The sequence below is a fragment of the Megalops cyprinoides genome, chromosome 6 (assembly GCF_013368585.1).
Source record: "Megalops cyprinoides isolate fMegCyp1 chromosome 6, fMegCyp1.pri, whole genome shotgun sequence".
NCBI lineage: Eukaryota > Metazoa > Chordata > Actinopteri > Elopiformes > Megalopidae > Megalops > Megalops cyprinoides.
The window spans coordinates 34,262,274-34,334,362 of record NC_050588.1 but is presented as its reverse complement, the minus strand read 5'-3'; the positions used below and the strand labels follow the sequence as shown (position 1 = coordinate 34,334,362).

At 39.7% G+C, this 72,089-nt stretch overlaps 3 protein-coding genes across 5 annotated transcripts; 1 reads left to right on the top strand and 2 right to left on the bottom strand.

Moving 5' to 3' along the window:
* Positions 1-19,556: 19,556 nt before the first annotated feature.
* On the bottom strand, positions 19,557-34,992 carry tfap2c (transcription factor AP-2 gamma (activating enhancer binding protein 2 gamma)). 2 transcript variants are annotated; one of them, XM_036531301.1, is made up of 8 exons: positions 34,642-34,992; positions 31,216-31,677; positions 30,704-30,755; positions 26,566-26,649; positions 24,724-24,946; positions 23,133-23,251; positions 21,565-21,706; positions 19,557-20,477 (listed from the first exon to the last, which is right to left on the bottom strand). In XM_036531301.1, exons 1-8 carry the CDS (start codon positions 34,687-34,689, stop codon positions 20,183-20,185), a joined length of 1,425 nt encoding a protein of 474 aa, XP_036387194.1. In that variant the 5' UTR covers positions 34,690-34,992; the 3' UTR covers positions 19,557-20,182. The 2 variants fall into 2 exon arrangements, with proteins under 2 accessions (XP_036387194.1, XP_036387195.1); XM_036531302.1 differs by lacking the exon at positions 26,566-26,649.
* A 5,851-nt stretch (positions 34,993-40,843) lies between these two features.
* rtf2 (replication termination factor 2) lies at positions 40,844-68,346 on the bottom strand. The gene is made up of 9 exons (XM_036531496.1): positions 68,173-68,346; positions 66,886-66,980; positions 66,363-66,456; positions 66,010-66,149; positions 64,474-64,552; positions 48,131-48,244; positions 47,822-47,876; positions 42,358-42,432; positions 40,844-42,259 (listed from the first exon to the last, which is right to left on the bottom strand). The coding sequence occupies exons 1-9, from the start codon at positions 68,239-68,241 to the stop codon at positions 42,066-42,068; spliced, it is 915 nt and encodes a 304-aa protein (XP_036387389.1). The 5' UTR covers positions 68,242-68,346; the 3' UTR covers positions 40,844-42,065.
* On the top strand, positions 54,237-58,330 carry gcnt7 (glucosaminyl (N-acetyl) transferase family member 7). 2 transcript variants are annotated; one of them, XM_036531494.1, is made up of 4 exons: positions 54,237-54,311; positions 55,837-56,817; positions 57,070-57,165; positions 58,081-58,330. In XM_036531494.1, the coding sequence occupies exons 2-4, from the start codon at positions 55,869-55,871 to the stop codon at positions 58,314-58,316; spliced, it is 1,281 nt and encodes a 426-aa protein (XP_036387387.1). In that variant the 5' UTR covers positions 54,237-54,311; positions 55,837-55,868; the 3' UTR covers positions 58,317-58,330. The 2 variants fall into 2 exon arrangements, with proteins under 2 accessions (XP_036387387.1, XP_036387388.1); XM_036531495.1 differs by lacking the exon at positions 54,237-54,311 and having other exon boundaries at positions 55,783-56,817.
* Positions 68,347-72,089: the final 3,743 nt, after the last annotated feature.

Sequence of the window (72,089 nt, the reverse complement as noted above, 5' to 3'; positions counted from 1 at the left end):
CACTAATCTTTGTAATTACGCAGGATTATATAAAACGGATTGCAAGGCAAAACCTGGTCCTCTTAGTCAAGGTTATTAAAGGATGGCAGTATTTTACATGCCTTGAGACACTTCATGCCAGTGGATCTAAGACAAATATGAAAGGCATAGAACATAGCTGACAGATGCATATCTCTCTCAGTTTTACTTGAATGTGTCTTTGTCCAACAAGATGATCTGACAATGTATTTCAAGATTGTTTTACTCAGAAAATTTAAAAAAAAAAAAAAATTAAAAAATAGCAGCAGTGTGTTAGTGTAGGGGTAAGGAGCAGAGCTCATAAGTGAAAGGTTGATGGTTCAGTTCTTCACTGGGGCACTGTTTTCGTATCCTTTGGCAAGGCACCTGATGCACAATTGCCTGTATAAATTGATACAATTGTGTAATGTAATGGCAATAATGTAATGTAAAAATGCTAAAGAGAATATTGCCAGAATGTGGTCATTTTGATAGTATACGATCCTTCTGTAAGATCCTTTTGTAGGTCTCACAAGGATATCTACTGCAAACTTTTGGGAGATCGGCTGTGCCCTCAGTATGGTCAAGAGCAGCCCTCTGAGACAGAAACAACAGGGTCTGGGCCCAGCAGTCAACCATTTGCTGCTGGAATTGCCACTCACTGGAACCAGGAGCTTGAGGCAGTAGTACACAGCCCTTGAGGGGGTCCTTCTCATAGGGGACCCCCAGGAACCCGTAGCAGCGCGATCATTTTTAAAAGTTTCAAGTCGCCCCTCTTATTTAAGACCCCTGTCTCAGTGACATTATCCAGTTTGACTAGTGTTCGGCTGCTTGATGTGGAGTAGCAGGACCCTGTCACTATGACAACATCTCTGCCGTCATATGATTCTGTAACGATAACTGGGCTCCCTGAACTGAACCAGAGCACGAGCATGTGAAAAAAGCAGACTTAAGGAAGAGGAGAAGCATGGTCCAGCGAAAACAGAGGTGAAAGCCTAGATAGCTAGATAGCTAAGCTAGATAAATCGTTGACATACAGGTGTGTATGTTTTAGGCAGACCACATCAGACAAGTCTCCCATTTTCAGACACTGTGAGGTCAAGAGCCAATCAGGCACTGTGCTGCTGACTGGGACTACAGTGGTCGCCCTTCAGTGCAAAAATGTCACTATGGGGGCCATTCACTCAGTCAGTGAGTCAGTCAGTCAATTATTAAGATAGAGAGAGAGGGGGGGGGGGGCGCCAATTTCTAGAGCTTCTGTCTCTTCTCAACGAAAAGTGACTATGCTGAGAATTAAGCAGCGTTCCTAACGGTTTCACATACAGCAACCTCAGCTGAGTTCCACAGGAAACCCCAGGAAACCTTTTCTGCACAGCAGAAAAACATCATGCAGTAATTTACTCTTCCGAAAGTAGCATCTGAACACTCAATGGCAATCGCCTGTTAAATACAAAATGTTAATGGTCGCTCTGCATACCCCACACAGCTGCTGTGCCTTAGTTATTTTTCTCAGTGTATTTCCATGAAGCATCTAACATCCCTCTACAACAGAAAACACACATAAATGAAAAAAAAAAAAAATTCTCTCAAATAGTTGATCAGTTTGATCCATTGTTTAGGATCTAGGTATAGTAATAAACTGTAAGAAAAAACATAGAGAAGTAACAGCCTTTTTTTGCAACACTAGCATTCTTGATACTGCAGTTATCAGACCAGCTGCAAAGCCTAGCGGAAATGAAAAGATCCAACAGCAAATCAAGCACAGTAGCTGGCGGAATTAGTTAGTGGGGACGCACTTGACTATATACCGATTTCCATGGCATTATTGGATTTCAAAGCCCTGTAAGGCAGTTTTTTCAAAACCCCAACCATTGATTCATTTTATTATTTTTTTTAACTCTTCTGCCCACGTACGCTAAGTAGAGGAATTAGGAAATTATATTTGTAGGGGTAAAGAGTTCAGCTGTGCTTAAAGAAACCCACAGGGTCCCAGCAGACTGTGATCTTTAAATCTCAGCTAAGCCCGATGTGTTCCAAAAGCAATATGTGCTATGTAAGCTGGGGAAATGAGACAAGCCACAGAAATTAAATAATGAGAGCCATAGTGATGCAATTTTAGGAGAGGCTTTTTCCTGATTCTTCCCACATATTCTGAATCATAGTATTGAAAGTGTGGGTTACTTGTATGCTAGAAAATAAATGAACTGATCTTAAAAATTCATGTGGTGTTACCTACAGAGACCTTTGTAGTCCTGTATGGAGTGCCATGCACATCATTTGAATCTGGTCCAACTCAGTAATTCCCAAACCTAGCAAGAATTAGTCAAGCTTTCAGCCTAGTGCTGCCCACTGTCAGTTCAGGAAATAACATTATGTGGAGTGGAAACCTCTTCCTCAACATTTTGATGCGGCGGGTTGCTAGTGTCCAGTCGTAGACTGCATTTTCCTCAACATCCTGGCTAAGACTGACAGCGACTTAAACAAAAGCCTCAGAACAGACACGTGGCCCAAATAGTGCCGTTTAGCTGTGGGGGCAGCAGGACCTAACGCTCATTAACATCGCTTTCTATCAGCGTAACCGCTTCGCCTTTGCAGATTGCAACTTTAGGTTACGTGGCACTCAGGGTTTTAAAGTGCTTCGGAGCTATCTGAGGCGACAGGGACGGTCATCTGTCAGAAAGACAAAAGCGGTACTGACACTGTGTGCCCGGCATCCTAGCATCATGTGCCACACACACAGAATCGGAGCTGCTTTGTCTCTGTGAGAAAGCTTTCCCAACAGATTGCATTTATTAACAAAGACTGGATACAACTTCTAGACTGCATTAAATATTAAAAAGTAAATTAATTCCAAAATTAAGGAAATAGTAGTTGAATGAGTGCATCTCCACAGACGGTATATAAATCCTTCTGGAGAAGTTTAATAGACCTCACAAAATACATAAAGTAGACACAAACAATACAGAGAGTAATGTGGTAGCATATTTTAACACGTGCCAATGTATGTTTTTTTATGATGCAGCATGCTTTGTTTTATTCCATTATTTTATGTTTTATTTTTATTATTTTAAATGTTGTGACTGAAAAAAAAAGTTAGGAGGTTAGGTAAATGAACCATAGAGAGGGAATTTTGCTTTACAACAAAAAAGATATTACATGTACACTCAACAGCTTTGTTTGAGGCCCTTACCTGGGGAGAATTAACATGTATGTCTATACCCTGATATAATAAGAACGGCATAGAAGCTCTTGAAAAAGTAAATGGTATAGCAGCACTGGTACCACGTATCAAGCATGTAAGTTATGAAGAGAGACATACAGTACATACCTCATCTATTTATTATCAGCAAAAGAACACTGCACTGCAGGCATTTTTTACTATGATTTCTTCCAGCAGAACAAGAGGACAAAGTTAATTAGTTGAAGGTAAATTTCACACTAGGTATGTTTTTCTGTCTCAGAGAATTATTAATGCTTGGCTTTGTTTACCGGGATTTAAAATGGAAAGAGAGACCCCATGATCATTCAAGACCAGGCTTGACACAGTGTTGGATGTACTCTAGACGACAGGCAAAATGATGACCCTGTCTGGGCTGATTTACCTGTTCATTTCATTACATATGTTCCTACCCATATGCCTCATGCGTTGCAGGGTCTCTTTGGGTGTTTTAAAACTGGGTGAGTGCAAGGATCCACAAGGTGTGTGCTGTTGCCTTCATTTGTTCACCTGAATGCTTTCTCCTGACATTTCTGCGGTTTCCTTTCACCATCACGGCTTATACTTCATGCCTTATTTGACTTTCCCTGTGTATTCAGTAGTTCTCAACATGTCAGAACACGAAGACATATTGAGGCAGTGCAACTTTTTACCTACAAGGATCTCAGGCCGGTGCTCTACTGTGTACAGCTGACAAACTCATGCAGAGTTGTGATAAGGTGAGATTTGTGACCACGTATGTGCAGTTTTGAATCATGCGTGTGATACAATTATTCTGAGTTAGGAAGTGTCCTTACCCATCACCGATTTAGAGAGTATTCTGCTCTGTAACAAAGTGTAAGGTTGCGCTGATTAAGGGAAATAGCAAAGCGGACACAGTGTACATAATTTAATATAATATACAGCACTCATTCAAGGGTTCTGTAAGGTGGTCATATGATAGGGTGACCTGCTGGTTATTTAATTCCACAAGATTGAACGGTGGGTTGGCATGCACAAGTTATGTGCAAGGTTAAGCCTTAACAACATGCACGGCAAACCCAACTGTTCACATTATAACAGCACTGCAGTCAGGGGCACGGCAGGTCTTGTTTCGTTCCTGATTTTGTTTTAGTATGTTCTGTGTGCTAGATAGCTAGACGGCCAGTGTGGTAACAAGTTGCCTAGTGAGTGTTACACATATCAAGCAAAACAAGCAAGGTATGTTATCTGTTTTGCAAGGAAAATCAATTACTTTAGAATTTGGCTCTTGTTATTGTAATAGACAGTACTTGCAAGAGGGTGCATGTCTTAATTTTCTTGACAAAACAGTAATTGCTTAACATGAGGTATGCCCTGCCAACCCATAACTGGGTGGATTGCATATTTAACATGCTGATACACCAGGTTAACTAAGTGTGCTATATCTGTTTTATTAATGTAATGTTTGTGTCATGTTACTGCTGATTTCAAGGATTCACTCGGGGCTAGTGTAACTGAGAGTGTCTGAGAAGTGAGATGGTGGATTGTTTACTCTGGATAAGAGTGTCTGCCAAATGACAATAATGTAAAGGTACCTAATATACACAGTGCCTTCTCACAATTTTCCTAGATAGCTAGATACCCAAGGAGCACAACCACCGTGTGTGCCTTCTTAATCATAATTTAGGTAGTGAACCTCTTCTCCTGTTTATGTGGCATAACAGATGATAAAAGACTACTGCTGAGACTTGAGGCTTTAGACTTGAAACTCCGGACTTGACTTCCCTTGACGTGGAGTTTTACTTGAGACTTGATGATTGTAACTCGGAACTTGATTCAGGACTCAAAAGTTAGGATTTAAGACTCACTTGAGATTCCAATAAGCATGACTTGGTCTGGTATCTGGTATCAACAGAGCTTTCTCTACTCAATCTCCTATAATTTACCCTCATTTCAGTTTGGGCTTTGTCTAAGAATACTATGTAACATGGCATTGGAGAAGTCAGAGAGATTTAAACAGGTGCTACCGTCAACAAGCCAAGGGCCTAACTCCTCCTTCTCGCCTAAGCAGTTGGGTCTGTCTTATGAATGTCACTTTAGCCAGTAGGCTTAGCTGCGGAAACATGAGGAATTGTTTTCGTTACAGAGAGAAAGAGCAGGCGCTGGGAGATTGTGGAGGGTGAGGCAGCACTGGCCGAAAAACAAAGAAAAACAGGGATCTAAATAAACAACTCAAAGGCCAAGATGAAAATGAATGCAAGGGGAAACAATGACAAGGCACTGTCTGTCTCACAGTGTTTCGCCATATCTCCCTGAATATAGCTGTTTTTGAACAGGGGTGCATTGTGATTATTTAAGCATATTCTTGACTCAATTTGTGTTGCTGGAGTGATGCATTTTCAGCCAAGAAAGTAGCCGACAGCACTGTTACACAGAAAATAATACACACACGTACATGCAGAAATGTACACACATGCATGCACAGTAACATACAGTTTGAATGAGATATGTAAAACTTCCAAAAATTTATATTGTGAGGACCATGACATACTAACTTTAACATTAAGACTACTTTGCCAAGAGTAAAGATGCTGAAAGTATTTAGCACCTTAAATGATATGAACACACTCTTCTTATCATGTTTTGTCTAGTGACAAAGACAAATAGCCTTGCAGGCAGTGTTGTTGTCTTTTGTAACTTTTAGGTTATTTTTATTTAATTGGCAACCTGGAAAGATCTGGATTTTCTGCGAGTCCATAATAACCACAGCATATGACAAAATGCACCTCAACCAATGGTGATGTTTTGTTAATCTATGAAATAAAATTTTTTTCTTTTTTTCTTAATGCAAGATATTGCATTATATATATAATAACTATAATAACATTGCATATATTATTCTTTAGAGACATCCCCTATCTCATGGAAAAGTGGCAGGCCTTTGGTAGCCATTGACTGAGCGTTAAAAACACTGTGGACAAATGGGCATGTACTGTGCCCAAACTTCTTTGCACATTGGTGCCATGGAAAGCCAGATGTCTGAAATTGTTTGAATTATGAAATGCAACTGTTTTCATCTCTGATGGGTTATCTTGAGTTTTGTAGCTCTGCACTACCAGGGGAAATGAGAGGGTTAAATGGAGTATCTTTCTCACCTCGTTTGAGCGACCACACTGTAATTCCTCAAATGCAGGTGCATGTTCATGCACGCCCCCATCAACGTGTGCTCTCGAAATTAACCCAGAGTGATATACAGCTATCGTTCCCATCTCTCCCCCTGCCTGTTTTGTCACAATTGCCCTGCAATGAGATTTCACAATTCTTCACCTGCTCTCTATTTTGACATTCCTTCTGAAAAAGTACACTGGTGTGTGCTGGCCAACTCCAAACACCTGCTGACACCCACTCAAGATACATCCCACACGACTGTGTGACACGCACACACAGACACACACACACACACTCGTAGACACACATACACACACGCACACACACACGTGTAAACCCACTTGGACACATACACATACATACACAAATGCTTTGTCTAAAATAGAGTTTAGTTTCATTAGATGTACTATTAGCTGGTATTTCTGTAGATGATCTATTTTGAAAGTGATACTAGATCTTCAGACCAGGGTTAGTCCTAGTGGTGGGATGTTTGATATCTGTACATTGCTAGTATAGGATAACAAGAAGCAATAAATGTATACTTTTGTATACACCCAGAAATGTGGTTCTGGGAATAGGAAATGGTAACACAGCACAAGAGGACTTGTGAGCAGACTGGAACAGATTTTCTACTTAGATTAGATCACCTTCACTGATGCATTTTCACAAAAACAATTAATAACATTAAGTTTCGTTTGTGAATTTGCATGTATAGATTTCTGAATAGTTGTACAATCATGGATTTAGTGTTTGAGGTGAATCAATGAGAATAATAAACATCAGATTGACATGAGAAATGCACATCCCTTTTTTGAATAAGAAGCATGTAGTTTCAGTAACTGTAATTAATGAAATGACTGAGGAAGTAAATTGCAGAATCATATAATAGTATGTACGGAGCATTGTGCTTGGGGTGAACAGACAGGACAGACTGGATTGCAACTGAAGGTAATTTAAAATGCCGCACTTTTTGGTCTTATTCTGAAAACATGCTGAGATAAGACGTTTTCGTCCTCCTCCCTCCCTCCCTCTGACATCTGCCCGCCTGTCTGATGCGTTCGCCCACTTCCACGCTCGTCCCCTCCGCCGTTCTCTGAGGTCTGCAAGCTCTGTTGTTCCGTCACGCCGGTTTTCTCCTCCTTTCCCGGAGTTGTTGCTTCAGCAAATCTGCGTCTGCTCGAGTCACGCTCATTTCAGCCGCTTTTTTGCCAGGAGTGGCAGGTGCATGTCTGGCTTGCCCATACGCATCAGCGCAGGAGCACAAATCAAGTGGCCAGCATTTTCATTCCTGCTCTTCAGTGGGAGGCTAAGCTAGCTCCCTAGTCGCACTGTGCTCTCCAGGCTGGCATTTAAGGTTAACGCACCAAAGCTACAGGCCTTCAAATACAGCAAAAATGCTAAATTTGCAAAAGCATTTGCTGGAAAGCCGCATTTTACCTCATGTTTACATCAAGTTGAAACACAGGTGCAACTTCTGGTGGGCATTTAAGCTGTGTTTTTTGAGAGTGTATGCTCCTCCCCATGATGAGAGCTCTGTGTGTGTGTGTGTGTGTGTGTGTGTGTGTGTGTGTGTGTGTGTGTGTGTGTGTGTGTGTGCACGCGCGTGTGTGTGTGTGTGTGTGCATGCGTGCGTGCGTGCATGTGTGTGTGTGCGTGTGTGTGTGTTTGTGGGCATGCTCACATTTTGTGTCGCTGCCTGATATAAATGTTCCGTGAAATGGTGGGAACTCCAGGAGTTCCTTCGGCTCCCGCTGATTGAGACTATTGCTGTTCCAGTGGTATTCCCACTTAACCATCTCCCTTTCACATGCTATGAACTGAAAAACCTGACTGTTAGTTTACAAAAGTGGGCCGAGGGCAATGTGGCATGAGCGGAGCAAACTCTGTGGTTTGAAACTGTAAGAATTTTCCCTGTCTTCTTCCGCCTGAAGCAAAAGACCTGTGTCTCAAACGTTTTGATGATAGCACAATTCACAAAGTATTGAACACACACATAAATGGCTGTAAAAGTGAATTCAGGCTCATTTCAAGCCAGACTGTATGACCAGCCCCCATTTCCCACAGCTCAGCAAAGTCCCTGAGCTTCTTCATGCCCCCAGCATAGTACTGCAGCTTGTTTTGACTTTGCTTGTTGATGGGGCACTGAACATCTGTCTCTTTCTCCCCAGCTGTCTGCAGCTTCTGCAGTTCTGTCCCCCTCGTTGTTTATCTGTAAACATATTTTTGAAATTGCACCTGTTCAAGGCAACCGATGTGGATAGAGCATTGTTTTTTCCCTGTGCTGAGGCAGCTGCTGGCTGTGAGTTCCCTCTGAACCAGCTGTGCATACACCACGCTTCCATTTGGCAACCTTGACTCGGGATGCGCAATCAAAGGAAACATGGCATTGAAGGAGACATCATTACATAGTATTGGGCTGGATTAATTCCTCCCCCTGATTTTTGCCAGTAGAAGTTTTAATTGAATCAAGGTGCCTTGCGCTAACCCCCCGCTCCCCCGCCTCCTTGACAATGTGTTATGGAGTGTGTGTTTGTTTGTTTGTGTATAAAGCACGTACTTCTGGTTTGTGATTCAACCAGACAGGGAGAGGGAGGTTCCATTTCAGTCAAAGACTACGAGAAGATGACTCTCTGAGACAACTACAGGGAAAGGAAGCAATGCAGCCCCCAGATAGAGCGGGAGGGTGATGATATCTTGATTTTGAGACCCAGCCTCACCTTCTGGAATCCAGAGGAGCATTTAGTCAAAGAACAATGGAGACCTGAGGAGTTCTTTGTCACCATTAGTGTTCCAGGTATTTGCATTTGAAGTACAGCTATTTGTTTTTGAAGAGGTTGAGCTAACTGGTGCGACAGCATTTGAATATGGGGCAGAAATGTTGCTTTCGTGAGAGAACGGAGACCATTTTTCGTCTCCACACTCACTTGTCCCCCCGCTTCCAACAGTGATATGAACAGCAGAATGCATCACAATGGCGGAAAGCATCGACAGATTTTTCTCTTTGTGCTCTGTTGTTTGAAGAAGAGGCCATTTTGACAACATGACACTGACACATTTCTTCACCACCTTCTTTGTATGTGCTGAAATCTGTGCCTTGGACTCCTGCCAGAGTACTTAAAACAATGATCTACCCCAGCCAGCGCAGCGTTACCATGGTAGCCGTGGCAAATAGGTGTTGTAAGGTAGGCGTTAGATATAGGTGGAGAATGTGAATCCTACAGTACACATCATACTGCCTGAGTATGTCTTTGCATGCTTTCCCCTTGGACAGCTGTAATATTTTGGATATGGTGCAGCATTCTTTTTATTTTATTTTTTCTTTTCATTTCTTTGGTGAGCCAAAAAAAAGGATCCAAAGATTTCTGAGAATAGCCTCATCCATGACAGGACTCCAAAAACATGCTGGCATGACTCATAACATTTTATTTTATGGTAGCTTGCAAAGTAAATACTAAAGTCAACGAATGGTTAGATAGCTAAGGTCACAAGCATAACCCAATGAACACTGCCGTTTTTTCAAAAATAAAAAACAATCAAGTTATTCTTGAAAAAAAATTAATGACTTTAAAATGAGCACAAAAATAACCACTCCAAACACTCTTTTTTTCGTTCAGACCATTAATTGGGCTGTTGGAAATTAAAATAAATTGTTAACATCTCTTTTACAAACACGTTTGCATGTGCAACACACGTGTCCTTCTGCATTAATGTGTTCACATCTGCAGCCCATTGGCTGTCACTTTCAATAAACGTGTGGACCGTTTCTCTGAACGTCTTCCTTACTAAGAAACAGACATCTCTTGTCAGCACACGACGTTGCTAATGTTCCAGGAAAATAATGACACATTCATTAATGCAGGAATATCAAGGTAATTCCTCAGAGCAGCAGATTTCAGCAGTCCTTCAGAATATATATTCAGCTACAAAGCCTGCCTTGGTCTGTGTCTGTGTATAATTTGAGTGAATGCTAATTTACAGAAATTGATGTCCTGCAAATAGTTTGGCCTTAGTATTAGATAACAGATTAAAGGCAGATGGCTGGCTTAATTTAAATATCATTAGTGTGTTGTTTCAAGCCTACTAGCATAATGTAGGAATCACAAATTAATTTCTTGTTGTGGTGAAGTTTAGACTCTCTCAGATTCTTGCCAAGTCAATGCCCATTTCTGAATTTCTGTTTCACAGATTGGCCTTGACAGTTTGGCAATGAGCTTTTCCACCGTTCCAACAATTTGGCATATATGTAATAAGCAGGTACATATTTGTATGAACATGCATCTCTCAATTGCAGCAGCTGTTTGGAAATGACACATCAGTGCAATACCCATAGCCGAAACAGTACACAGCCGACGTTTCTCGTTCGAAAACATTAGTGCACTCCCGCCCCAGTACCACCTCTGTTTCTCTGTAATTACACTTGAATCCTGATTACCATTAAGATCACAGCTGTATGTTTACCAGCCCTTTTCGAATTCCATTTTGAGCACTGACAGTGTTCAGCTGGATTGTGGCTTTCCTGTTGTGGAGTGTCACACAGATAAGCAGTCATGGCCCAGCCCTGGTACACTCAGAGCTCAGAGTGGCTTTCTTCCCCTGCCTTGCACATTGGGAACAAGTCTGGACAGCTTGTATCTTATCCCTCTGAATAAACACATGCAGGAAATGAATGCGGTTTTCAGTGATTCACTCCATACTGGAAGCATTTATTGTCAAAGAAATCTATTCAAGACTTCTGCCTTTGCTGAAGATGTTTACTAAATAAAGCCTGTGTCTCTTCTTCTGGGTTTCTTTTCTGAGGAGGGGAAAGTCATGACACGGTTTGGAAAGACTCCAGCACGTCTTCACCAGCACCAACATTGCTTTTTAGCTCTGAGGAAAAAGAAAATCCTTTTTCCCCTCCCAACAATGGTCTACCTATAGTATCACATAGATTCACCATGGTCCAACAGGGTCCAGCTTAGTTTCATTAAATAATGTTTCACATCAGAAATACTGCTGTGCTTGGGAAAAAAATGAGACAAGAAGTACATGTTATCAAGAGACACGTGTCTGTTTTTCCATTTTTTCTAAAGCTGTCATAGAGAGTCCTTGTTCTGCCTTAAGTAGTGGAAAATCAACAGCCTATCTGAGTGTGGAGGACAGCTGATTATCAACTGTAGCTCCAGTGACTGACATAGCAGATATGCCATCCAACAGCTTGTGGGTTAGTGGGGCCCCATACCTGCACAACAATGAGAGTGCTTTGGGTGTCTCACAAAAATGACCACAATGACCATGAAGTCTGACTTTTAATACACGTTAATACACACATTCAGATGTAACTTTATACGGCCACACAATAAATGGCCTACCTTTCAAAATTTGACATTTTTTTCCCTTATCTGCTTCTGTGTCTTATGACTGTCTGTGACTTATTCCATATCAGCTTATTCTCTTGCCACATCACATCATCGCAAGTCCTCCTGTACCCTTTGTAATACTTCTATCTATTACTCTGTCTGGGTAGCTTAATCCAAGCCTATTGCCACAGATGTTCATTCTCTGTTCTTTGCCAAGAGCTTCAGTGTCCTTCTTTTAGGACAGTGCCTAGAAGTGGACACACTATTAACTGTGGTTTCATGTGGTCTGTGCCATTGAGTAACATTATTGCCTCCTTTGATTTGTCATTTTTCCTATATATTGCTATATACTTAAACAACATTTTATTTTTTACTGCTTTGGCACAAGGTCTGGATCCAGATAAGCTTGTGTCCACTTTCACACCCAGGTCTTTTTCATATTACATATGCTCTTCATCGGTAACTTCGATTAAATAGTATTGCCCTTAATTCTATTCATTGTTAGTATCCACATGTAAATCTGATCAATTCATTTGCCAGGTGTGTGTCCAGTTCTGGATTGTTTTTATTTTAGTAACTATTTGCTCCTCACACTGAGTCTTAGTGTTATCTTCAGATCTAACTACATTGCTGCTAATGTCCCTATGAAGGTAAATTTGGTAAATAAGAAATAGCAGAGGTTCCAAAACTGACCCCTAGAGAACTCAGACTCTTCCCAACTGATTTGATATTTGTATAAGGATTTTTTTTTATTTTGTTCTTTCACAAAGAGCTTGAAAAACAAAGTATATCACACCAGTCAACTGCATTTTTTTTTTTTGTAAATGGTAATTGAGTAGCAGCTAATGAAAAATGACTTGGGTCATCTGTTTAATAATGTACTTCATGATGCATGATGTAAATATTAAAATATTTTATGGAAATATTCAAAGTGGGGCATATGCATATGAAAAATCAGTGATAGACCAACCAGGGACAAAACTTGAAGGTAGAAAGGTATCTGTGGTGGGACTTCATAAAAGTGGTGTGATTATGAAGACAGCTATGGCACAAATATAGCTGACTTCCATATACAGTCAATGAAGGCTGTCTGATTTACGAAGGATTCCATTTTCTCACAGTCATTGGTTCCTGCTTTCGGTCACACTGATTATAATGACTGGAAATATTGAATAAATGAAGTCCTTCATATCAAAAGACTGATACTTGAGTTTCTCGGGGTCTCTTCAGGTTGGAAATAAGGTCATAGTTAGGAAGAGTGTGCTTCTCATAATATTATGGGAGAAAATATTCCAATAAGTGCACTCACTTGAGAAAATCCATTACCCCCATTAAACTGTGGAAAGATATCAGTTTTCCCATGCAATGGTAAACAAGTTGGAGGCTTTTAGAGCATCCTTTTTAGAGCTAAATCGTGTTTGTGAGATGAGTGCTATTTCTTTTCCAATGCTGTCTTGCCACAGTGGGTTTCTTTGGGTGATTTGCTAACAAGATATGTTTGCTTATGTCCATTTTCTCTTTAATCATTGCTTATCAGGCATAGCAAACAAAAATAACCCTTCAGTTTAAAATTTTCTAGTTTGCAGAGACCTAGAGAAATTTATTTGGTAAACAGAGAGTGCCAAACCTTCTGCTTCAGTGACCAGCACTGGACTAATAAAATAAAACAGGAGCAGTGTGGGAGATGGGCAGTTGTGTGTGTAACCAAACAAGTACAGTTTCAGATCCTGAGAAGGGTATTGTCATACCTTGTATAGGGTGTCACATAAGCAATAATTTTCATTCTGTTTATTTGAGGACTGTTAGCATAGTGGGTCTAAATTGTATCTTCAAAATTTTTTCACTGCTTTGAACCATACTGTATTTTAGTGAACACCTTTAGCTGCCATATGAAAATAAAATATATTGTGATATACTGAGAAATATGTTTTTCAGCATAAGAATATATTGCAAATACATTTTAAAATATGTTAATGCAAAACAGAAATATATCGCAATATATCCACTTACCAATAATTTACAATTATATTTTCAATATATTGGTTGAGCTTAAAATATGTTATCTACAATATATATTCAATATATTATTTTTTGAATGGGTATAAAATATCAAATATAAATTATACAAATATAAAATATATAATGTCTTGACTTGTTAGAATGGTATCACTTATATGCTTATTTTTTCATCATCACACTTTGAGGCTCTTTTACCCAGTCAAAGACTGATACTCACAAACAATACTTTTATTCTGTCACTTGTTCTAATGTCTGTTCATAATTCAGCTTTACAGGATAAACTCTTTTTTCTCTTCAGTGAGAAACGTAAAAACAAATAAAAAAAAAAAAACAAACAGGAAGCATGAATCAAATTCACCTGAAAAAGAAGAACAGGAATTTGGAAGGTGGCCAGATTTCAAATGGTAAATAAAGGCATGGAATACCAGTAATACATGAGTCAGAGTTCAGAGTTACTGTGTCATGGTTGTCATTATGGGAAACATTAATGGAAACTTACTTACGTAATCATCTGTGTCTTATTATGTGTTTCAGTTTTAGTATTACTTTCATGTTATCGTCCTCAGTCTTAGTTTGTGAAGTAAGTTCAATGTCCTTGCATGTATCTGAGAGCCAGAAAACTACTGACTGGAAGTCACGGCTAGCCTCACCAAGCCTTCCCACAATCCACTTGGAGGAGGATCTGTGAAAAGCACAGTGCCTAGCAGGTGGCTCACTGAGGTCTTAGGCCCACTCTCTCCCACGGAGCCTTGCCTGTATGTAAGTCTCTCATCAGAGCATTGTTATTAGCGCACAGTCAGCCTCATTAATAATACAGGCCTGGGAGACAAACATATGGTCTGCGTTGAGCGTGAGTGTGGATGAATTCACGTGTGTGTGACACAGCGGAAAGAGATGGACTGTAAGGAGCTTACCCTTACATGATCTACACACGGTGCATTTCTAAATTAACTTGCGTTTCATTTTATCATGAACCTTTGTGTGGAAAGGATGGAAAATGTACTCACACAAGGTAAATGCATTGTGTATTTCAGTTTTATCAAGCAAATGTTGACTCAAAGCAGTTGAGCAGACGACTTAGGCTGCATTTATCTGTGGACCAAATGTGGCCAGCTTGTTCAGATTATTGCTGTTCGGTAGGAGATAGGTGGACAGTTCATCAGGAAGGACAGATGCTTTTCATTTCCCTGAATATGTAGTCCTGGCCATCCCATAATTTATCCGTGTTTGTGCGCTGTAAAATAGGAAGGGGTTGGGGAGGATATGGGTTGGGGACAGCCATGTCTTCAAAATTTGACTTCTTCCACTTCAGGAAAAACCTCACCAATACACTTTGGGGAGGGAATGGCTGAGAGAATGTCCATATTTTTTTAATAGGCTAACAGTGAGCAGTGGGGTGAGAGCTGGTTTCCCTTAGAAACTCAGACATCTGTTGTCTGCAACGGGAAAGAGAAGCAAGAGGCTAATCACGGTGACCTCAGAGAGACTGGCTGCTTGCAGTTTGGGGAGTGTGTGTGTGTGTGTGTGTGTGTGTGTGTGTGTGTGTGTGTGTGTGTGTGTGTGTGTGTTTGTGTGTGTGTTGTGTGTGTGTGTGTGTTGGGGGGTGGCTGTTTGGGTGGATGATGAGGGAGGAAGGGGACAGGCCACCACATTCCCACAGAATGACTCAAAAAGAACAAAAAGAAGAGTCGCTTTGTTACCCCCCCTCCTCCCCCGCAACACACGCACTCCACTCCTCCCCACCCCACCTAAACATCCGCTGTCTGTAATTTACATTAATTTCTACCACATTTTCTCCCAGGATTAGTTGTTCACCCCCTGCTGACGTTTTGTGTTCTCATTATTTCGCTTTCTTACCCCCCCGAATCCGATCCTTGGTTGACTCCCTCTCTTTCTTTCGCCTCTCTTTTTTGACTTTCTGTTACGCTCCTGAGTTTGTTTTCTGTCTGACGTTTTGCAAAAATAAATATTTCTGTAATTCCACCATGGTTTAGGTGAAAACTTGACTCTGATTGGCTGAACAGCCATGGTATATATTCTTATACACATATGGTAAATATGTAAATGAGCCCCATCACAGGTCAAAATCATTATGCAAAAACAAGTCAAAATGTTCATTTATTCACTGACATAGCTGACTTTGTCTCTCCCCAAGCAAAAAATGTAGATGTGTCCTGTCAGATCCCCAAGTTTGCAAAAATGAAACATTTCTGTTTCTGTGCCCACAACCACTTAGCTTTATCCTACCAGCACTGGCTTAACCTTTGGCTTCTAAACTGTCTGTTGCTTTTTAAAATCATGTGCATATTTTCATTTTCTTTTTTTCACTCAGTTTAGGTTTCATGTTTCCATGTGTAGCCATTTTGTTTGTTGTATCACTGTTACACCTCCTATATCCATTTTCCAAGTCCAATTAATCTTATATAAAATCAAAATGTTTACTTATTGGGCCTGATTTTCAAAAGAGGTAGGCACATAAGGTAGGCAGTTAGGCAGTTAAGTCAGAGACATGGGTGGGTGAATAAGGAATTTGTATATTCTAACAAGCAGACTAGGTGATTAAGTGAAGTTTAGCACTCTAATATTTAGTAGAATCCTACTGCATGCAGTAAGTTTTTGTTGTTTTCTTGTCTTGAAGTAAATACAAATGAAATAAATTCAACTGATTTTCCTTACATTTGTACATTAATTGCTACATCTTAACTCATATTTTCAAATGTATGATCACTTAAATTCAAATTCAACTTTGTGCTTTTCATGTGATTCTAAAATAAAGGATTCAACAGTTTTCAGTGGTAACCTATGGCCCTTTGTTATTTTGTGTCATTGGTGTATACAGTACACTACACCATATCTTTTATCCTTTCATGTCAGTTACAACACTTCATTAAATACTCCTGCATGCTAGGCTTTCATCAACACAATGCCTTTAAAAATAAATGCATATGGGATTTTGATCGGAGAAAAGAAGGGTTTGCCTCCTTTTCTCTGATCTTTTTTTCTCTTTTGCATCTGTCTAAATGACATTTTCATTCTGACACTTGGGTGTTGTCCCATGGAAAAGAATGCATACATGCATAACTTCTAGCAGGAAAGTTTCTGCCAAATTTTCAGAATGTTGTGAAACAATGGCTTGAGTATTACCTCGTCCATTTTGGGCAAAGATTAAAATCAGAAGAAGTGTTTTATTTTGCAAAAAAAAAAAAAAAAACCCACAAAAGGCAGACTTGGACATAACTCCAAACCTCACAAAGCAAGAAGAGTGAAAAGAGGCAAAATCTAGACTATATTGCAATATAGTAGCAAATATTCATCATTAATATCATCATTCAGATATCATCTATAACAAAAACTATCATGAAAGGTTGTATAACTGGATGCACTGTTCTGTAGCTAATTTTTGCCAACTGACATAAGTTATTGGAAACAAGCTGAATGACGGAATTGCTAAGAATTCAGGAATTTGGAGAATTTTTAGTAATTGGGCCAAGAATTGGTTCCATAGTCAAGACACTGGACAAGTCTTCAAAGGTAATGACATGGTGGAGATATTCTGTCTCATCTTTCACCGCCTCCCACCCAGGGAGATAATATATGTAACTGAAGGCAGTTACAGTCAAGTGCCACAGGTCTGGTCAAACTGGTTCTGAGGGAGAAGCTCCTGCTTGTTCTGCTGTTAGGAGTTACACCAGTGCCCTTCCCCCATTCTGAACAGACAAGCAAGACAGGGTATGATGAATTAATCCGCAACGTGAATTTACTGATGCCCTGTGTACACACTCTCCACACGCAGGCATATCACATGCACATTCGTATTATCAAATGCTCACTATTCACCATGAATAGTAATGGCAGATGTCTAATCTACAATACCCTACTAAGCATATTGGTTTAAACTATGAAGGGGCATGCACTGTAGTCATGTTATGGAAGTCTTGGTAAAGGGGCACAATATTCTTAGCTGCAATTTCAAAGAATTTCCATAAAACATTTTACTGTTGCGCTGATGTTACAAGTGTCTCTACCTCTATCAAGGAAGAAGGGGAAGAAAAGTACTCAAATAAATGATAGATACTCAGATTCTCACAGGGATAATTCTCTCACTGAGATCACTGATAACAAGGCGGGGATGCTTTTCCCAGTCAACACACGGAAGGGGAGGGTTTTAACCATGGAATGCTTCCATTTTAACTACCCCTCTCACTGTAACACCTGCATCTTTCAAAACACACAAAGCAGCAACCGAACTACTGGTGTGTCTCTCTCGCTGACACCTCTTCAGCTTGTGTCCCCAATGTCACACCGCTTTGCAAGATGGGGAGATAAACCTGAAAAAAGGGGAACAGAGACTACCATGCATACAGTGTTCAGGGAGAACTGCAGGTACGAGTACAGCAAAGGTTTTAAGAAAGCAGAACAAGCTGCTGATTTTGTGCCATGCTCTACGCAAGAACAAATGCTGTGTCCACAAATACGTTGTTTAAATGGTTAAGTTACAAGAGATAATGATGTCCATTGTTCCATTTTTGTGTTTTTGCCATTTATTTAGAAAAAAAAGACATTACACACATGAATAGCCCATAATCTGTAAACACGCTTCACTGAAAGAAACCGTGGGACAATGAAGCAGTTCTGGAGTGCTGGAAATAAACTCTGCTTCACATTACAGTACATATGGGAAGGGGGACAACAAAATCCAAACGGTAAGACTTCACAAACAATTTTAAATAGCATGTCAAATTTTTATTCTTTTTTTTAATCATTTTAAAATAGTTTTGCACAATCCTAAATACATAATTCCCGTAGCCTACCTGCTACATTATAAAAAAGCTAACCCGTTTATAAAACGTTAAAACATGTTTTTAAAAAGTTAAGCAGAACACCAGTATTTTTACCAGTATTTACAAATCCCATTAAATTACAACATAAATTAAAAACATATATTTACATCCAGGGAAAAACAAGCGGGGGGAAAAAAAATAGAAACGTTCATACTGGTTTGATGAAAATGATACTGAATTCTAAAAGCATCATGGGAAAAAAAAAAAGTTTCCACTCCTATTCACTCCCCAGGTCCTTTTTCAAAGCATGAAATATTAATCCTACAACATATGCATACCTGTCGGCTGACATGAATACAGTTTAGGTTGAAAGATTGTGATTTTACACAGTGTGGAGAGGTTCTATGAATACAATGTCATTATAATGCTTGGCCCTACTATTGAAAACAGATGCATTTTGCAATGACTAATCAGTCATTTCCCTGGAAATTCACAAATACCAGAGAACTGCGTGGTGAAACCTGTTGATGCCTTTTCATTCAGAGCTGATCAGAGGGATATCATCCACTGATGTAGCTTCTTTAGACATGACATCTGCAAGGCTGAGGAAAAGCTGGGAAATTCTTCAGTCCCTTTCGACAGAACGTGTACGTTGCAAGCTCTTTGTCCATTTCTGATACAATTATTTTTTTTTCAATGAATGCATCTCTGGGCTTGTTCGTGTTGCTTGAGTGGCAAGGAAAGCATAGAGACCCCTTAACACCCCCCCCCTTTCCCTGCCTCTATAATCCACAACCCCCACACCCCTCCCCCACATGACTGCACTTTCAGTTGACGTTGAGGGCCTCAGTTCTGTTCAGCTCAGAGTGCTACACAGCCATCTGTACCCAGTTTACCTCTGCAAACTTACAGACACACACACGTGTGCGCACACATACACACGCATGCACACACATACACACGCACGCGCACGCACGCACACACGCATGCACACACATACACATGCACATGCATGCACACGCATGCACACACGCACACACGCGCGTGTACACACAAATGTATACTCATGCACACCTGCCCAAAGCATTCCCAGAGTCCAACTATAATAATACTGTAACTGAGTGGAGTAACCTTTACAAAACCCAAAAAGAACAAAAATTAACCATAGTTTGTCTCTGGTTAGATATTTATATATATAATCGCGCTCCGTTGTCCAATGGGAATTTAGCACCAATGCAGAGGGAACAGACTGCAAGTTATGATTTGCCACCAGAAGATTTCTGAACGCAATCCACAAGAATGGAGGCCCCTCTTGAAAAAGTAGAATTTCTCCAAAAAGAAAAGTCTGCTCTTGGCCTTATTCCCAAACCAGGAGTCCCAGTATTCCTCTCCTGCCCATTCTCCAGCTTCAATGGCTTGTAGACCTGGGCCATCTCTTCCATCTCCGCAAAACAAATGTGCGTCAGCTTTTTAAGCCAAACATCACGGGGAATTAAAACAATGAAATGAATAATCTTTTTTTCTGGAAGACTGTGGAATATTAATGGCAAAGCAGCTTGCCAAGGAAATGGAATGGGAAAAAAATAAGGCTAATAGTAAAAAAAATAATAATAATAATAATAATAATGGAATAACGCGGACGTGGTCCAAAGTTGAGCAGATAAGGGGCGACGGGGGGTGTCACGGCCAGCCTTCGCCCCTCATTTCCGGTGCTTCTCCATTTTATCGGATGCCTTGCTGCCGCTGTCAGAGGAACCCTGCGTCTCGCCGCCGGAGCTCAGGTACATTTTGTCCACCTGCTTGAGGGCCTCGTTCAGGTAGTTCTGCAGGGAGGTCATGGCAGCACAGATGGCGGGGCTGCCGAAGCCGTGGGTGATGAGGCTGAAGTGGGTGAGGCAGCCCTGTATGCCCGGCTCCAGGATGGGCGCCGGCCGTGAGTTCCCCAGCGGAGAGCGGTCCTGAGTCAGCAGGTCTGTGAACTCCTTACAGATTTGCCTGGGGTGGGGAAAAAAAGAAGCATAGCAGAGACGTTCCAAAAAAATTTGCCTTCATGCTTGAACAGCTGTAACGACAACCACTTTTTTCCCCATGAGCCGTATTATGACTCAAGACATTCATGTACATGAAAAAAATATGCACATGATGAAAAATCAGCAGCATTAATTTTGATGAAGTGAAATGTCACATGGATCAATGCGCTCTTGAAAAGTATACCAAGATTCATGTCAACAAGTCTTTAAAACTTAAATGAAATTTAAGTATTTTCTTTTCTCCTCTACTCTCCCCTTTTCACCCAATTTAGAATTACCAGCTGTACTACAGTAAGCCTTTCCACAACATCCTTTATGTTAAAGCAGAAGTGCTGGAGCAAGATGAATGCAATCCTCCGATACACCAGCGGCTATTTTTCTCCAACTACAACTCCCACAGTGCACCACAGCGGAGAGAATGCTGACTGGAGGATAGGGGAATCTCCTCTGATGTCATCCGAGTGACTAGCAGGTGCCTTGTGACACATTAATGAGTGCGACAGCAGTGGGATGGGTGGAACCCAGAAAATAAAACCCAACGCATCCCAGTAGAATGAAGCTACACCACTAGGTCTCCCAGTTACTGTCAGCAAATGACACAGCTCAGACTCAGGTCTGATCTGTAGGACTTGGGCAAAACAATGCCTTAATCAGCAAAGTCAGTCAGGAGCCATGTCAACAGTTCTGTAGCTGAAACCAACTGTCATCATTCTCAACAAAGAGGTTACAAGAACACTTGCAAATACGTCTCATCCACAGACTTAATAGCACATACCAATGAGTGTGTGGCAGATGAAGTAAAAAGGAATGCGTTTTTGAAAATAAAACAAAAAAATTTACAAAAGAAGTTGAAGTTGTGATGCAGTTCCAGTAATGACACACACTCCTGACATGTCAAAAGTGTTTATAATAATGCAAATGCCCAAAAGTAACACTGTACAAGTAAAACAATGATTAATAATTTCAGAAAAGTGATTATGAGTTGTTTTGAATTGAGACAGTAGAAATGAAAAGATGGAAAATATTATATTCGTAATATGGATGACACTCACTTGGCAGCAAGAAGCATGTTCTTGCGGGAGTTGATCTCATTGCGTTCTACGTGCGGTCGACCCAGATATTCAGCAACAGCCTTTGCTGGAAACTCAGTCTCACACACATAGCCAAAATCTCTGGCCAGGTGGACTGCCTCACCTGCAGAGAGCGAGACAGAGAGAAAGAGAGAGAGAGCACAAGGTTAGGTGGCTTCCAGATGTCAAATTCCACATTAGCAAAGACCATTAGGCAAAGAACAGGATTCTGGAAGAATCATTTAAGAAATCACTTCTGCTCAGTTTCTTGGCTGGGGGAAGGGGATGCAGAGATGAATATTCCTAGCTTTAGGCAGGATGCTTGCTTACATGGTTTTAATGGGTTTATGTGGCTGACAGCAAACCAGCTAGCCCACAGCATGAAGAGAGCTGCTTGCTGATAGACACACGCATCGCTTGCAGATGCAACTATTCAGAGAATCCCAGTCTTTAAGGTCACTTACTCCTCTTGGCTACCAATCACATGTGTTAATGAGCTTTGATTCAGATTTGAATTTCTCTAAATAATACAGCCTCCAAGCCACACTGTGCATAGAACCATCAACCTATTTTGGTCCACAAATACAAAAAACCAGCCAGAATTCCAAAAGAGCAGGACCTGAATATAAATCATATAAGAATTTCATATTCATATGTACAAGTCAAGAGTCAGATTCTTACTTGCCCAGAGATTTGAGAAAAGTGGACATGAGTATAGAAAGTGACAATAAATAAATATAGATTTTCCTCTCTCCGTCAATAATTACCTGAGATATGCATATTATCAAAAAGAGATCACACTAAGGATGTCCTTTCACGGAAGTACTAGATATTAAGGTATCCCTTGGAAATAATGGCTAATGATGTACCACACTTTCTAATTAATTCATGTATGCAAATAGACCACCACAAAAACAACCCACGTTATATGATGCGTCCATGCCTTCTTGCCTTCTTAATATCCACCATTTTACTACCGATAAACATCGTAAGTGCAGCATTACGTATGGCAATTTATAAACCTCTTTCAAAAGCATTCGGTGTCTCTTTAGGGCCCATGCCGGTTGCTTAGTAACCACAAAATGTCACCAGAAGAGTCATCTCAGATAATGTCAATGCTCAAAGGCTGAGGAGGGTAAAGCAGAATTTGAACAGTGAAGCCATGTTTGTTTAGAGGTGGTGGTATTTAACCTTATAATTACAATGTAATACACTAGGAAAGGGAGATACGAAGAGAACAGAGGGTGAAGACCAAACTGACAGGTTTGGCTGCAACTTAATTAAAAAAAATGTATGACTTGGTATCTAATTAGAATAATTAGAAAATAATTAGGGTGGCAGTATAGTACACAGTAGTAGTAAGGTGCAGAGCTTGTAACCAAAAGGTTGTTGGTTTGATTTCCTGCTGGGGCACTGCTGCTGTACCCCTGGGCAAGGTATTTAACCCACAATTGCCTCAGTAAATATCCAGCTGCATAAATGGATAACTGCGTCTGCTAAAATGACAATAATGTAATTTAATGTAGAATGGAAGCCAAAAAGCAACACACCTTCCACCAACGCGGTCAGCAAGGTGACGTTAGCAGCCTTCCTCCGTCCCGCGGGAAGGTTAAGCCCAATCTTGTCCAGCTTCTCTCTCAAAGACCGGCCACCATTTTTGGACTTCGCTCTGTGTAAGGAAGCAACAACCTGAGTGTCAATATTCTTCAACATGTGTTAGCCAGGCTGTGTGTGGGCAAAAGAAGGCAAGCTAAAAACAGTATGAACAGTATGAATACAAGCGTTCATAATAATTTGATTTTAATATGTTCATATGATCATATATTTAATCTTAACTGTTAGAAAAATGGGTTTCCTCAATTTTGTTATTTAGTTGTAGATAGTGGCTCTCAGATCTCAAATTTCTCCACAACTGATAGCCAAGAAGCCATGCAACATACTTTATGTACAAATAATGTGTTGAAATGGACCTTTATTTTGTATGTGGGGAAAAAAAAAAAAACAATTTATCATTACTTCCTCAGGAAATACAACAAACTGAACTGATAGATATGTGAACTGTACCAAATAAAATATTTTCTGGAAAAAAAATTCAGACCCATTAATCTGATGGAGTCAGTTTGCCCATTTTTTTACATTAAGAACACAATGGAACTTTCACTTCAACCAGTTTCCCAAAAATGTCCGTTATTTCTACACACAAACACACAATACATATAAAATTGAAAATCACTAACTCACATACAAAAGCACTGCTGATGAAAAAACTAGCACATAACCCTGTCTGTTTTTATGCTTTAAAAAAAATACACACGAGTGTAATGGAAAAAGCCAAAAGTGCATTCTTTGATCTCACAAAACATTAGCACAAACAGGGCTGCGGCTTCAGAACTTTGCGGGGGGAAATTGCGCACGCTAATTCTCCGCTTGCTGTAGCTGATGCAGTTTTCCGCATGACTGATGAGCAAGCTTCTCTCTGTGGGAGGGTGAGAGACACAGCATCTTTGGGTAGGCCTGTGAGGGCCCTCTCTTCCCCTGTCCCCTCACCCTCCCCTGCTATCGTTGCATGACCTACTTAACAGCGTCTCATGCACAGTGCATGTGTCTGTGTGCATGCGCCTGGGGGTAAGGGGGGGGGGGGGGTTGAGAGGGGCACATGGGAGGGGGAAAACATGCATTTCCAGCAAAATACAAAATTTAGGATTTGGGTATGGCCTGTGCTCCCAGAGCAAATTCTGCCTGCTGACACTTACACACGGAGGTCAACTGCTTAGCAGCAGCAAAGTACAATCCTCCCCTCTACCACCGCATGATGATACACAGACGAACACCGAGATGGACAGAAAACCGGACAGACACAAAAATGCACACTGAAACACAGGCACAACGCATACACACCATGCTGTGTCACACTATTGCCAAAAGCACTGCTATATCCACGCCCTGGAGTACACTGCCATAGCGAAACAAACATCAGCCGGGCAATCGCAACGTTTCAACACAAATACCAGCTCAACAGGGTCCGCTGAATGTGATAACCACGTGTCGAGAGATATCCAGACCGAATATGAAAGGTGTGGCTTTTTGCAAAGATGTTAAACAGCGGATCAGCATGCAGGTGTTTGCAGCTTGGATGCTAACCTGCGCAGGACTCCGCCCAGAAGAGAGGCGTTGAGACACTCCGGAGGGGACAGACGACGCTGAACCTCGGCCACCGTCACCTTGTACTTCGACGTGGAGCTGAGCAGCGAGAGCCGCCCGGGCACTGAGCAGAAGACCTCTGTTGGGTTGGACACCATGCCCAGGAGGGACTCCTTCTGGTAGGGCAGACCCAGTGCGTTCCCCTTGGGAAGAGACACGGGACCTGGGAACACAGAGTCAAACACTTAAGAACAATGAAAACAATGGAAAAAAAAACAAAAAAAAACAACAAAGACAGAGTTTAGGGGTCTCCAAATATTGGCCCACACACTCCATGCAATGCTTTTAGGGGGAATTAAAATGTATATATATTTTTTTTGTTGATAAAGACAAAAAAGAGCTATTTTTGTCTCCAAAGGTTTCTATCTCAACAGTAAGATACACTGCTGATGGAGATACTGAATTGAAAGACTAAGCTGAGGAGGGCTCAGTGTTTCAGATTCTGAAGTCATGTTTTCAGACTGAATTCAGTAGTGTCAGTATGCTGTGTGATTGCAGACAAAATCCCAAAATACTGATTTGCATCTGCACAGTAACAAAATTGTGTGTCCAACTCACTACCCCCCCCCCCCCAAAAAAAAAATAAGAATAAAAACACATTATCATGTCAAGTCAAGTACCTCAACCTTTTCATATTTTCCATTTATGTTATATCCATTAATCATGATCCTTCATCACTTAAGACTCTTTGGCTCTTGGAAATGTTTTGATGTCTTCTGTCAGTGTTCCAGGTGTATCATAGTAATTTTACTTCTATCTTTGCAAAACTCAGCAACATCATTTCTTGCATAAAACAAGCCTTCCTCCCATAAAATGGCCCCTGTATTCTAAACATTGTCCAGGTCTGGATGGCACATACCATCACATCTTACCCCCTCTCCCTTACCCTCCATATTATGATATTCAATTATGACCTCAATAGGATGCCAGTCCATTGCAAAAAAAATGCCAAAATCAATCTCTCAGACAGTGAAGCTGAGGGATACATTAATAAACAGGAATTTGAAGGTTTTGGACTGTTTTGGGTAAGGAACAAACTCATAACCTTCTGGTATCAGGGCAGAAATCAGGGCAGCCAAAGTTACTGCTCTAGCCCTTTTACTGTACAGTTCCTATAACTACCACAGAACAATGACTTTCACTTTGGTCTTCATGACATTAGGAGATATGTGAAATAACATCCTGGTTGATTGAACATTCCAGCCAAGTCAGAGCAAGTCTAACTGCCTACTGCAGTTGCCTATTAGTCCATTGCCGCTTGGTATGCTACTCTGCCTAAAACTATGTATACGTATGTGTACATGTGGTTATGAGCTCTGAGCTCACACCACATGAAATTGTGATTGAGTTGTGTGTTGAAAGATCACTTATACGGTTGTGCACACCAAAATATATATGTGGCTTTATATGAAGGAATACAGATTTACAAATGTTTATATATAAATAAATCTTTCACATTCATCTAGTCGAAGAGGCAGTAGTGTAGAATAGTCATAAAGGAGCAGGACTTGTAACCAAAAGGTTGCTGGTTCAATTCCCCGCTCGGGCACTACTGCTCTACCCTTGGACAAGATGCTTAATCTACAACTGCCTCAGTAAATATCTAGTTGAATAAATGTGTAATGAGTGAAGCTGTAACCTATGTAAGTCGCTCTGGATAAGAGCGTCTGCTAAATGGAAATAATGTAAAGTAATGTGATAATGTAAAGACATTGAGATTTATGCCACCGCAAGCCTCCAATGCCACACAAAACTGGCAATCACACATAATTCTACATATACCTTCATCCTCACCCGCAAGAAAGCCACCCTCAAAATAAGTCCTCTGTAAGCGATCATGGCTCCTACCACTTCGGAGTCCTAATACTGAGACAAGAACGAAAAAGCAGGACATGACATTGGCTGTGGGCTGGGCTACAGAATATGTCCATCGGTGTCTGCATATCTAAAACACGGGGCAATACTCGAAAAGTAAGAAGAGTCCATGGGCAGAATGATCAATAAATCAACATTACAAAAAAAAGGGAATCAAACTCACAGCCACGTTATCTTACTGTGTCATTTAACACGTCTAGATGTGCCTGACTCCTAATTGCACTGATGCCTCATGTGTCTCTTGATTGTCAGTTGTAGCCCTGTGTTTTAATCTCTTTTTAGGTGTTTGTTCTCTTTGTTTAATTTATCTGAGTTTGTTGTGTTGGGTCTCTTGGCCAGCCTGTTACTGTTGATGAAAATTTGTTCTTAATTAATTTGCCTAGTAAAAGACTGGTTAAATAAACTAATAAAAAAAAAACGGCAACTTGATGTGGCATTAAATGTAAAATTTAATACCGGTCTATCCCAGATTTGCCATAAGTGTATCTTTTTTGCTTTTCAAACCTTAAAGCAGATCATTTGAGCTGGTAAGTATTTAACTGAAGGTTCAAGGCAGCATACAATCACAATTTCTTTAACTCACAGAGAATTCAATATTCACCATTTCACTGCCAAGCTTCCTCTGGCTACATTATTTGCTACCAGAAAAGGTCAGGGGACATTTCTTTGATTCATTTAGCTGCTTGTAAAAATGTTTCAGTTATTAAAAAATTAAACTTTTGTTAATTCTGTACGAGATATCTTTGAAACTCAAAAGTAATAAAAATTCAATTTTACCTGAAACGTTTTAGCTCGTTTTTTTTCCCCTTTCAGCTGGCAAATGTGGATTTTATTAAACATAAGGGCATTCTACAAAATTAACAAAACCTTAGACCATGGACTAATCAACATCTGGCTCACAAAGAGTTGCCCAGAATATCATTAGACCTCACTAATGGACATGAACTCATGCTGATATATATGAATGTGGCACCTGCATGGTATGGCTTGCCAAGTTTTTTTTTTGTTAAAATAGACTAAAATAGAAGAGTGATTTGAGCAGGTAAGCTTAGTTTATATTTTTGTGTGTTAATATTCTTAGGATGCACCAAAGAGGTGTAGCTAGCGAACTGGGCATCGTACTGTCAAAGGTTATGAAAGGCAGCATCATGAAGCTCAGGAGACGTAAACTGAAAGAAAACCAGAATGACAGCTACCGAGGAAGTATCTGAGCAGACAAGCTTGTCATCAGACACTGACTACAATCCAACAACAGAGAACATTACTGAAATTATTTTGTGTGTGTCAAGGACATACACAGCAAGAGTTTTGCTTATGATGTAGTCCCAACAATTTACATTATGGCACTGAATATCATAAAGCATTCACAAGAAATTTTCAAAGGAACATTTTAAAAGATTGCACAATAAAATAAGTTTGAGGAATTTTAGGACATTCTTCACTTAAAGTGGAAATGCTTGCCACATAAACTATTATCTATTCATTTGTAACTTTGCTCTTATGAAATGGTATATACATCCCAAAGTACACTGGACATATGCGATACTTAAGCATAGTGCACTTTACACTAAATTAAAAGTGAACTTTTTAGCTTTTCACGGGATTCCCTGTGAGGAGTAGTGAAGACCATGTCAAATTTGCCTTGTGGTGCTAAAAACATTTTCTTAAAAAATATTTCAGTCTAGTTCACTGCATACTTACTTTTATATATATACACTTTTCCAAAACATTTGTGGGACACAAATGAATTGTCTATTAGTAGTTATGAAATATGAAATATAAGACTCAGCATTAGGGGACAAACCCACATTACCTCAACATACATTAACATGTAATGAATAAATAAACTGTTATCCTGGTGTAGTTACAATGCCTCATCCATAAAATGTGATTGTGACTAAAGCTATCGGGGTTGAGAGCTGAATTATCCCCATTGTCAAAAGTTAAGTGGTATGTATTCGCATGAGCAAGGAGTGCAAGCAAAAAGGACAAAGGTCACAGAGGTTTCTCCTTTCTGAAAGTCAAAAGAACTTCCACAGTTGCTCAACATCTCTAAGAAGCAGCGTGCCCAAGAGTTTTGTCAACGAGCCAGTTATTTTGGAAGAAGGTATTTTTATGCTCTCCTATTCAAAAGTCAGATCGGTATAAAAACATCTCAGGAGGATCAAACCTGGATTAGTTAAGTGCTCCTCGTTATTAACAAAGGATTATGGATGTCAGTGAGAACTAGAGTCACACCACTCCCCTTTTGCCATTGCTTCTCATCACAGTCAGCATCCTAGGTGGAACGCCTGCATTTAAATGCAGAACTCAGTCCTCACTTGAACAAAAGCTGATGACATTAAACAGCTTTCTGTAATTCAAAGGTCACCAAGGACTGTTCTCTGGAAAAATAATGATCCGCACTTAACCTTGCGATTGTCAGGCGCCTAATCGGCGATTTAAACCGGAATTATGTTTCCATTTAAAATTCAGTGGGTTGAAAATGATTTAGAAATGTACGGAATGTATATACATTGTCTGGGTTTCATTTTTCCCCACAACACTAAGTGCTGTCTCAAGTTCTAAATTGCTTGTATGTATGTACATATTAAGGATGTATATCTGTATACATGAGAAAGAGAGAGTGAGAACAATACATTCAGAGAATTCACTCTGGAACAACAGCTAAAACCATTAAAACCATTACATCTGGCTCTAGTAACATGCTGTAAAAAGCACAAGAAAATGCCCCAAAGCTTAGAGTATCATAGAGCTAATATCTGCAAGACAGTGAGCTTGACATCACTGTAATGTACTTCACAGGCCAAGAAAAATGAACAAAATGGTAAAAAAAAATATGTTTCCTTTTAAAACGCCCTCTTGAAAAAAAAAAAAAAGTAAATACTAAAATATCATGCCATCATGTAGAAAAAAACACTTCGATTTCAACACACAAATTTTAAAAAAAGACAAACATCCACTTAAAAAACCAAAACTTCACATTTACAGCATTACTTGTTCTAGACCATGGCTTTCTTTATAGTTTGATCTAGCTGTGGAGCCTGGTATGTAGATGTAGAGGATTTCAAAGCAATACAGTAGTAAAGTGCTTCTACAAGTAAATATAATAGCACTGTCAAGTTAATGAATGAAATTCAGCAAATGACTGACATGCTATTTTTTAAAGCATGAAAATTATAGATGTGCAACCTCAAAAAATGAGAACAGATTTAATGCTTTCTGTTCATGTTCAGATCTTACTTTTCAGCAGAAGTTAAAGAAAGGGCAGAAACTGGCCGCTGTTATACAATGGAAACCACACAGCTTTCATCCTTATGTTACAACAGCACACAGTTAATGATGTAAAGGAAAATGCATTCAAAATTACACAAATTAATGCAAGACCCTGAGGTGTTTCTAAAACATGTTCTGTGTTATTCAAATATTTTGAAACCAGAATGGGTACAAACTTGTTATGGGAACACCTACATTTATTACTTGGGGTGTATTAAAACCTTGTCTCAAAATGACTTTTGAAATTAAAATCAACAACAGGTTTTCTTATAAACCAAGATAACACCAAGTGTGGTGAAATTACTTAAGAGGACTCGTTTTAGATATGTTTACTCTCTAAATTAAATCCATTTAGTAGATGTGAAGAAATGAGAATTACTTCACAAAAAGGTACAAATGTTACTTTATAACTGTGATCAAAATATCTTGCATACAATACAGCAACTTTTAAACAATGTCTTAGTGTTTAAATGTTTTCTCCCAAAACACAGAGGACAATGTGTATATACTTAATGTCCTCTGTGAATCGTTAGTTTTGGCTGCAGTACTAAATGAACACAACAATAACACAAACCTTTTTTATCTCTAACTCGCTTCAGTCAACAATCACTGTAGCTACATATCAGAAAGCTATAATTATGTAAAAACAAACAAAAAAAAAATAGCATTGCCAGCCAGTTACAATAGTATGTTGTAATGTAGCTAAACAGCTCCTGATGATTTGGTGTATTAGTGAAAAATGATATTTAAAAAAAAAAATTATACCAACCTTTTTTAATGACTGTCTGGTCTGCCATGATAATACTGTGATCATCAACGTGCTGAGAAAAGACAAGAGATGCGGAGAAAGAGAAAGTAGCTTTGGTTGATGGAGTGGCTGCAAAACAGCACATTTAACAGTACAAGAAATTAAACCCATCGTTTTAACAGGTCAGGATCTTGTCATTCGGTGACACAGCAAGGTTTATAATGATAGGCATAATTTTAAAGCCAGGAGTTATGACACTGTCCCCATAATAAGGGCCAGTATTGCACACATAGGGGCAAAACAATTCTCCACAGCTGGGATTTCCATCTTTACCTTTGGTTTCCGATTCAGACAAAACCAAATATATTGCGAGTTGTAAGAAACATGTATTCCTGTAAGATTTTTTTTTTTAAATATGATAAACACACAAACAACAGACTCTTCTTTATGGGAATTACATATTACCACTTTGTTTATAATGTCGTATATGGACTGTGATTTTTTCTCCACTTTGAGAAATTAGCCCAACTCACCTGCACATCGTCCAAGCCGTGACCCATCTCGTGCAATCCTAAATTATCCCCAATAACGGACGAGTCAATGCTGTGAACGTGTGGGGGCATTAGCTCTGGTCGGCGAAAACCCTCTCTTCGCACCCCAGGCGAACCGCCTTCGAGTCCAAGTATTTGACTGGCTAAGCCGCTGCGACCGTGGGCTCCGATTCCCTCTTGACTTTGACGGCCGGGCCAGGATTGCTGTTGGTTGGTCGAGGGGGACTGGTGTATCGAGTTGATGTTGAAAGGGTCGCTCAGGTGGGAGTAAGGGTCGCTGGACTGGGGGTATGATATCGGTTGGTAAGGAGGCGGAAAGTAAGGTGGCTGGAAATCGGAGCTGCCTGAGTGCGAGAGAGAGGGAGCCGGGCTATAGAGGTGCTGGCTCACCGCAGGCAGGTGCGGCAGTCGAGGGTTACCATTGCTGCTGCCGTCGTGTCTTTCCTGTGGAAAAAACACAGCGATTATAAGAATTAACAAAACAAAATCCCAAGACTAAATGAACCTTTAAAAAAAAATACATATGTTTAATACATTAAAAAAATATGCAACCATTGCAGTCGGCCACCAGTGTTGTCTTGAGTATAGTAACTGTTTATGGATTATAGTTCAGTATATATAAATTGAAGCTGTTGCTTTAATGACAGTGACAATGATAATATTTTTTGATTTTGTTTTTTGTTCATTTAAGATAAAATAATCTGTCTCTCGGGGCACATAGGCTACTGCTCAGTCTTCTGACTTCGCAGTTCCATAGACCAATCACCGTCATACACTCAACTTCGATAGAATTGTCGAAATAAAATGCTCAAGTACCGAATTTGATGGTGTGATGTCTAGGTAAAACAGGTATATTTCCCAGCTCCCCTTTTAATAGTATAATATGTATGTATTCAAATTTACAGGGAGTTTTAATTCAACCGCCCATTACCGTTGAAGTAAATATGCAGTATGTATAGCGAAACACTCCACAACATGAGAGTAGACAGTTACTTCTGCTTCAGATCTCTGCTGGTACACAAAACATGTGACAAATAAAGCTACTTCTACTTCTACTTCTACCAAACGAGTTTTTGACATATTCCCTTCGAACCACACCCCTCTCGCGTGCGTTCGACGCTTAATCCTCAACGTCCCCTTTGAATACGAAACTTGAAAGGAAATTCTACCGGAGTGGAGCTTAGACCATTGAAACACCACCCGGCCCATTTCCCCTTTAGCCACCGACGGCAGCTGACTCAGCTTTTTGAGAATTCCCTCTGAGCCCCAACGTTATGTCAAGAAGACACACTGAATATGTGTGATGTATTTAAGAATACATGTGTCCAAGTGCAGATTCTGCTGTATTGTTCTACCTGTTGTCTGCCAAGCACAAAGAAATTCATCGTTTGACCTACTGTTGCCTAGTTTCATCTCCGTGTTAGTAATATACAAACAAGCGTTTTAATTTGATATCCTGCATACCTGATTCGTGATGGCGTGCCATTGAACGAAAACAGTAACACGATAATACTTTTTATGTCAAAAACATTACTACCTTAAATACTTAGAAAACGATCGCGTTGAGGTAGATTCAACTACTCCTAACGTCGTTAGTGTTCTCCACGTTTGAAACTACACCTTCGCCTTCGTTTTCACCCGTGAATGAGGTGGATTCATTTTGCTTTTAGTCCTACTATGAAATGAGAACAAACCAAAATATCCGCCCAATATTTCATCTTGAAACCCCAATAATCCACTCTGCTCTGACAACTTCTACAAAATAATGCAAAACATTACACACTAAAATTTTGGTAATAGCTTATTTGTTGACATTAGCCAAGCGGGTTGCCTTGTCATTTACTTAAATTTAGATGACATTTTTACATTTTAGTAGCCAATATTAAAAATAAAATAAATTAAATGGGCTACTCGAGGGGTTTTCATTCGATTTTGCAGTTCAGACAGGTAGGCAATTAAATAATGGCTTTGCAGCGGGTCAAGGGTTAACCAGTGCTTTACGCAGGGGGCTCAAAATGGTTCCAGTTGCTTATTCCAAAAAGTGCCCTGAATACGGGATAGATCGACATGTGTTTACATTGGAGTTATAACCGTCTCACTGCTGATCTCCGTTCTCTCTGTGTAAAAACGGTGCGTCGAAATAAGATACAGAAACATAGCCACGAGAAATACACACAGGGATGATTACACGTGGACAGAGCAGTTGTTTCAAGTTCTTTGTTCAGGACGGCAACCGGGTTACTATATTCTTTTTCAAAAGCACATATATATGACTCATTGTATTAAAAGTACGTTTGGGTCAAATAAACAGATCATCATCTAACAACGGCGTTTTCCCTACATCTGTTAAAGTATGAAATACATTTTAGTCAGGCTTATGTTAATGGAAACAAATTTTCATTCCAGAAATTCATTCACGGACCTGTAATCTTTGCATATTTATGGAATGAGCGACATTAAGAAAATGTTTTTGTGGTCGCTTCAGATGTCGATATTGCGAAAAGTGTAACGCGGCCAGGTTTGCAATTTCTGACAGAGCTCTGGGTAACAGGCTTAAAGGAGGGGCCGCACCAGTTAAACTGGTTGGTGAATTCCTACCGCTCTGTGCGGTAACTAAGCAGGCGACCAGAAACCGCCTTTTACCGTTTACAGGTTTTGTCTGTTCAGTCATCACCAAATAGCCTACCCAAACGTGAGAGATAATCTTATTCCTGTAAGATCTTTATCATCATTTCTAAGAAGAAAGCAAAAGCACAAATATAGAGTTGTAGCCTAGCAATGACACAAGTTCACACACTGTAAAGGAAAGAGAGTCTGCAGTACGTACTTTGAATTTACTATATTTCCCGAAAAGTCAAGCCCAACTGGAAAAGTCGTTGTTTGTTGTTGGAGGCTATACATATAATGATGGAGATTAATTGGATTAATTTACAAATCATATCGTTTCAGTTATATATCCATTTGTGAAAATAATGACGTGTCTTCAAGCACCTGACATCTACTAAATACATCAAATTACAACCAATCAATGCTGCATCAGGTGGAGTCGTCTATCATCTATATCATTATCTTTGTTACAATTCGAAAATTTACGATAAATCTAATTTGCCATTGAAACGTCAGATTAACGAATGCAAACCTAATTTTCAATCGTAATTAACATATGTTACTTTTATTGCCAAGAAGATAATTAGTCTATATTATCAACCTATGGCTGTGAAAGCACAACGACCTGCAGAAGTAACTACCTGAATTTCTGACCAAATGAATTTATAAAAACTCTGAAAGTTAGTTTCCCACCCATTATTCACATCACATCGCTTTACATCGCCCAGTCTACATGGATTTATTCTAGAAACCTGTATAGCCTACTGCTAACACTGATAGAGAAACTCGAATAAAACGTACCTCGCAATCATCCTCGTACTTCACGTTATCTGCTAGCTTCCACAACATGGTTTCACGCTGAATCGACCAAAACTCAGATCAGCGATTTTGACGGCGGTTAAGTTCCTCTTTTAAATCCAGGGAGATAAACTATCGTTTCGGACAATGGGACTTGATGTTTATGCCGCAGAGATTTCTTGAATGTTATCGTTACCGTATGCCAAAATGTACACGATTTTGATTTAACAGGGGAGTGCTACATACGAAATAAACTCAGGTTGTCAAGCGGCGTCCTATCGCACACTGACGCAGTAAACGCCACTGTCAGTAGCGCTCCCCAAAACCTCGGATTTAAGAATCTCTACTCCCTCTGACGGCCGCAGCGGTGTAGATAAGTTGTTCGTTCGGGCTCAGTGTACTCTCTTTGCAAGGCGTGTTATATTTGCATAACCACTCCTGGGAGGGTGGTACTTTGGATGATGTCATCATTCCATGGTAAAAGGAGTTCCAGCCAATTGGTTATCGTGTGCGAAGGACCAATCCTTTTACTGTCCGAGCAGTGTGTGTGTGTGTGTGTGTGTGTGTGTGTGTTTGTTTGTGTGTGTTTTCTGGACATTTTTACGACTGCAATGAATAGTAATAATAATAAGAAAAGGAATGACATCTTTTTAATACTTTACACATATGCATTTTTCTGCAAATATTTAATGAGTGCAATTAGTATCCATGATGACGTCAAGTAATATTCTTATTTGCATGCATTTGTGCCCATTATGCAATTTAGAAGAAGATCAGCCCCAGAACGATAATAACGATCAATAACAGCCAGATAATGTTAGAGGTAACTCTAAAAAAAAAAAAGAAAAAGAACGTCTTTGAGACCGTCAGGTTTCTTGTGAAAAAAATCTTAAAGCAACCACTTTTTAGATTTTGAGGAAAACAGAAGCAAGCAACTAGAAGCAAGTTATCCTGTCAGTTCTGTAAGTCTCCTGGGAATTCATATAATAACAGAAAATGAGCGACTGATATTTGATTGTTTAATGCAAAAAATGCATGACCAGTATACAGCAAATGCTGGCAATATACACATACACACACGAGACTATTAAACCAGAGTAATCAATGGGTGTTTATAGTAATGAAATATTTTTGTAATGAAATAATGTAACGAACGCTTACGTGCAGAGCACGCCATTAACGTGACAGTGAGTGTGCTTTATTGCCAGCTTGCCAGAACAGGTTGGTTATCTGTGCACCTTTTATCTCAATCACAACATCAAACGTAATCAGCCGTGGAGCTCCGAGCGACCTTTAGATCCTCTCCGCATAATTTTGTTGTCTGAGAACTTGCCAAGAGCCTACAGTGTAAATTACTTGTCATTAAAAATAAAGCAATTAATTAACTCGCCAAGGAACTCCACAAGGCTGACGCCCAATGAAATTTCTGCTGCACAAACAGGTCCCTTTCTTTCGGCTGAGTGCAGGATTTTGCACATGTTGACTCGTTCATTTGACAGCAGAGAATTGAATTTACACCATGCCAAACTGGTGGTCATGCAACACGAGATATACTACCACGATCTTCCAGTTGTTGACTGTTTATCCCCAAACACCCTGAGCTGAAATAGTTCATTTATCGAGCACTATACCAAACACTAGTGACTATTTGGCCACTTGTTTCTAATTTGTACGACCGATTTTGGTGTACTCAACGGTTCTTGTAACTTTTAGGTTCCTTTGGTATGCGTACCCTCAGAACAGATGATCTTATAGTTTGAGGGAAATGCGTATTCTGTTTTTAATAAATAATGACACTCTTTTATTTAATTAGGTTCTTCTGCAAAAAATTCACTGACTGAGTCTACTAAAATACGTTTCAAATTGGTTAAACATTTTCATGAAATTAATAATCACCATTATTATTTTTTTATTTTTAAACAAACCATACATGGAACGTTAAATCATTTTCCGTTTGAAATGTTAAACGTTTTTGACGTGACAGTTTAAGAAATTTCCTTGAATCTTCTATATACGTCTTAATTGTATTACTTTAACCATTTCCATGTATTCAGTTGATGTATTCTTAGCCAGGGCGACCTACATGTGTTTCATGTAACATGTTTAATAGTAAATAAATAATACTATGTTTATACAACCGTTGTCAGTATTTGCTGGAGGGACAATCGAAAACATTGCAGAGAAGAATCATTCACTTAGGCATATTTTAGATTACTTTTGCGTGTGCTTGTTATTTGTGATATGACCCAGAAATGCAAGCCCACCAAGTGATTTCAGACCACCGATTACACGTGCTATCGAAGCCCTGCTGTGAAACAAAACAGCTTACAATTGAACAGCGGTACTGTTATTGCTAGTTACTTGGATTGCGCATATGTATTGTACAGAATTATTTCCTACACGAAATGCTCATCACACACCAATGACCGGAATGGTAAAACCTCAGGGGTCCTCAGGGACCGAATGTAATAGGCCTTAAACCAAAATGTACCTCCTGACTATTTACACAAGCACACGTATGGAAATCGTTTATGGGGTTGAAGCGATCTGTGTACCCTTAATAAATTAATCATCCGCGCGACACATTTCTGAAACGAGCGACACCTGGAATGAAACTGCATTCCAAATATCAAATGCTAAGAAGCCTATATAGTCTGCCACCTTTAACTTTCTGCGCGTTTCACGCTGAAGCCTTCCTGATTGTATCCTTAACTCTTTCCTCGCAAACGTCAACATTCACCGCAAAGAAATGCACATCATGGGACATTTAATTAAAATACACTCCAGACCAAATTTCGAAATAGCCGATTCAGCACACGCAGCCCTACTAATGTTGTCCACAATGTTGAACATGTGCCACAGTTCGTAATTAATAGCTCTAAATATAATATTGTATTGATGTTACAAAATGGGATACCTATTTTAACAACTGTATTATAATTCGTAAATTGAGTTTAGGTTTTCATAAAGTTGTAGCCTATATACATTTATCAGACTTTTGGACCTCGTGCAATTGTTTGTGTAACGAAACTTCCAGTGTATTCCTAATAAAACTGAAACGTTTTTAGAATATACAAAGTTGTAAGGTGATCTAATATATAGGCTGAGTTAAATTTCTATGTTGAGTCGTCAGATGTTACACAGCAAACAGTAGCATGTAGGAATGAATAATGTTATCATCCTTCAGGTCTGTTTTGGATAACATTTTGAAATATCATGGGATTTTCGGTTATTAATTCGACAATCGCTCTGAAATTACAATGGTCATACAAACAAAATATAGTGGCGGTAAACTATGGGTTTTCGATATAAATTTACAAACGGCAGTCTATCCATAGGCATTTTTTTATAATTATATATAATGATAATATTATTGTAGAATTTAACTTTTGAGTCCCCTGCTAAATTACCTTCTAGGTATTATCTGAGTGGTTCGGTGTGGCACCTTTTTAATTAGACATAGCTGTTTTTCTCCGTGAATTCTGTCTATAATATATATTTCTGTCGACTGACTGTCCCGAAGCTTTAATAGTCTTAAAGGGAATCAGTTAACCACACCTTCATTATTATTATTATTATTATTAATAATGTTGTTTTTATTGTTGTTACTATTGCTGTTGTTGATGTTGTCGTTGATATCATCTCCAACGTCCTAACTTTTCCTAGAGTACCACCTCTAATATGTGCATTTAATCTCGTTTTATCTTGGGGATATACTTTCAAAGCGGGTAGTTGATTTGTTTTCGACCAACTACAGCCTTCAACAGGCATAATGAGGGCAATTATCTAGGTACACCTATCATTAAATTCCGGGATGAGTTCGCCCTTAGAGGCCTCCTTTGATTTGTGATGAATCCAATAGCAGCATTGGCATCTATCCAGAGATAGTTACAGTAAACTCCATGTATTTATTTTACGCACTAAATGCTGATTCGGATGTCTGGTGAAAATTCCACCCATGGATCGTTTGCAGGTGCAATAAATAATAATAAAATAACCACTGTCGTTCTGATATATGGCAAGTAATCTAATCTTCGGAGATTGCACCGAATCCCTCGGAATGTCGCACGATCTTGTCATATAATACGATGCTAATCATATTAAATTCGCGCGACGTCCATTTGGGGAAAACAACCTATGCAAGTGTCGCGTCGTTTCGAAAGTCTCTTCGTTTGCATCTTGCCTCTAACTTAACAGTTCGTCTTCATGCAAGACTCAAAGATTCGTCGTCAAATTTAACTTACCTGCCACTCTAATCTCTCCAATAAAGACATCTGCGCGGATCGCTCCACAATCCCAGCCGAGAGGGGTACGACTGATGAATTAACCAGCGGTCTGCACTGCTGACTACACCTGGATCGCGGCACCCTACCCCTGCGCATGCGCCCTGTACAGATCCACCTGAGTACGGAGGACTAAAAACATTCCAGTGGTATCCGGCATTCCAATCGCTATATCTGAAAAAAATCGATTGAATTCCTTAGAAAACACCACCGCTTTGAAGTCTGAAGAGAACAGGCATGACGTTTCTTTCCTTCGAATCAAAGCAAATGGTCACGAATTCACGGGATAAAACGACACGTCCTCTTTAATTTTATTTTAAGCCTCAATGTGTGAATGTGTGCGTGAGCGGACGCAGTTTATTCACTCTCTTGTGAGAGCTTGAACTCGTTTACTTCTCTGGGGGTGAAACTGTTGTCGAATAATAGCCAGAAACAGGTGCCTGAACGAGTTCTCTGCACACATGGGAAAAATGTGGTCCTGTAATTTTAACTCAAGTTGTTCTTTGAAAACCACTTGAATTTTATTTGTTGAATTATGGGCTACATGTCATTCTATAAAATGGTTTCATAGACAAATTACGAAATTAATTTCAAATGTGCGAACTGGCTTCGTTATCGCAACCTCAGAACTAAAGTTGCAGTGAAGTCCACATGAGCAGTTATAAGCTTAACCTGCTGCGCTGTGCGTGTAGCCAGAAAAAAACCGCAGTTACCAAGATAACATCAAACTGTAGGCTACTTAAAAATACTAGTTTTGGAATTTACAACGGCAGTCGAATAATTTTGGTCCCTTCCACAACACTGGCACTACACGGTATAAAACAAACAGTAAAACAAATAATGGGCTAATAAAATCAACAACTGCCAGATTGTATCCATCGAAACGAGAAGCCTTCACAATTTTTTTTAATACTCATATGACAGGGAAATTTTTTCTTTTAAAAAGACCTTAAATAATTTATAGTTACTGAATCATCACGGATGATTCATATTTTCAATACTAATGCAATACTAACACATAAAAATAACGCTGCATGTGCAAATTTGGGACAGTTTTTCAAACCTTAACCGTTTGTCTGTCCAAAATCTACTTTCTGCCCGTTTCAAACATTATCGACAGCCACCATTGTGCACATTTACACAGTGTCCACAGAAAAATCAGCTCCTGGTGTGATAGTGAATTGTATGATTCTGGTACAAGTGTTGTCAATAAATAACTAGTTTCAACGATTCGAAGGCATAAATTAGAAATAACGTAGACTAACTTTTGTCGGACTGATAGTCAGGATCTTAGAAAATTTTTAGACATTTTAGTGTTCTATGTAAACTTAAAGAAGGTGACTCTAATGTGAGGGTGATCATCTTAGTTGACTGAAGACATTTACAATAGAACGGCAGCGAAAGTAGACTTAACCTTATAATACAATACAATTTTCTTAATGGTGAACTCACTTCAAATTTTCTAAGGGTGGCTTTAATCCGCCTGAAGCCTTCATAAATATCTCTGGATGTCTTTAGATAAAGTACTTGCATATCTTCATCAGTACATAGTTTAGGTATATGGCTTAAATTACTACGTTTATAGTATATATGTATAGTATGTAGTTAAAACGACTTATCAATTCATGACACATTATATAATTTCACACATTGTAAAGTGTGAAGGATATAACGAAAATAATAAAACTTTAAACACACCGTCAGATTCTCATTAAAACCTCGGACGTTAACTGTTGCTAAAGTTAGAGGGTGTCCTTTTTTTCCTCCCCTTTCCTCAACACACAAACTTGTCAATCATTATTAGCTCTTTTCTAAATGTCAGTATAGCCCACGGGCCGTGACCTTTTTTTCTACACATTACTTTTCGAACAGATGAAAAAGTAAAAGGACTGTCTGTTCTTTCATGCACATCACCTGCGGCGGAGTACCGATTTTTCATTTCTGGTTATGTGGTGATGTGTCGATGTATCTCTTCACTGATAACACTGACGTGCATCTTCTGTATTTATTATTAGTACTGATGGCACAAATAATAAAAACTGGTTTCTCTTCAGTTAGCCACCTAAACCTTCCTAAGTCCCTCGAAGCAATCAGATAATTCCTTGACTCCACGACTCGATTTCACAACTCCACGGCGTCTTTTCAGACATCCTTACTGTATGCTCGCATGAAATTATAAAATGGTTGAATTTAAGGCCTGCATTTTACAAATTTCTTCTTCGGTCATATCCTGATTTGCCTAATTACCAGAAAATCTCTAAACATATCTAAGGGTAGTTAAATTCTTGTTGCGCCTCCTTATCAATTTCTTCTGACAGAGCCCAATCTTCACACCTCTGCTGCCACCTTGTGGTCACCGACATAAATTACAATAAGACAACATAGAGGATCAATTTTCTATAATGTAACGCCACTCATAGACAAATTGTTAAACTGACTGAAACAAATAGGCTAGATCTAAACAGAGCACTAAGAAGTTACAGAATCGTATTAAAAAATAAACACAGGAACAACACATACATGTACTGTGTTGACAACATGAAGCCTGGGGGTAAAACAGATTCAGCATCTATGCAAAATAGTGATTAAAAGTAACGATTAACATTGTTTAACAATAAAAAAATACTGGAAACACCTTTATTTTTTACTTACTCAAGCACCAGCATACAAGGATAGCAAACCTGCACACTGAAAAAAAGGAAGAAGAAAAAAAGACCAATCCCAGACCAAAGATCCCACTGTTTCGATAGTTTCTTGCAATAACATAAACCCCAAGAAAAGGAAACCAAAAGACCCAGAACAGTGGAAACCTTTTCCAGACTTCTTTCTTTATGGTGCACCACAGAAAAAAAACAAACCTTTTTAGAACTTGGGAAAATATTTGACTCATTGAAGCTTTTTGTCACATGCTTAGATAAAACCAGAACATATATAAGCCAGTTGATGAAAAATTAAATAATAAAATACAGGCAATATTGGACTATCCCTTTCAGGTAGTAACTGTTAGACTAAAGGCTACTTTTAATGGAAGTCAAAGAATAAGACCCATGGCGTTCAGGATCTAAACGCCCTCTTTGTTCTCTACACCGTGAAATGAAAGCCCTACGCGGAACGGCACAGGTTGGCCAGGCGGTGCTCAGCCCTTTAGAAATGGTAGGGTGTGTGAGTGACCCAGTTGGAAGTCTGGTCCTTCGTGCGCTTGGCGGAGCTGTGGGTGGTGAACAGAGACTTGTAGGCCTCTGACTTCCCCTCCATGTCCTGGATGGACCGCTTGCTTCCAGCAGCGCCGGCGGGTTTGACGCACTTGGAGGAGCTTGAAGAGCCAGAGGGTCCTTGTCCTGTGGGGAAAAAAAACAAAATAAAATACCATTAAGGAGGACAGTTACTGATATGCTTTTATAAGTAGGTATTTTATGACTGTGTGATGTTGTCTCACCTGAACAGCCGGCAGTTTCGCCATTCTGTGCCACTGGTTTGGGTTCTGAGGAGCTGGTTGCGGGAGAAGCAGAGCCTTTTGATTGAAAAGAAGAAACCATGCACGCATGGTTATGTAAGTGAAAGCAAGAGCAGTTCAGACAGCATACCAAACCTTATTTTTACATTTACATTATTGGCATTTAGCAGATGGTCTTATCCATTTTCAGCTGGATATTTACTGAGACAATTGTGGGTTAAGCCCACCCTTGCCCAAGGGTACAGCAGCAATGCCTCAGCGGGGAACTGAACCCGCAACCTTTCGGTTATAAGATCTGCTCCTTAACCACTAATTTTAACCACTAGTCTGACAAAAATACCTGTGGTCATATACATGACATGCACATCACAGTGAAGGGTAGACAGTAGCAACAGCTAACTAATGTTGCTAACTAATGTATCTTCACCTCATTACATATACAAAAACAGCACTGATGAACATTTGGGAAAGAATATGCTCTACTGTTTATTTTTTGTCTATATTTAAGATCATAATTTTGATTGTAGCATACTGTAATTTGCTACTTTCCTCTTCAAGTCAATTTGAATTGTTAGTCTAGTCTCGTCCTACCTATACCCACCTGTGATTACATTATTGTCATTTAGCAGACGCTCTTATCCAGAGAGACTTACTTTGGTTACAATTTCACGTGACCCGTTTATACAGCTGGATGTTTACTGAGGCAACTGCGGGTGAAATACCTTGCCCAAGGGTACAACAGCAGTGCCCCAGCGGGGAATCAAACCAGCTGCCTTTTGGTTATGAGCTGTGCTCCTTACCACCACACCACACTGCTCCTAATATTCCAGATTTTTTTATAGGAACTGGAATCGCAGAGGCGGACATTTCAGCAGCACAAACAGGAGTGTCTCAAGGCCAATATTTTAAAAATACTCATGTAAGATTAGGCACATATACTGCATTATACTGTCTCTGCACCACCAGCACAGGCATTACGCTAAGACACAGCGGTTAAATTTGGCCGGGGCTCAGCCACGGCACACAGGCCTACATTCTTCTATGTCACCAGGGGATGCACAGCCTCGCACATCTTCAACAATGTACATATATTTTTACACTTTTTTCATTCTTAATAATTCAAACAAATGACTAAAACACGTTTCCTTCGTAGCTGTAGAGAACATAAATGAGGTGATGTAAGAACTTGCAAATACAGTGCTGTGCAAAAGTATTTGCCCCCTGACCAATTTCTGACATTTCTTGCACGTTTGTCACGCTCATCCATTTCAGATCAAGCAAACCTGAATATTATACAAAGATAAAACACAAGTAAACACAAAATGCAGTTTTCAGTGCCAATGTCATTTATTAAGGGAAAAAAAAACATCTGAACCTACATAGGCCCATGTGAATAAGTAATTGCCCCCCTAAACCTAATAGCTGGTTGAACCACCTTTTGCAGCAATAACTGCAGTCAAGCGTTTGCGATAAGAGGTGATGAGTCTTTCACATCGCTGTGATGGGATTTTGGCCCACTCTTCTGTGCAAAATTGTTTAAGATCAACCAGATTGGATGGTTTTCGGGCATGAACAGCCTTTTTAAGGTCATGCCACAGCATCTCAATAGGGTTCAGGTCGGGACTTTGACTAGGCCACTCCAAAACCCTCATTTTGTTCTTTTTTAGCCATTCAGAAGTGGACTTGCTGGTGTGCTTCGGATCGTTGTCTTGCTGCAGAACCCAGGTGCGCTTTAGCTTGAGGTCTCGAACTGATGGCCGAACATTCTTTGCCAGGATTTCTTGGTAGTGAGCAGAATTCATGGTTCCATCGATAATGGCAAGTCGCCCAGGTCCTGAAGCAGCAAAGCAAGCCCAGATCATCACACTTCCACCACCATATTTCACTGTTGGCACAATGTTCTTTTTATCAAATGCAGTGTTCTTTTTGCGCCAGATGTAACGGGATGCATTTCTCCCAAAAAGTTCAACTTTAGTTTCGTCAGTCCAGAGGACATTTTCCCAAAAGCTTTGGGGATGATCAAGATGCTTCTTGGCAAAAGTGAGTCGGGCCTTGATATTCTTTTTGGTCAACAGTGGCTTTCGCCTCGGAACTCTTCCATGGATGCCATTTTTGCCTAGTGTCTTTCTGATGGTGGAGTCATGAACATTGACATTAACTGTGGCAAGTGAGTCTTGCAGTTGTTTAGACGTGGTTCTTGGATCCTTTTGGACTTCTGCAGCTAGTCTGCGCCGTGCTCTTGGAGTAATTTTGCTAGGTCGGCCACTCCTGGGAAGGGTCACCACTGTGCCATGCCTTCTCCATTTATGGATAATGGCTCTGACAGTGCTCCGCTGGAGTCCCAAACATTTACCAATGGCTTTGTATCCTTTCCCAGACCGAGACATCTCTATAATCTTCTTTCTTGTTTGCTCTTGAAGCTCACTGGAACGCGGCATGATGATGTGTGTTCAGTATGGCCTACCTCACCTTGTCAGACAGGTTTTATGTTAGTGGTCTCCTGATTGGAAATGTCTGGCAGCAATCAGGCCTGGGTGTGGCCATGAAATTGAACTCAGCATTCCCCAATAATAGGATTTATCACAATTACCTCACCTTTTAACAAGGGGGCAATTACTTTTTCACAGAGGATCATGTAGGTTTGGATAGGATTTTTCACTTAACAAATAAAATCACAACAGGACAAATGCATTTTTTTAATACTTGGGTTATCTTTGTGTAATGTTTGAATTTGTTTGATGATCTGAGAAGGTTAAGTGGGACAAAGGTACAAAAAGGTAAAAAATCAGTAAGGGGGTAAAAACTTTTGCACAGCACTGTATCAGAACTTTCACGGGGTTTCCCTTTTTTCTGTCAATGGGTTTCCTTTCACAGGTAACTTATTTTTTATGCTATGTAGCGCGCGTTATGTTACATGGTTCGTTATGTTTTTATTATCGTTATTAAGCTTCTCATAGCTTTCAAGCTGAAATTAGCTAGAATTTTTCCAATCGCACCGGTTTTAGCATACGTGCTAAACGGCTAATCACACCAGCATGACCGTACACACGGTTAAATGCTACCTAGCAGATCAGCAACCTCAGTCACTTGTCAGTCAGTCAGACAGCACAGATGATAGGAGGATGGCAAGGTAGGGAGAAAAATAGGTCAGAAACTGACACGTTTAATAACACACAGCAGCCTGTGTATATTGCAATATTGTAAGATGTAAATTAATTCCAGTTTAATGTAACTATTAAAAAGACTGTTCTATTCATATTACTTTGTATTATTATTCTCTCCTTTAGTGGTAACAGCACCATTCCTATATTTGATACAGATACACAGGAGAGTGCACTTACAGAAAAATTTTATTGTCATCAGCTGTAGTTTTGCGCACTGCCAACAGTATCTAGAATGACTTTGATTAGCGTTTTAGTGTTCAGAAGAGATGGCTGTCTTATCTAGTTATATTTTATTTACAGTTTGCCAAACGATATCAATCAGATTTTGTAGTCTACGCACACACACATGTGCACCCATGGCAACCCTGAAACCACAGAGGTCCCCCCCCCCCAACACACACACACACACACACACACACACACACACACACACCACACACAACAAATCCCAATTTAACCCCTGCTAAGACAGATTTACTGTTGAAACACCACTGATATTTGAGACATACAGAGAGATCTGTTATTTGTGAATTTAGAAATGGAGAGTTTCACAAGGGAGCAACCATTCCTTCATTCGCAATGCGATCACACTTTCCCTGAAAGGGTATGCAAAAGGTTTACACGTCACCTACATAAACATTTTGCGATATCCACCAAGAACAATCACTGGAATTCATTCAACATTTCTTTGAGCTCCACACAAGACGTGATGAAGAAGTGTCAAAATAATAGGAGCAGAAAGAGCAAAGCTGCACATCAGGAGAATTTATTTTTGGGGCTTTGCGGAGCTTTTTTGGTGTGGTGGTTAGAGGAGAGTAATACTTCTGTAACGACAGACCACAATGTATGCAAGGCTACAGCCATTCATGTGTCAGAGGCAGATGGGCACTGTAGGCGCAATTTTAATTTTAAAAGTTTGACTAACAAATGAGCATTGCAGCGCAGGGAGAAAGGGAGAACCACCAGACTTAAATCTGACCATTCTTATGACACAGTTCTCTAATTGTTCACCGCACCTGACCAAGTTGATGGCTAGATGTTTATTCATCGTGATTTTTCACATCTGCTGACGAAGCACATTTAGCAGCAGTGGGTAAGTTTACTCATTTCCCCCAATTATCTTCAGCAATCTCCAGCAGGCTGCAGTCACCAGATATCCACTTTGCAATAGTTAAATCAGAATTGCTATACATTATTAAAATGACCAACTCGCAGGAATCTCAATTTTCTCAAATGGTCATCAGTGGAAACTATATGGGGAAGAGGAATTGGTGGCAATTTGCTTTTCACAGGCAAAAGCGTATTTTGTACAAAGGTGGTATTGCAAGCTTTATGTACTTTGATAGAACTGAAACTTGAGCTGCCAGTTGGCAGTTGTTAAGTGTGTACATAAGAGTCATGCACTGCACCTGAAAGCAAGTTCAGCAACACTCCTGGTATATTCAGCGGAACTCCTCGTTGCCCAATTCACTTCCCCCGGAGCAAGTAAAAACATGAGTAAGTGATTTGGCCAGTAGCAAGCCCGACTGGTTAATAATTCAGCATTTAGCATTTTGCTTTGCAAGAACCACAGTTTCGGCGTGCCCAGCTTCATGAAAGCACACCAGCAGGTGTGTGTTCTTGTGTGGAAAAAAAAGAACAAGGTGGGTCACGTTGGGTCCTGTGACCAATTACACCATAGCTCTTGACCAGTAACTAGCTACCTGTGACAGTGGAAACAGACTAAAGAAACTGCCTGTTGTCAGTGTTGTAAAGCACTGTTCTTTATTCTGCAAACTATGCCATACCCGGGGAAGTAGAAATTTAGTTTAGTCAAGTAGATGGAGGTCAAAACAATAAAAGGTAAGAGATTCATTTAGAGAGTAAGTTTTTGTTCGGAATAAGTACAAGTTTTGATTCACACTACGATCCAGAAGTTGTAATTAAACATTTCATTTTCTTCATCAGTTTTCCTTTTCATTTCTTAATCCTACAGCTGGATTCTGACAAATACACTGACAAAACCATGCCATGCCAGAAGAAAAAGAGAATAAGTATTTATCATACAAAGCGTATATTTTAAAAAATATACTTTTTTTAATGAAGTGCATGAAATGACTCACCAACAGACAGCCCTACATAGCATAAATGAATGAAACAATACTTGTTTGGTGTTGATGAGTGACACATTAAGTCACTGTACATTAGCTTCTCTTTCATACAAAAATGTTATAGCCTCTCTTTAAACACCATCATTTTTTGTTTGTGATCTCTGTGTCGAGACATAACAAACCATAACTTACCTTTTCCATCCTCTGACTTGGAGATGGTCTCAGCAGCCTTGCTCTTCTTAGATTTCTGAAGTGTAGAAAAAAAAAAAAACAAAACCATCTATGTACCCACTTATTTCATTCCAGGTTTTATGAAATGGGTTGTTAATAACACTTATATGCAACAAAATACTATAAAGAAAATTGATTCATGAATGCGTCTTTCTATCTATCTATTCGCATTGAAAGGTATACCTGCCAAGAAATTCTTGGTGAAGAATAAACGCATAGTTTATGACAGTATTTAAAAAAAAAAAAACATTGTTTAAACGGTTTTGACACCTTGCCAGCCTTGGCTTTGGCCCTCTTCTCTTCCATGTTCTGTCGCAACCGCTCAACCTCTTCCTTGCTTCCATTAAGAATGATAATGTCGCTCTCCTGGAAGGGGTCGCCACACTGTAGACAGAAGAGGGCACTATTGGTTTTGAAAGGCCAAACCAACATCTGGGCATCTAATTGAGTGGCTGTCAAATAGTCTCTTGTTGATATGCTGTCAGACACAACACTGTGGGCAGAAACTTTGATAAGCATTCAGATCGAAAAAAAAAAAAAATTGGTTGAATTTGTGCTAATTATTATTGTTAACAAACATCTGTTCTCACTGTAAATATCACCTTCAGCAATCAGGTGTCAGCTTTTAATGTAAAGGATAGAGAGAATATTTATTTATAATTAAAATGTGTACAGAATAGGTGTAAGAGCCAACCATTCAGAACCATAAATCTGCCAAAACATGCAAATTCTGTTGAGAGTTTAGTTTCACGTTTTAGGGTTTTATGGTGCAGTGGAACACTGTGAAGGCACGTTCAGCATCTTAAGTGAAATAAATGAATACATGAATGAATGAATTAATAAATAAATGCAAAAAGGATTGTGCTCACAAGGGCTAGAGCTCTCTTAGCTATAGACACCAGTGTCTTGTCAACTTCAATTGTTGAATGTGTCATCTGAATCCGAAATTGATCATATTCAGTTTCAAAATGTTAAAACACAAATTGAACACCCATAATTCAAGTTTACGAACCTTAAATTTGAGTTAAAAGATTCAACTTAAATATTCAACTTTTCTGATACATTCAGTTTCATTTCTTTAAGTTCAGTTCTTGAGATGATTGAAATCATAAAACACCACACCCAGAACTAGCACCTCCTCCAGGAGCAAAGACTGAACACTAGAGATATACATGACAAACACGTGCCCTTTTCTCCCATTTCCACATCCCCCAACTGTGAAAAATCTCTGAATTCAGTCAGTTACTAAAAATACAATTCTAAATAATTCGGCTTTTATCATGCTAACGTCACAGATTCAGGATGCATTCATCACATCCTGGCATCAAAGTATAACCCCGCCCACTAACTGAAAATGAATATCACGCACATGTGAAAAGCACATTTGAAAGGGCTGCGATTCTCTTCTTTGGCTGGAGACCTGGCTTATCCGTGGTTTATAGGTAAGCATGCTTATCATCCTTAAAAGAGAAGAGAATTCAGCCTTTGCTTAAGTGATATGTACAATACCAGTCAAAAGTTTTAGAACACCTCCATTTTTCCAATTTATTGAAATTTAAGCAGTTCAAGTCCAGTGAATGACCTGAAATGGAACAAAAGAAAGCGGTAAACTGCCACAGGTTAAAAAAAGTTTACGTTACCAAAAACTGAAAAAATAATGTAAATTTCAGAGTTATAAAAAAGGCCTTTTTCCGGGAACAAGTAATGGGTTAACAACTTACAGCTTTTCTTCTCTACAGCAATGGAAGTAAATGAAGCCTTGAACGTTGATGCAAACAATTCCTAGGTGTCCCGACTTTTGTTGAATAATTACAAACCCTCTGTCTGTATAAAAGCAGTGTTAGAACAGACTGTGTTACTACACCCTCTGAAGCATTATTTGGACAATATTGCACTGCAGGAAGTAGTATATTGCTTATCATAATGGTGAAAAAAGGCAATTAACAAAGACAGACAGAACATTATAACCCTTAAAAGTGTAGGTCTTTCTTTTACAGAAATTGGGGGTGTTCTACAACTTTTGAACGGTAGTATAAATCCAAATGACATACATTACAAAAAAAAAAAAAAAATCAAATTCAGATGTGACAAAGCATCATCACTTTGTTCTCCAGTTGTATATTGTACTGATACAATGCTTCCATGCCTCCATTATCAAAATTCTCGCTGTGAATAGAATTCTACCTGACAGATGCAGAGTTAATGCTTTAATATTTTCTTAATGAATCTTAATTCTACACATTTAACAAGGTTACTAAATCCTGGATTGAAAAGGTTTACATTCAATATTTTCCTAGACTTTCTTTTACCTTTTATGTTGTGTAAATGCGCTATTATTTTAGCTTCATAAACATGCTTTTTTAGATTTTTTGTAGCAGTTATCTTTTCAAACTTGGTGTCAAATAGCCTTCCAAAGGGTACTGCTGCTCCCTGTTTTTAGCTGTGTTTAATAAGCAGTATTAACCAACAGCAAAACGACGAGGTGACTTTCTGTTTTTGGCATATCTGACCATTTTTAACTCCTACAAGATACATGCATGTGCTAGGTTAAATTTCATTTCATTGAGCAAACTAGGTCACAATGCTGTGCTTTGCTGAAATACATTTTGTCAGTTACTAAAACAGTACACAAGAAGGTAAGTGGAAGAAATGTGGTTTCCAATGCAGCAGACTACTAAACCACCTATTGACCTCAACGGAAACATATTTGTGACATGGCAGTGTATGGAGAGACAAAAAAGAAAAAAAAGCAATCATGAAACTAAATCAAGTTCATACCCTGAAAGACTGTGTAATTCAGAGAGTAATAAGACATAGTCTCTTACATCTTTTCTTCAAAAGTTGTAAGAAAGACAGAATCCTTACTTAGGAAGTGAACAAGCTTTAAGAGGTAGCCTAGAACCGTGCCTGACTCACCCTCTCCCCAGGCAAAGGGTTCTCCCCATGTAAAACACACTAAAACAAAAAGCCTTGACATTTTATCACAGAATTTCCTACTATGGAAAAAAGAAAAAAAGTTGCATTGCCTTCACACCAATACCAAACAAGAACATAGCCATGCCCCATGCTAACAAAAACAGAAATTATGTGGAAAATGCCTAATTTCTTTGTTTCCTATCATGACCTGAAACCAACAGCCTTCATTATTTAACATGTTCATGTATATTTTCAAGTAGGGCTGGGCTATATGGCAAAAAATATGATCACAACATTTTCTTCCATATTGATCAATATCAATATTTATCACGATATACATGGGTTAAAGGTCTCCGGCCCCACACCGGGAATTATTAGATTAGATTAGATTAGATTCAGCTTTATTGTCATTGTGCAGTGTACAGGTACAGAGCCAATGAAATACAGTTAGCATCTCACCAGAAGTGCAAAAAGCATATATAAATAGCAGCATAAATAAACAGCAATGGTGTATAAAACCGGTATGTACCAAAAAAAAAATCCGGCATGCAGAGATTTTAGATCAGGTAATAAATTATTACCGGCTCTGATATTACCAGACCGGAATGCAATTTTATTAAAAACAATCACTGACGTGGTGTTTAACAAACGGTAGCCTGTTAAGGCGATGTGCTAGCACGAGAGCACTGTTTCTATACAATCGGCAACTAGTCTCAACTTTCTGTGAGGTGGTGTCAGGAAGTACTTGCAGGGACTGTATCAGTTGATTACTGCTCAATAGGCTAGCATGCATTCAAGTAGATGGAGCGTAGGAGCAAAACTTGTGAAGGTTGGTGCAGACACAAGCACAATAGAACGGGGGGTGAAACATAAATGGTGATAGGCTTGGTTACCTGAAAACGGTACTGATGGACAAACAGTGCATGTTCAGTGTATGTTGTCACAAATTAAACGAGCCCGGGAGCTGCTTTGCACCGTGTGTTCTAAAAAAAATACAGTATGGGACAAGCGGCAAAAGGTATTGTCTCGGCATGATACAGATCCCTCACACAAAGCAGATGTTTGGGGTCTTCATTATACATCGACGTTGCCGGGAGCTGTGGCCACTGTAACTGCTGCCGCTTCGTCCATCCAAGACCGCGTGTGCAATCATAAAGTCCGCATTTATCGCAGAACATGACCTGTCTTTCAGGATAGCGCCAGCGTTGACCTGTGCAAAACATCACAGGACAGAACTGCGCTCTCCAAACTTAGCGTGTCAAATACACAGGCCAGCTACCTAGCCAGTCACGACACTGCCTGTCACATTAGGCAATGTTTAGCGCACAAGCTGTCAAAACAGATGTTTTCACAGAACGTTGTCCACAAACCGCAACATGGACGGAATTCTCAATGTAACACGAGTTCACTTTCACTGTCGCTTTTGTGGCCGTCGCCGGTTCCACTTAATTTTATTCTAGTTTCAAGAGCTTTCTTCACCACCGGTAACTCAGACAATGTTTTGCAGTAGCAAATGGGCGTGTACTTTGACGTGCAAGCCACAGACTGCAGACTGACTGGCTGTTGTCGCCGTTTTATTTCTGCTGTGTGAATGGCTGTTAGATATATCCATAGAGTAAAAATGTCCAAAGCTTATTGTTATTAACATAAATTTTTACTGCGATCCAGTTTCAAGATCATTTTATTGCCCAGCCCCCATTTTCAAGTTAAGTATACATTTTAAACTTACATGAAATGCAAAATTTTCTGAACATTTCCCATGTCCTGGTTCAAATCTGCTGGTACCTTTGGCTCCTTAACTGGCTTCTGACTGTGTGGTTGCTCACACGCTCTTCAAGTCCTCAGTCCTGCCTATATCTATGCTGGAACAGTTTCTTCTCATTCCTTCTCAGGCTACATACTATTATTGAGTGCACAATTTACATTTGAATAGTTCTAGATCTTTCCCTCAAGACAGCTCTTTCTAGAACATTCTACTTTCGGAACCTACCACTTTGACTTTTCTACGGGTTTCTACACTTCACCACACCAAAGCATCTCACCACACAACTCTCCTCTCAGCTCATCCTCACAGACTCAAAAATGAAAACTTAAAGTGCCGTTTAAGACAGATTAACAAGCTGCAACGTTTCCAATGTATCCATCATCAAAATTCTTCTCCACGTTCACCATTTTGAGCTGTGTCTTTCTTGTCCTTACTGTAATGCTTTCTAGTGTCTTCTTGTACTTTATTCAGACCCAGAAAACAGCAGAGGGCACCGTATACTGCTGTGTCTGCTTATTTTAGGCTGATATCGCCCCACTTCTACCACAGACCTTCACTGCAACAGCTTAGAAATGTTCCAGTTCTGCCACTTGTGGTATGGAGGTGGTTTTAGTGCAAGGCTAACTGCATTTTAAAGCATCTTGCATCCTGAACGTAATATTTAGCTCATAACATGTGCCAAATAGCTCCCACGGACCTAATACGTCAATTCAAAATTTCATCAGAGTGATCTAGTTACTGGTGGACTTACAACAGCATGGCAAAAAAGTAATGGGCTGAACACTGTGCTTACCAAAAAACAAATCAAATGATAGCCTCCAGTTCTGTAAGGATATTTACACTACACATCTGCATGCAAAAATCAGCCATCAGCAATGTTCACAACAATAAACACAAACAGGAAACGGAAACATAAGCTGAGACAGACTGAAATGGCAGAGGGCAGTGCAGTCATCAGGCATTGTTAAAAATTATCTTTAAAATATAAAGCAGCTTGGGAAAAAGTGATACATGCTATAAGCTACACACCACACATAGTACAGACGCATGCAGGCACACACACTCGTGCACCCTCACACACAAAGACAAATGACCACTAAAATAAATCGCCACCAGGGGACCCACTGCGTCCCACAAGCGGGGACAATGTGACCTCTATCCCTGTGAACTGCTCGCACAAGAGGTCTAATCTCAAAAGCTGACCTGGCAATAAAACGGGAAAAAAAAGGCACCCCTCTGGATCAGTACAAGGCTATCCGGCAGATACCTGCGCCACACTTCAGTCAGAGTAGCAGTGCAGACCCTCAGCGCACCGAGTGGATCTAGGTGTTGTGCTCCAGCAGTCATAGTAACTGTAAAAACAGGTTGCTGGGGGGGGGGAGGAGGGCGGTGGGAGGAGACAGACCGGGCTAGTCGTGCTGAAGCCAGATGAGATCCTCAGCCTGTTACCAGGCGAGGGCAGCCCCCCCGTCTCCTAGGGGATGCAGTCAGCACACCTCCATTGCAGATGCAAGAACAGACGTAGGGCAAAGCCACACGCCGCGCTGCCTCTCCGCTCCACACCAGCGCAACCGCACACGGGGAAAGACATGAGCGGCGGCGGACGAAAGCAGAGCGGAGCGGAGCGAGACCGGCATGGCTTTCCTGGGCTTTCCGCCATCTCCATGACTCCTTGATCCAACCGGAGGCAGTCTGGTATTTCGGAAGGACTACCCTTGCTAATATTTAACCTCTTCCACTGCAAAGGGACTGGATTTCACAACGGTTAAGGTATCGACCGCATTCTCCTGCGTGCTTCTGCTTCCCTCTGCATGTCATAGCGTCTTTCTAAAACTCGCTCAGGAAGTAAAAGTGCTGTTTTTTCATGCCTCAATATAAGTGTAAACTACAGGAAACTACATAACTGTGCTTTGTATCCATAAAGGTTACATGTTCACCACAGGACTAAAATGACATTGCATATAAATACTTTCAAAAAAAAGATACCAGATAATCAGGTCCTGATTATCTACTGAAATACACCAGACCTCCTAAGTATACTCATAACAAAATATAACACATACCAAAACTAATTAATACACTGCTTGAAAGTTAAAGTAAATAAAATAAATATAATAATATAATAATAACAATTTATTCATTTATAAATATATTACAATAAATACATTTATAATAATAAATATGCTGATATCTTCAGATCCAGACACTTAACAGCATGCTTTTCTTCACATGTAACTGTTACAATAAATCTTCAAACTTTGAATGTCGTTATAGGATTGTGGTAATTTAAGGTTTTAAAATAAGGATCATCCATGCTGTACTGTGACTGAAAGTTAAGAAACATTGCATTTAATGAAGTTTTCATTTAACAGAATAGTTAGGCCTTAAATTTCTCATTGTTTTAATTCATCTACAGATTGTGTATGTTAATAGTCTGTAATCAATGAGGATGTTCTTGTGTGGAATGCATGTCTGAACAAGAAAAGAAAAAAAAAAACATTGACTTCTCAGTTGGGAAACTGAAACTTTGAACCTTTCATTGCACCCGACTCTTTGTGGTTTCAAGTCACCTCCTTAGAGGATTCAGTGCTTTTTACTGCGGCTGTTACAACACACAAAAATCAAGGAGAATTCATTCATTTTTTGCCATCAAAATATGCATCTAAATGGAAAAAATATTCATAAGTGAGCCTGGCTTTATCACTCATTTGTTGTGGATACCAACCTCCAGAATCATTAGTTTCCCTCAATGGTAACCTCAATGGCCCAAAGCACTGCCTGTACAAACCCCTGGGATTTCATTAAACTTACGCATTTCCATTTCAGGCTCCATTCTCTAACCTCTGTGTCACCTGATAGTGCACTACCTGGTTTTTTTACCAAGCTCAGATGAATAGATATCTCAGGGCTGTAATTGAGTAAACACTAAAGTGTTTTTGTTATTTTTCCTCTTTTTCAATTTCTTCATTTCATAAGCTCTCTTCAGCCTCTATCCTTCATGAAGTTATAGTCCTCCACAAAGTGCAATTTGCCACTTTCGAGTCTGTTAGTGCCATGAACCACACACATTTGCATTGCCAATATTGTGACCACCGCAACAAGGGAAAATGAACATTGTCTACAGATGCTCTTCTAAGCCTGTGATGTCACCTTAATTCCTGTTATGTTAAATATGCTTCTCACTTAAGAACCACCCAAATGTATTTCTCAACAAATTGCATCACATGACTTGAAATGAAAAAATGATACATACAGGAAGGGTGTCACTCTGATCTTTTCCCTTTCGCTACCGCAGGCTGAACACTGTGGGCTTGGTGCTGGAATATTATGCTCCAGCTTGAAGGCACTAAGTGCAGTTTCCTCTTCTGCCTGGGAATCTGTGTTCTCATCTGCTCTGCCATTTACTTGAAGGCCAACATCTTGAGCGCACCCGCCACTCAGCAAAGCTTTGTCAGCTGCAGACCTTTCCCCCAGTACTGCACCGCACTCTTGCACAGGGGAGAAGACACAGAATGGCAGCGGAGGGACTGCCTGGCGGAGGGCTACTTTCTGTCCGGCCAGCTGAACTGCTCCCGCATGGTGAAGGAGCTTCACTTCATCACCAGCCCGCTGAGCAGGGAGGAAGAGGAGTACCCCCTGGCCTTCATCATCACCATACACAAAGAGCTGGAGATGTTCGCGAGGCTCTTCAGGGCCGTCTACGCCCCTCAGAATGTGTACTGCATCCACGTCGATGAGAAGTGCCCGCTCCAGTACAAAACCGCCGTCCTGCGCATCGCTGCTTGCTTCCCCAACGTGTTCCTGTCCTCGGTGAGTGAGAAGGTGACGTACGCCGGCTTCTCACGCCTAAAGGCCGACATCAACTGCATGAGGGACTTGGTGAAGTCCCCCGTCCGCTGGAAGAGAGTCATTAACCTGTGCGGCCAGGACTTCCCGATCAAGAGCAACCTGGAGCTGGTGCGGTACATGCAGAGCAATAAGTGGAGGGACAGGAACATGACGCCGGGCGTAAAGCAGCCGTCCTCGATGAGGTACCGCACACAGACACAGCACAGGGAGATCAGGGGCTCCTACGTAGCTCCCAGAGGCAAAGGGCACAAGAAAGGCCCTCCGCCACACAAAGTGCAGATCTACTTCGGAACGGCCTACTACTCCCTGACCAGGCCATTTGTGGACTTTGTGCTGCAAAGTCAAGTGGCCAGAGACCTACTGGAGTGGTCCAAAGACACCTACAGTCCCGATGAACACTACTGGGTAACGCTGAATCACATAAAAGGTGGGCTGAGCCAAACCGACAAGTTTTTGGGTTTTGCGAACGCAACCTAATCTCATAAAAGCTGTCTAATCATCTCCTGCCATCTTAAAATGAAAAAGAGGTTATAGAAGCTAGTAAGAAATTATGCTTGCTTAACTGTCCTCTACATTGCTTCTACACATCCGGAAGATAATGCTTATACATGCTAGATTTGATAATGCAATTTGACTGCAACCTTAAAAAAACATATTACATCTTGACTGATTTTTCTAGATGCACCAGGAAGTCACATAAATGGAGGCTGGGAAGGGGATATTCGGGCAATAAAATGGAAAGATCAAGAAGGAACTTCACACAACGGGTGTAAAGGTACTGTACTCCTCATTCACATCATCTCATGCTCCTACAACACAGATTTCAAAACAATCTACAGTGAGAATTTGTTTTTTTTTTCCCTTTCCAACAACTTCATGGGATGAGATTACTACCAAAGCATCAGCAGTGTGGTGTAGTGGTAGGGAGCAGGGCTTGCAACAGAAAGGGTGCTGGTTTGATTCCCTGCTGGAGCACTGCTGTTGTATCCTTGGGAAGGTACTTAACTCACAATTGCCTTAGTAAATATCCAGCTGTATAAATGGATGAAACTGGAATATATGCAAGTCGCTCTGGATAAGAACATCTGCTAAATGACAATAATGTAACTGGGGCTGGGCGATATAGCCGCCGCGATATATGGAACAGCTATTTTTAGCGCAAGAACAGCTATCCCCGGTATGTGGCGTTAGGTTTCTTCCTGTATTTTTTCCCTTTAGTCATTCCTGATGTGGGAGCACACCTCCAGTTTTCCAAGGCCATGTGAAATGCTTCCGGGGGAAAACACGCCACTCATATCTATTCAATGTTGATATCACAGCAACAACACTATGCTGCTTCCATGTGGTAGATAGAAACACATGGCTACAAAGATAGAGTGAAAACATATGCTATGTGTTTTTCAAAGCTAATAGGTAAGTTAACCAACATATAGATACAAGTGATATTTTTCTGCCCCAGAAGCATTTCACTGAATTTTGAAGGTGTGCTCCCGCATCAGGTATGACTAAAGGGAAAAAAATAAACCTAATGCCACATACCGGGGATAGCTGTTATTGCACTAAAAATAACTATTTGATATATTGCTATGGCTATATTGCCCAGCCCTAAATGTAATGTAATTGTGACGTAATGTAATGTAAAAACATCAGGTATGAGGGTCCCTCTAAAGTGTTGGGTTTTGCTTGATAGGATATTACATCAGGGATATCTGCATCTATGGACTTGAGGATCTGCAGTGGATCATTGACAAGAACAGCATGTTTGCCAACAAGTTTGAGGCAAAGACCTCCCCTGAGGCCTTAGACTGCTTGGAACAGTGGCACCGCCAGAAAGTTCTCCAGCAAGCAGAGGTTCCTATTCAGCCAGACTGGCAACTTGCTATTGAGACTAACAAGGTCCCAAATGCCTCGACAGGGCCTTCTTAGCTCCAATGATTTCCCCTGGCATCAGCACAACAGGTATGATGTGTTCAGTCAGACGATTTGTGGCTTTGGTCAGAAACAAAGTATGCTTATAACCGATGGCTTACAGGAGGAGAAAATCTTATTTTCTAACATTAAGGATGGTCTCCAGCACTAACATCTACTTAGCACTAAGTGCTGAAATCATATAGCAACAAAATGAACTGAATACCTGACCATGGAATCTGATGTTACTAAGGGCAGGTATTAAGTGTTTTCCTAAAAAAAAAATATATATCAATCCGCCATACTGTAGCCATTTTAAAATCATACTGAATCTGTTATAAAGCAGATTTGCTTTTTCGGTTAAGGGACTTGAATAAATCATATTTATTTGCCTTCGGCCAACTACTTTTTCCACAACACAAAGAAACGATGATGAAGACAATGTTATTTTGCATGCCCACAATGACAAAAGAATTATGTCGAAGCTACAAAAGACTGTTTTGAATCAACAGAATGAAGAAAGAAGAAAGCTTTTGTAATATCCAACTCTTGTGAAGCACTGTGTGGTCAAGAATGGGATCGGTGCCTCATTAAGGGCTGAGGGAGCTAATGGTGTTGTGTAAATGACGCACAATCATAAACACTCGAGAATTCAGAAGTATCCCCAACTGCATCACACAGTTACCATTAGAGGATTCTGACCCACTTAGAACAGGACCACACAGAGTACTCTGTTTGTAATTGCATGCAGATGGCACAAGGGATTCCACTGCAAACTATTGCTAATGGCCATCTCCAGTGGATAAATGGTGTTGTCTTGTTTTATGTATTTACTTGAATGCAAAAGTGAGGATTAGTTATCACACTTCCAGGAAGAAAACTTGCAGTCCTTGACTGCAGGCTCAAAATGGAAACTCTTATTGTTCTGAACATGGATGCTCAGAGGGGGGCAGCTTATTTAAAACAGCAGCCAGAGATGCGCTGTTTGTTAGAAACTGGTTCTAAATGCTGAGACTACTTGTGTAAAAGATATGTCTTCTCAATTTCCAGAGAGAAGACAAGCCTCATAAAATAGCACACCAAGTTAAGACAGGGTCTATACATACTGCAAGTGGTCTCTGACTACCACAAAAAAGTGAAAAATCTCTGGTGACTTGCCGTATCTTAAATATTAATGTATAAAATTCTTCTTTTAATCTCTACAAGACCCTAAAAATCCAACAGGTAATAAGGAACTGCAATGATATAGATACGTTTTCCTCAGGGATATATGGAAAGATATGACTTAATGTTGTGCCTCTGTGCAGCTTATGTTTCGTCATTTCTATACTTATCTGTGCCTGTGAGAGATTATTAATGCAAATATTTATTTATGCAAATTATTAATGCAAATATTTATTATGACAATTTGTGTGTGAAATATAAATCAATTTTGAAGTTAAATATAATGTAAAGTGGAATGTACTATGAACTCAAGTGTGTATTTATGCATTACTTTAGTGCCAAACTAAGCACAAAGTGTATGAAAAGGCAAATGAAAGATACTGGAATAATACACAACTTTTTAAAAAACAAACAATTCTGAATATTAGCTGTACAGCTTTTGAAAAAGTGTTATGATTAAACAATATTTGTGTGCTGCCTAAATAATGCTATGTCCTGCCTGGTAAAAACAGCTGCTGACAGATCCAAGGATCCCAATGTTTTTGTTCCTGTACTAAAAAGTCTAGGCAAAAGACTACAAATATTATGCATCTACTCCAATCTAATACCACAAACGTCTTAATATGTAACGGTATAATGAACTAGAAAGCTATATTATCAGCACTGCATCTTCTGTCTGTTTGAAATTACGCATCCGTTCTTTTCAAGGGACAACGGATGCTGCGAACTGTAAATAAACACTGCAAAGTTTTTATCGATAGCAACAAAATGAGGCGTTAAATTGTCCCAGTGTGCCGCTGCCATGTCTACAGCGAGCAGCCCACCGCTGCAGAGTCTGCTTCCCATCACCTGGCAGCTTAAGCGTGCAGCAGCCGCTGAGCTGATAGGAGGCAGGGCAATTAAAGAGAAACAGAGCGTCTGTTTATCTTGTCCCCAGGACACCAAAGAAGCTTTTAATAAACCGTCAAGTGGCGTGGTCTGAGACATTCGCTCATCTACATCTGTAGCTGTGAACACAATGGTGTAGGGTAATGCTAAGAGGCTGTTATTAGACTCTGCATGCATGTTAGTATGACGTAGGAATTCTGCCCTTCTGATTGTTAGCTGATGTGTGACCACATTTTTCAGCTTGATGCTTTATTAATTACTGTGTTACTATAAGCTCTGTGCCTATGTTCTTGTTGTCCCTGTGATATGTATTGAATGTATCCTGCCACGAATACCTTGTAAGTCACTCAGAGCGAGTGTCAGCCAAATAAATATAGAATGCACTGACGGCGCAGTGGAGCAGTTTTCTTTAACAAGCCTTTTAGCTAACGTTCTGTCTCCTGGGGAAGCCTTTCGTATCTGCCAAAGTTTCGTATCTGCCAAAGTTGCACACTGTTTAGAGATTCACACATCTTGTAGAGATATTCTCCTCATAAAATTTTTCATGATTAAACAGAAATGAAAACCATACATGCCGTACATGCCATATCTGGTCCATATACGATGAGAAGGCCACACAAGGTTTTGAGGCAGTTTGAAGACATGCCTTTGTGTGCCTAGTACACATATTACAATTTTAGCCCTGCTTTACCACTTTAAAATGCCATTTTGAGTTTGCAACATGTTTCCCCCACTTGGCTGTGAAAGTATGTCAACGGAAATCTTATGGTTCGTCCAGTCTCATGGGCAATGAGCATAGCTTTCAATCCCCTTAGGAGCCAGTGGACATCAAACAGTTTTTGCAGTATCGAGCAATTTTTTACCAATTCATATAGTGTTGCATTTTATCATCAGTGAATGACTAATGAGCTTATGAAAAGTAGTCATTAATGGCACAAGGTGTCAACAAACAAGCAACTCTCTTTTGCAGAACCACAGCAAAGGAAATGAGAGATCTGTGAAATAAGAAACATAAAATTCAAAAGGTGAGAAACCAATGGGAGCTGTGAAAGTTAATTTCATCTGTCCGCAAACAGCTACTGCCACACAAAAAATAGACGAACGTTGAGTGAGAATATATAGGGCTGTTAAACAAAAACAGGCAGTGACTGTGTGTGTCCTGGAATTTATAACCTTATCAGGCGAGCAGTGACCAGCATAGTAACCACACAGTGACCAGCACAGGCTCCAAACCATGACCAGGTCCTTATGGGGTAACAGTGATCACAAATGTCACACACACCCTTTGTGTCTTTTTGACATCTGCACAACCGATTTGTAGTGGCAAAGAACCACAGGTGCACAAGTACCCTACTGTTTTGTGTTTTTACATGTGTTTTATCCTTTTTTCTGAATCTTTGGAAAAAGTGGCAAAAAAATCCACACAGTTTATCAACACTAACCAGGTTATAGAGGGTTAAAAGCACAACTCATTGTGGCACAGTAACACGTGTGTGTTTAGTGCTATATTTTTCTTACAAGTATAACATTTAACGTTTATTATATATACTATATAAAGTCCATATGTGTAACCATCAATTTGGTGAAACTTGGTCTTGAACATATATAGTCCATCATGCCTCACACTTGCATGTAAAAAGGCAACAAAACTACAATCAATCATAAAAAAATAAAAAAAAAAATTAGAAGGACAAATCACTGAAACCGGAAAAGTCAATAGAGCAAATGTTAGGTTAATGATTCACATGTGAGAATAAAGGGAGAACAGGACCAACCTTATCAAAGTGGAGGTTCAATTCAACAACAGGGTGCTAGTACTCAATAGGACACTCTGTCCTCAAGATTAACATCTACAAAACAAAAAGCCTTACAAGCCCACAACTTGCTCACATGTAAATTCTCAAGCATTTTAAAAACCACCTCTGCCTATTTTTAAACTCTATGGGTAAGTGAAGCTTAATCTACACAGGAACTCTATCGGTCTGCTTTCACAAGATATGAGTACCTAAACCCTGCCCCTCAATAAAACGTTATCAATTCTACTGCTGTCTGACAGGGGAAGGTGAAGATGGAGGATGAGCATGAACTACTCAAAAACACCCCTTAAGTCATCTCTCTCCCTCCTTTTGTCTTTGGGAGACTTCAAATATATTCAAAAGCAGGCCCACATAAAAATGTCATGATTTGTTCCCTTCAATACACAAAGATATTATTCCATGATACACAATAGGCTGAGTGAATACAAACACAAGAGTTTCTCCAGTCACAGTACAGACTAATTTTAAGTCTGAATATGATTACTCCGGATCAATTAGATTGAATTGGCTGTCCACATCCTGTTTTCTGTTGTATGTGCAGAATCCTTTCATGGCACGATTAAAGAAGCTACAGCATTCGTCTGTAGCTTTGCGCTACTAACAATTTCACAGTAATGGGATCCAGCAATTCAGAACACCACAGAAAAATAGCTGGGACACAAGGATATAGATCCAGACAAGAGAGCTGAGATTTATCATGAAAAAAAGTTTTATCATGACTAGAAAGCAATCGCACCTTAACGGCAAGACAAAAATATAGGTTAAATTCTGCCAGCTCTCAGAATGTTGTACTGCATGGAGGTGAATTTCAATGCACTGAAAGAACTGATTGGGTAAAATTCTGTTTGCAATGATGGTTTTTGTTTGGAGATGCATTAATATTGCATGCTCATATTGCTACATTGCATTTTGAAAGGTCGGATGTCCTTACACTGGCACCGAGAAAATCATCTGCTAGCATCAACTGACAGGTATGGACTGACATTGGGATACCTCAGAATCTGCCAACACATTAAATGAAAAACATTTTTTGGTACGTAACCTCACAAGTTATGCATACAAGAGCAGAAACGTGCGAGATAGCGAGGGTAACATAGGAGATTATCATAAAGCCGCATTATTTCGTGAGAACTTCTTAAATACACCAGGGGAGATTTTATCAGCGCTGGAAATGCTTAAAAAAGCCAGCGCTGTAAAAATAGCGTTGTGACACCAAGCTCTTTGTCTGAGACTGCTATGCTTTAGTCTGCACTCAGCAGAATGCTTCACATACATTGGTAAAACTCCCTGTATACACACAGCCTATTGGCTAAACCGCAATGCTGTGCAGTGCCCAGACAGGAGGGCAGAAGACAGAGATCTACTCATCTCACACACTTCTTTATCCACACTGCAACAGTATAGAAAAATTAGGACTGAAACAGTGGATTTATTTTCTTGCTTACAGTTGTGGATATTTGTATTTACATAAATATGCAAGCTTGGGTTATTGTCAACTGCTGCAATTTTCTTTACCATGGCTTTTTCATTTCAAATGACACTGTACCTATTTACATATTGCATGTATGTAATGTATGTATGTATGTATGTATGTATGTAAGTGAATGTATATATTATATATACACACTCACACCAGTACATAATTTATGCAATTGTATTTAGCACATTTCTACAAATCTACATTCTACTGAGTTGTTTCTGTGTGGAAGTGGAAGTGAAGTGGCTCGCAAAAATCACCAACTGTCAAAGAAGCTCGAGTGAAAACCCTCCAGCAGGACCCTATATGTTGCCATTCCAAAGAGAACTTGGAAGAGTTTGACCTCAAAATGACATGACATCTGATGGCTGGAATTCTGCTGTGAGTTATAGTGCAATTTTTAAAGCAAAGGGAAATATCAGTATGTATGGGCATTTGATACAGTAAAGGCCTACAGTAAGACTTAAAAAGTGAGAAGACTTAAAAATAATTTGAATTTCCTGCATATTAGCAGTATATTTAACAGATACACTTGAATTGTAGAGAGCTTGGATTAAAGTACCATTTTAGACTACATAAGGCATTCTGTCAGCTTCGTTTTCAATTTTGTTCACATATGGAGGACAATATTTTATCAATGGATGGAGAATGGTAGGCAAGGCACTGATGGTAACATCTGAATGGCAAAGTTTAACATCACGAAAAGACGCCGTAGATTATATCTACTGGACAGCCTGATTATCAAATGTTGGGACATAGTACCACATCCCACTTGTTATTACTTTATGTTCACCGTATACAGTTTATTTAATCTTTAGTCAATTCCTACCTTGTGGCAGATCTCAGTCCTCACTTCCCTAAGGGCGCGTTCTGAAAACACACAGCCGCAGGTCTGTAAGTAGCAAAACCTGGGAGAGACAGGAAAACATGTACATCATATTGTGGCTAGCACAGGATGTTCACTGCTGTGATAGCAAATTGAATATTATCTGAATTACATTTCCCACTACAGTCTGACTCTGACAGCTGAAACATTTTAATGCACAGTTATGACTGAGTTTCATCAGAAATGATGCAACTGCAAACTGAAAACAACTCTAAATTCCAAGTTTAACTGACATTTAATAAAACAATGATTTGAAACAGTAACTTAGCCATCAAATAAAATATTTTTGTTAGCAAGCTATCAACCCCCAAAAACAAGTGGCTTTCAAATCCCATTCAAATTCTTTGTGAACTGAGGTGCAGAAACATGTTGACATAACCTCCACCCTGCTAATGCTGCGTCCAAGGAGGTGACTGGACCAAATGCAAATGTAATGGTCAACAGCTATTCAAGATTTGATTTCCTGATTTGTTAAAATCAGGATGTATGAAACAATAAATGTGCTCATTAAACCTCTGTTTAATGAGTGTAACTTTATTATGAAGACAAGGGGTATAAGCAGAATGACCCACTCTGAGATGTGCAGTCTACTGTAGGCTGTCATGGATTACTCCTTATTTAATCTTGTATTCTTAAAACAGAGGATATTGCATACTGAAACCGCTGCAAGTATCAATTCTAAAACATGCAGGAACACACTGAATTTTACTGATGATGTTAGACTGCGTCTTGGTTAATCCCTCTGGATCCCTGTTCTTATCTACAGTATTTCAATCCTTTGCTTTTGCTTTCAATATTTACTCATGCAGATGTGCCCTCTATGCCCTTGAACTACATTTTCCATTAAGCAGCACACATAAAAAACCTAATTCTTGTAGACTGAACACACACTCGTGGAAACTACCTCAGTTCCTAGAACTCAGACATATCTTAAGCCTAGTTCGCATTCTCACTCGTTTGCTCAGTTCTCACACGTGCACACACACACGCACACACACACATGCACGCACAAACACACACACACACAAACAACCTAAATTTACTCATACCTAAATGACCGTACTGGATTATTTTTTCCTGCTTAAGTATAATTTGCATGCCATGCTTCAATCTTAGGAAGCATCAGGGATATGAATATTTATAGATGATACTCCATATATGTGTGCTTGCTTGTCGTGATATTGTCGACTGTGTGTTCCTAGCACCCAATTTTCAATCATTACAACTGCTATTACTGATGGCCAATGTGTCCCTTATTAGTGTTAAAATTCATGACTGATTAATAGCTTGATGATTAATAACTGCTTTACAGGTCAGTGTTAGTTTTACTGTTCTTGCTGATGTGATGTTCATGCTGCTGGGGCCACTGGATGCGGGGAACTGTTGGACAGCACAATACTGAATTTGAAAAATGTCTGACTTTTTGGCTACAAAAAATCAGTTTATCTTGCAAACAGAGAGAGAGAGAAATGGCCTTACTTGTGCTTGCCATTCATTTCCAGACCCACAACAGGGCAGATGAACATGGCACAGTGAAGATCCTCATAGCGATCTCCCTTAGAGTTCATCCTCTCCCCCTCCCAAGCAGGGTTATCCGTCAGATTCAGCTCTTTCACATCCTGCTCAGGAAGGAGAGAGGGCCAGAGACACACACACACACACAGAGCTCTTGACTTTCCTGCCTTCATGGAAAGATCACTGACCTTCCCCTTTGAACAATTACGGGGACACACTTAATAAACACAATCAGTTTTCCCATGCATCTTGAACTGACAAACTTTCATTAATTACATGTTGAAAGTATGACTGCAAGATTAAGGTTCCAGGCAAACCTTTATCCCACGGATATGCACTGCAACCTCTGTGTTGGGTCTCTCTGCAGATTTGTCCAGCAAGTACTCAATCACAGCATCCTTATTGTAGAGTCTACAGACATGGAGGTACACAAATCATGCAGTTGATGAAATTAAATTATGAACAATTAAGCCTTCCACATTGCCAATAATCAAATCTACATAAAGGGAACAGAAACAAGGCAAGTGGAAGGACAGATTGTTACATTTGCTTTTAAATGTGGTCTTTTAGTCTTTGCACTTTTTGAAGGTGACTTTGAAACAGATGTAAAAGGAAGTAAGCAATATATTGCAATCAGTAAGTTTCTAATCATTTAGAGACTGTAAAAGTGTGTTTTCTTTGATTTAACAGCCCAAAGAAAGGTTACACAGCTGAACCATTTACTGCTTTCTATCTCAGTTTTTTTTTCACCTTTTTGATGATTCAGGCCTTTCTCAAATTTTGAGTAGTAGTAGTTTTTAGTCTTTTCACTCAGATATCTTTGAAAATAAAGCCGTTTACCTTCCCAGTTCACAGGTTACAATGGGGCGACGAAGTTTCTCCTGGCTCAGAGCACAGTAACTCCAACGGGCAATCAGTTCTGCATTTTTGTCGACCTATGTTGACAGCAAAGAAAACAAATACAACTATTACATTACCAAGTTAAAGAGAATTCAAATTCTCCCTAGCAGGTTAATTATTTGTTGACAGGTTAGGTTTGTGCAGTGCACAAGAGCTATGCATGAGGGAGGCTCCATATTAATGCACTTATGTATTTTGGATTCTGTGATCTAGTGACTGTGATGCATGATAGTGTGCGTATTTGGCTTCCCTTAGTTTCTAAGCTGTCTAGTCAGGTTTCAATTGTTAACAGTATTCTAGTCCTGCCACAAGTTAAGATCACACTCACTGGTCTAACACTGTTTCTCATATAACTAAAATGGATACACTTCTGTTCTTTTATGCTGAAAGTCTCTCTGGAAAAGGTGTCTGCTAAAATAATGTAATGTAATGAATACAATGTAATGAATACACCTGAACACCAAAGGCAAGGGCTTAATACATTGGGCATGCATACAGACATTAACTAGGTGTGTTTGTGGCGGTAAATTCTATCCGTCATAACACAATTGTATGCAACGACAAAAGAAACTTAACAAATTTAGCAACACACATCATGCACCTCATTTCAAATACAGAGTCGACAGAGTAACATGTAAACTGGCATTTTCCTCCCCAACGAAGCATTAGGGCACTATGTCAGGTAGGATCAGCAAATAGAATATTTCACCATGCTGCCCAGTTAGCTGCTCACTATTTTAATTCACGTTAACAAGCTATCTAGTTATAATAAAGCAGGTCTCAATTCAAGCTAGCTTCCTAACAACACTTTGGCTGCCAGTGTTATTTGCCAAGTAGCTTACGTTAGCTAGGCATCACCCTAGTTAACGTCTGGTTAATATTGTAACAAACGAACGAGCTGGCTAGCCTCCCACCAGCCAGACAACGGTATTCATAGCAACAGGAGTTGTTAGCTACGGAAGCTAGCACCTAGCCAATTAGCATTGCTGACTATTAGATTGGCTGGCTTCAGGTTATAATATTTACCACAATTAAAGCACCTAATTAGATAGTAATCAGATAGTAGATAACTAGAATAAGAACGTTTCATTTAGCTAGCTGCCGTAAAACATGAAAACAGAGATAAGTAGCTTTTGGCAGCTAGCTGACAGACAAGGCCTTAACAAAGCTAAGGTAACTTAGCAAGCGTACTACCAAAAACTGATCGCAAGCAAACGAATTACCCACCTTTTCGACCTTTTTGGGTCCTTTCACCAGCTCATGTCTTTTAGGAATCGTTCCACCGTCGCATCCCATTGTGATAGTTTGATTAGGGGAGTCCTAATTTAATAAAAAAATATGTGCAAACAACTTCTTGGTGGGCACCAGAAGGGAAAAGCCTTAAACTGTACACAAACAAAAAATTCGCACGAAGACAGTCCGTAAAAATGGATCTTTCTTTGGCTGCTGCCACCTAGTGTGTGGATGTCTCCATAAATCGACAAAATAAATAAAATACTGTAAGTAGTTCAACATCTTGCCACTAAGGAGCGGTATATGCATTATGTAACCATAGAGTATTTTTTTTGTTTGTGGGCCACACAGCAGAGTGCGTCAGGTTCCTTGCAATGCAGACACCTTCATATAATGTATATACCGGTCTATTAGTCACCATGTAATCTCCCTCTTGACTGTCCATTACCTTGATAGATTTCCTTTAACCAGGGCAAATTACATAGCTAACCCTTTTTTTGGCTGCAACTCAGAGCCCAATAATGTTACTCCTACACCGCATGGCTCTAGAGCAGCGTTTCTCAAGCCTCTCCTGGAGTACCACTTGTCCTGCATGTTTTAGATCTCTCCCTGCTCCAACACAGCTGATTCAAATGATCTGTTTGTTATTATGCAGCTTCAGGCGTTTATAACGAGTTGATCATTGAAGGGTTAATGAGTATAAAAAAATAATTCTTCAATGTATTATTTGGAGAATGTCTCTGTCTAAGTCAACAAATTTTCACCTAGTCTATACTTAAATTGAATAAATGTTGCACTTGAATTTGGCAATTATCAAGTAATCAATTGTAGCAGCAATGTTATAATCCTGCAGAGTGAGTTAGTTACAGTTAGACCTTGCCTTTGACTCAAAAGATATTTAAGATGGATCATGAGACGCAACTGACCTGACTCAGAGAGGCATACTCACTGTGACTCATATATTAATAGTTTTAGAAAAAAACTCTGACTCTGACTCAGACAGTTAATAGGTTTTTTGTCTCTGTTTGGCTGAAGGCTGAGGATGAAGGTTTTATAAGAAGATGGCTCAATGAGAGGTAATTATATCTATTTCCTGTGCCTTCCAGAGGGAAGATTGGTTTAGCATTGATGTTTACATCAAAAGTGACCATTAGTTTGTGGAATGGTAGCTTGGTGAGAACCCTTGTGGTTTTGTGATTGATTCATTCCTAGAAACTTTGGCAAAAATAGTCCTATGTCACTTTATTAAGAATAATGGAGAAAGACAGAGAAGAGGGCTTTTGTAGAAGAGATAGATGCCTTTATTTGGAATTCATTATTTACTCTTGTGAATAAAATGTAAGAAGCATTTTGATTGTCAAAATTTGGAAAACAAAGAAGTAATAAAAGTTTTCTTTTCTCCATTACTTCAATTTGTTTGATTTTCTCTACCAGTAATGCAGAAATTGTGTTACGGGTCTGATTAGATTACCTCTGTCTCACAGCTAAATGTTTTGCTATTTGGATTCTCATTAGGCTAGAGTGCTCTTTCTGTTAGTAAACTCTATTTGAAATCTTCCTTTACTTGGCCAGCGTAGCCATAGTCTTAATTTTCCATTCTGTGGCTACTGCCTCCTCATGTAGTTGTAACACATGTGGTAGTGCTTCAACTCTTAGCTTTAAAACTGTCTGTAAGCTTTCAATCACCCTCAGTCATTTATGTGTGCATAAACATTGGAATTAAAAATTGTGCATCCATTACAGCAGGAATTCCCTGGTCCTCAGCCCTAAGGTCATCACTTGTGTCCAGCTTCAAATTATTCTGTTTACCTCTCATAAATGTTCTGCAACAGTGCTAAACCTGCAAACCTCCTTATAGTCTTTACACACACACACACACACACACACACACACACATCCTCAAACCAGGAAGAAGAAAAAAAAAGGGTGTGTGGACTTCCTGGTGTCTGATGGTACCTTAGCAGCTAAGAGGACATCACAAACCAGGATTTCTTCTAGGCTAGATATGTTTGCGTAAATGGGATCCAATACTTGCAATCAAATCTCAAGCTTGAACTGAAGTGCAATCAATTCAAAGCAGCTCTCAGAGACGAGGGCAACTTTAATTGCAGACATCAGGCAGTGCAGGGCACCGAGTCAAATGCATTTACCGTCTCTAATTGGAAAGGAATTGCTGTGTTTGTGTTGGCAGCGTCTGCCAGACCTAGACGAGGCCCAGTCACTCTGCAGCAACCAGCTAGAGAAACCTGAGGCCATACCTCGCCTTGTCTTTCAAACTTTAACAGGGGACAGACTGGGAAAAATCACAGAAGGAACACAGCGGATGATGATGGGTTGATTGGCTCTTTTCCAAAATAGTTGTCCTTTGCAGTGAAGAAAAGTTGTTATTCATGGTATCTATTCTATAATTTAAAACAAAAAATGATTCAATGAAACTGTTTGCAGAACAAATTTCCCTTCAGATTTATTATGACTACTGCTGAGAACATAGAGTAGTGTGAAGTATTTCACTTTTACTATTTACTAGTTGCTTCACATATATTTGTACCTATGTGGTTCTCAGCAACTTGCTAATTTACAACGTCAGTGCTATTGCAAATGAAAGCTTTAGTGGAGGGAGTGTGCTGAACTTTAAGTGAACAGGCTTTTCAGAGCACTGACTGTAAATTGGATGAAATTCAATTCTTTTTTTAGGCAAAACCATACACTTTCTATTTGGTTGTCAGTCCTTGTTATGAAATATAGAGTGTTGAGGTTGAGATATTGATTTTGCAAGCTCACATTTAATGAGAGGAGTAGTTTTTTTTTTTTAGAACATTTTCTCATCTGCAATTTAGACACACTGCTGCCAATTTGGTATTGCTACTGTGAATGGTCTCAAACCACCCATACTGACCCTATACAGATATCCATATTACTGAGACTGGAAAAGGATTAACTGTGTGATATTTAATATACCGTATTGGAAGTAACTAACAAACAAAAAAAAAAAAGCATTGCATCATATAACCACATGCCCATCTTTGCTTTCCCCTGCTGTGTTCAGCATTACTTTGACAATTTTCATGAAGGGAAACATTAGCTTCAACCAATGCTCTGTGCTTTGGATCCAGCTGTGGACTGAAAATCCTCCACCATCCATTTTCATCCTAACTTGAGTTACTAACCAAACATATATCCGCTTTTCCCTCTCTCCATAGACAGTGTTTATCTCAGAGGCACACTGGGAAATGTAGTCCATAATTAGCAAGATCCTCTGTAATGCATAATGGATGTTAGTTAATACATTTAGGCCTCACAGGAAATGAAATTTATCCCCCAAATTCTTCCCTGATCCCACCTCCACCATCCAGAATGCTTCATTACCTCTGGTTGTGACTAGGCTATTTCTATGGTTCCCAGCATTCACAGATACAGCAACTATGGAATGGTTGCGACAGGTGAAGAAATTATTTAGATGGAGATGTCTAAAGTAGACATAACTAGTGAATCACACATTCCAAATTTCTTTTTTGAAAAGCCATTTCTTTTACATCGGACTTTTTAAATGTGACTTGTAAATATTACAATGCTTGAAGGGTCGAAGTGTTCCAGGCTTCTTTGTACAGGGTGTGTGTGGGATATGATACAGTAGTCATACTGGTTGGGGGCAGAAAAGCCTTTATATTGTACATCACTTGTATCCCAATGCTGTACTTCCAAGGTTTTTTATTTGCCCACTAATTTTCCCACTCTCCAGGCCGCAATTTTAGTATAGTTCACGCTCAACACAATTTTTTCCATGAAGACAGAAAAATAGGAGTCGAAGCACATACCAGGCTAACTGGTAGGCTGAGGTTTAGGAAAATACATATTTCAGCGAGTCTGAGTGGAACAAACTCCCAAGTCGCTGGCCGCTCCAGGCTGATCTG

Excerpts from the sequence above, each read along its gene's own strand:
- tfap2c (XM_036531301.1), bottom strand. The coding sequence starts at position 34,689 with ATGTTGTGGAAGCTAGCAGATAACGTGAAGTACGAGGATGATTGCGAG. Across the intron at positions 23,252-24,723 it reads CTGGGCGGAGTCCTGCGCAG|AGCGAAGTCCAAAAATGGTG; the intron begins GTTAGCATCCAA and ends TTCCTTACACAG. Across the intron at positions 21,707-23,132 it reads GCTGACCGCGTTGGTGGAAG|GTGAGGCAGTCCACCTGGCC; the intron begins GTGTGTTGCTTT and ends CGCTCTCTGCAG.
- gcnt7 (XM_036531494.1), top strand. The coding sequence starts at position 55,869 with ATGCTCCAGCTTGAAGGCACTAAGTGCAGTTTCCTCTTCTGCCTGGGA. Across the intron at positions 56,818-57,069 it reads AACGCTGAATCACATAAAAG|ATGCACCAGGAAGTCACATA; the intron begins GTGGGCTGAGCC and ends TGATTTTTCTAG. Across the intron at positions 57,166-58,080 it reads TTCACACAACGGGTGTAAAG|GATATTACATCAGGGATATC; the intron begins GTACTGTACTCC and ends TTTGCTTGATAG.
- rtf2 (XM_036531496.1), bottom strand. The coding sequence starts at position 68,241 with ATGGGATGCGACGGTGGAACGATTCCTAAAAGACATGAGCTGGTGAAA. Across the intron at positions 47,877-48,130 it reads CCAAAGCCAAGGCTGGCAAG|AAATCTAAGAAGAGCAAGGC; the intron begins GTGTCAAAACCG and ends TCTACACTTCAG. Across the intron at positions 42,260-42,357 it reads CGAAACTGCCGGCTGTTCAG|GACAAGGACCCTCTGGCTCT; the intron begins GTGAGACAACAT and ends TTTTCCCCACAG.